General features: G+C 35.3%; 5 protein-coding genes and 1 pseudogene across 7 annotated transcripts; 3 read left to right on the forward strand and 3 right to left on the reverse strand.

Annotated features, from left to right (window-relative positions):
• Window positions 1-24,833: 24,833 nt before the first annotated feature.
• LOC124831530 (light-harvesting complex-like protein OHP2, chloroplastic) lies at window positions 24,834-26,318 on the reverse strand. Its single transcript, XM_047305547.2, has 2 exons — window positions 25,782-26,318; window positions 24,834-25,102 (listed from the first exon to the last, which is right to left on the reverse strand). The coding sequence occupies exons 1-2, from the start codon at window positions 26,222-26,224 to the stop codon at window positions 24,988-24,990; spliced, it is 558 nt and encodes a 185-aa protein (XP_047161503.2). The 5' UTR covers window positions 26,225-26,318; the 3' UTR covers window positions 24,834-24,987.
• An 8,246-nt stretch (window positions 26,319-34,564) lies between these two features.
• On the reverse strand, window positions 34,565-39,598 carry LOC124819848 (uncharacterized). Of its 3 annotated transcripts, XR_015786240.1 has the most exons (4): window positions 39,432-39,598; window positions 37,867-38,456; window positions 37,059-37,183; window positions 34,565-34,983 (listed from the first exon to the last, which is right to left on the reverse strand). XR_015786240.1 is itself a non-coding variant. In XM_088114210.1 (3 exons), the coding sequence occupies exons 2-3, from the start codon at window positions 38,304-38,306 to the stop codon at window positions 34,920-34,922; spliced, it is 504 nt and encodes a 167-aa protein (XP_087970336.1). In that variant the 5' UTR covers window positions 38,307-38,398; window positions 39,432-39,594; the 3' UTR covers window positions 34,565-34,919. The 3 variants fall into 3 exon arrangements, 2 of the variants coding, with proteins under 2 accessions (XP_087970336.1, XP_087970335.1); XM_088114210.1 differs by lacking the exon at window positions 37,059-37,183 and having other exon boundaries at window positions 37,867-38,398; window positions 39,432-39,594; XM_088114209.1 differs by lacking the exon at window positions 37,059-37,183 and having other exon boundaries at window positions 39,432-39,593.
• Window positions 39,599-40,348: 750 nt separating this feature from the next.
• Window positions 40,349-48,065, forward strand: LOC148199348 (notchless protein homolog). Its single transcript, XM_088112265.1, has 5 exons — window positions 40,349-40,513; window positions 40,604-40,685; window positions 47,032-47,121; window positions 47,294-47,419; window positions 47,845-48,065. The coding sequence occupies exons 1-5, from the start codon at window positions 40,349-40,351 to the stop codon at window positions 47,979-47,981; spliced, it is 600 nt and encodes a 199-aa protein (XP_087968391.1). The 3' UTR covers window positions 47,982-48,065.
• On the forward strand, window positions 42,296-43,116 carry LOC148199349 (uncharacterized; annotated as a pseudogene).
• Window positions 48,066-48,675: 610 nt separating the features above from the next.
• LOC124831486 (uncharacterized) lies at window positions 48,676-51,353 on the reverse strand. The gene is made up of 11 exons (XM_047305481.2): window positions 51,214-51,353; window positions 50,940-51,126; window positions 50,727-50,852; window positions 50,426-50,599; window positions 50,096-50,377; window positions 49,692-49,781; window positions 49,438-49,608; window positions 49,268-49,345; window positions 49,098-49,201; window positions 48,908-48,997; window positions 48,676-48,823 (listed from the first exon to the last, which is right to left on the reverse strand). The coding sequence occupies exons 1-11, from the start codon at window positions 51,351-51,353 to the stop codon at window positions 48,676-48,678; spliced, it is 1,590 nt and encodes a 529-aa protein (XP_047161437.2).
• Window positions 51,354-67,927: 16,574 nt separating this feature from the next.
• On the forward strand, window positions 67,928-68,827 carry LOC124831487 (uncharacterized). The gene is made up of 4 exons (XM_047305483.1): window positions 67,928-68,120; window positions 68,188-68,324; window positions 68,408-68,509; window positions 68,594-68,827. The coding sequence occupies exons 1-4, from the start codon at window positions 67,928-67,930 to the stop codon at window positions 68,825-68,827; spliced, it is 666 nt and encodes a 221-aa protein (XP_047161439.1).
• The last annotated feature ends 3,262 nt before the right edge of the window (window positions 68,828-72,089 follow it).

Raw genomic sequence — 72,089 nt, forward strand, 5'->3', positions numbered from 1 at the left:
AACTTATCAATAATTGATCATCAGTAATCAGTTATGACTTGTCATAATTGATTAAGAAGAACAATTATGAGAATTTTTAAATAAGTTTTTTATCATTGTGTATTCATTAAATGTATAATCAATTACCATTATAGTTTGCGATGATAAGTGTTGTAGGGTTTGTTGTGGCTTTGAGAACTTGACTTGTTGGCATATAGCAAGAACTTTCACAGGGGGTGTGAGTGAGTGTTGTTGTTGTTGGCATAGAGCGAGAACTTTCACAAGGGGTGATTAAGTGTTGTTGTTGTTAGCATAGAGCGAGAACTTCACAAGGAGTGTGATTGAGTGTTGTTGTTGTTTCTGAGTTGAAAGCCTGTCATTCTTCGTGAAGCATTTAGAGGACTATAATTATTATTGGAATGCTCACCACCTCACTTGTCAATTTACAAATATTTCAATATTCTTTACTATCTTTATTATTGGAATGCTCACCACCTCACTTGTCAATTTACAAATATTTCAATATTCTTTACTATCTTTCCAATTGCTCAGAACACCTAACTTTGGACAATACTTTTACTCGAGTGGTATTTCAATTAAATACGAATCCAACTTAGATTTTTCAACTACATTAATGCTTTGACTAATATAATTGATATATTCCTATAAAAATATAATGTTGATCTTAGTGAGATCTTAAGTGTGAATTTGCAGGTATGTGGCAAGATTCTAATGGTGCCTTAAGAGTTCTTGCTAGTTGAAATGGAATTTCTTGTTTCTCAAAGGGGAGAGATGCACTTGCAAAATATTCTCTAATGCTCAAGTTAGTAAGAGGGTTTAGGATCTTTATGGATATAATGACTGAGTGATTATGAAGTAGGTAGTTTTTGGGAAATACTAGTTGTATTTAAATGATCAACATGGATTGTGAGCTTATGTTTCCATTAGAATAATACTTACCTCAAGTATACAATAACAATGTAGTTAATAATAACAGAATCATACCTCATCATAAATAGTAATCATAATACCAAATTTTTCAAGATTAGTTATGAATATTATCCCAGTAAACTTAAGTTTGAGTTGCCCTAGAATGGAAAGGCTTAATGGGTCTTCTTGAGCTGTGCTCTTTTATATGTCTATTGGACTGGGTAGGAACATACACAATAGACAATAATAATGATTAGACAATAATAAATAAAAATAATAGATAAGAATGATGACTAACTTAAGTTATATGGATCATTCTCTTGGTCTTCTTCTATGTTTTCTATTGAAGAAATAGGTGGGGAACTTGAAGGAGTTTGTATATCTTGGCTTTTATATGATTAACTTTTTCATCACAAGTGGAAGGATTAAACTTTGAATAATTTAATCGAAATGCTTCAAGTTTCATTCGTGGGTCAAGAATCATAACAATTGAAAAAAATGATACTATATTTCTAATACTTATCAAACTTTTCCATTGTCATTTTTTTGTGTCTTTAATTAATGAATCATCGCTTTCCTTTCATTAATGAATCATCACTTGTCTTTCATTAATCAATCATTGCTTTTGAGTGTACCTCTTAACGACCTTTCAATTTTCCGTACTTGCATGAAATATGTATTAGAGGTCGAATAAGATGTGCCTAAAATCAAATTGGTTATTGATAACGGTTAATTTTACCGTTATCTTGAACTTAATTTTATATTAAATGAACCGTTTTTTACTTAGAAACTTGCTTAATCTCTTGTTTTTGGTTTAAGTTGTGAATGAAGAGAATTGAGGTTATAACTTATGATTTTTTTTACTAATTCCCTTGATTTTGTAGGATTTTGGAGTGATTTGAAAGAGGAGTTGAAATACTCAGGAGTTGGAACCCAAAAAAGGACTGAAAAAGCAAAAAAAATACAGAAGATCGCAGGACGCTTGAGCGCCCCTTTCTGAGGCCCTCAGCGCTGAAGCCTTGCATTCACACCTGGGTGCCCTTCCAGGGACGCTGAGCGCCAGAGTTCGAGCACCGTTTCACACATGGGCGCCCTAAGTAGGGGCGCTGAGCGTTGGCGACATTGGCCCGTGATCCAATTCAGCTGTATATAAGGACTTGGACGTCCTAGAGGGAGTATCTTTTGATAGAAGGGATGCAAATTCAGACTTTAGAGCTCTTTGGAGGCAGAATTGGATGTGGAAGTGATATGAGTTGAAAAATTGTTATTTTTATACTTAAAATTGACCTTAAAGACAACCTTTATGACTTAGAAATTAGCTTGGAATCATGCTTTTGTTATGTTTTTGAAATAAGAGAGTTGAATTGGTTTTATGTTTTCCTTTCCTTGTTTTTGCAGGTTTTAAGATGAATTTGATGAAAGAAGTGAAGTAGGAAGAAGTTGGAATCAAAAAAGGAAGTGAAAAGTGCACAAAAAGAGAAGACACGAGTACCGTTCAGCGGAAATTACCGTTGAGCGGCGTTCTTGAGGTCTCGTAGTCACCGCTGAGGAGAAAAATTGCAGCTAAGCGTCAAACAGAGGAACGCGCACTTACCGTTGAGCGCCATTTTTCTTGGCTTGGGCTTACTTTTCTGTAACTTTTTAGAATAATATATAAGGTTTTAGTCGACCTAGGTCAGTCATCTTTGGCTGGAACGAAACAGAAACAAACTTTTGCACACCTTGGAGGAGGATTTTGGATGCTCAAGCTCTACTATTCAAATTCTAGGGTTCTATCTTTCATTCTTTCATTGTTTTTCATCTAGTTTCACCATGAATATGGTGAACTAAACCTTTATTGTTGTTGGCGAATCAATGTAATTCTTTGAAACTCTCATGTATTGAATTGGTTCTTTAATATATATATGCTTTCTTTCATTAATTGTTAGGGTTTTTCCTCTTTGCTTTATGCATGCTTTGTTTAACTCATTCAATTGCATGATTATTGATTTTTTCGATATGGACACATACGGGGAAATCTAGATCTGGGGAATCTCTCCCAATAGTAGTATTGCCTAGACATAGGGATATGATGGTTGGTTGCCTTTAAGCTTCTGTGTTATTTAATGCATGAATAATTGCTAGGGAGACAAGACATTGTAAACTAGTGATTAGGATTAGGCTTTCTTCGCCGAGACATCGAGTTTAAGGTAATTTAGAGAGTGACATTAACATTAATGAAGAAAGATGAATTCTTGAATACATGAGAGTGGATAAGACGAAATTGATAAACCCCAACAACATAATCATTCATATAATTCAAATCACGTGTTTTGCTTATTCTTTTTCATTGATCAATACATGCATTCATATTTACTTTTTAGTAATTTGCATTTAAAATCTCAAAGAATTGGTTTTAAAAGTTTTAGATAATCAATAAATCACATAACTGTCTAGGTAATCAGTCCTTTGGGAAAACGATACTTGGTCTTACCATTTTTATTACTTGATACGATTCGGTTACACTTGCCGAGGGTTAACAGGAAGCTAATCTTTTCAGTTTCTAGGGTTTCTCTATCTCTTTCATTCCATTGTTTATCTAGTTTCTCCATGACAATGGGCAACTAAATTCATTTATTGTTGGGGAAGATGTAACCTCTAAAATCTCATGTATTTGAATTGATTCTAATTTATATATGCTTCTTTCATTAATTGTTAGAGTTATTCCTCTTTTCTCTATGCTTGTTATGTTTAACTCATTCATGACAAGATTATTGGTTTTCTTTCATATGGACACATACGGAGAAACCTAGATCTATGGAATTTCTCCCATGGGAACTATTGCCTAGACATAGGGATAGAACGCTTCCTTGTCTTAAGCTTTCGTTTGTAATGCAAAATTAATTATTAGGGATACAAGACATTGTGATCTAGTAATTAAGGATAGGTTTTTTCCGTCGAGACATCGGGTTCTAAGTAATTTAGAAAGTGACATTAAGATTTAATAAAGAAGAAGAATTCATATATACTTGAGAGTCATTAAGTGAAATCTAAACCCCAACAACATCTTCATCTCATAGTTTCAAACTCATCATTCACTTTTGCGTTTCTCTTCAATTGATCAAAATTGCATTCATATTTCCTTTTCTTGTTGACATTTACAAACCCTAAATTGTTCTTCAAAAGTCTTAATTAGTTAAGTAATTACACGACTTTCTAGTGTCGTGAGTCTTATGAGATACGATACTTGGTCTTTCCATTTTATATTACTTGATACGATTCGGTACACTTGTCGAGGTCTTAACAAGTTTTTGGCGTCGTTGACAGAGACTCGTGGTTTAAACTATACTTTTGTGTGATTTTTAACCAATTAGACTTTATCTTAAATTTTTCTGTTTTTAAATTTTTGTTTTGATTTGATTTTTATTCCTTTGGGCTAATTGGGTGCTCTAGTGTTTTGTTCTCTAGTGTATGCAGGGTACAATTTGGACTAGAAGCACGAAAATTTCTGAACATCTTGTTGAAGGACTGGATAAAGTAGAAGAAAAAGAAGGAAACGAACGTCCAAAGAACTTTTCCCTTCTCTTGGGACTCTTCAATAACCTTCACCTCAAAGGTCTGACTAGGAGACAAAAACTATAGCTGAAGAGCAGAATGGTAGACGTACCTTGGCAGACTATGCAACAATTATTGGCCCTCATCATTTTAATAGTATCGCAAGGTCGAGGGTTCATGCTGCAAACATGGAGATGAAGCCTACTTTGATTCAATTGGGGAAGAGTAACCAATTCAATGGATTGTCACACGAAAATCCATATGAACATTTGACCACATTCAATGAGATATGCAATACTGTGAAGATCAATGGTGTACCGGATGAAGCTATTACACTTAGCTTATTCTCTTTCTCTTTGGGAGGTAAAGTTATGATGTAGTTGAACTCTTTTCCAAAGAATAGCTTTACTAAATGGGAAGATGTGGTGGCCAAGTTTCTAAACGAATACTTCCCTCAATCCAAGATAAACAAAGGGCAGCAAGAAATTTCTTCTTTTAGGCAGGGCATGGATGAAACATTAGGTCAAGCATGGGATATATTTAAAAGCTTATTGAGGAAGACGCCTACTCTTGGCTTTGATGAACCGACAATAGTCATTCTATTCCTTGGAGGTCTTAGTTCACAGACGAAATTGATGAAGCTTTGAAGAACTCTTTTTTTTCACCTCTAATATATTCCCTATCTTTTTCCACGGGTTCTCTCTTTCCATGTTTAAGCTCTTGATTTCTCTTGAAAGAAGGTGGAACAAATTTTCTTCTAATGCAAGCTCTTAGATCATTGCAATCATCACTAATTGGTGATTTAATACCATATTTGACATCATGTTGCCTTTGATACCGTCAATCATATGCATGCCTCTCAAATCTAGAAGAACACAACGAAACTATGTGAAACTTACTACACTTAATGATGAATGGTTGAAGTTTTTCAATCTTTTCTTCCCAAGCTAAGTATGACATCAGATCAACTTCTCTACCAAAATGTGGAATGTCATTCTCAGCTCTTAATCGCAACTCATTCTCAGTATACCTATAATAGAAACGATCATGATCCCAAAAACGATCATCCAAACTAGAATGGTAGAAGTTTTCATTGTGGTGACTATTTTGAAGCTCTTTTCTACTATGAGAGGTGGATGTTTCTCTAGTGTGCCTTCTTCTATTGGATGACTCAGCTTGTTGTTTTTCTTTCCTTTGTTTCATCATAAACTCAGTAAAAATACTTTCTAACTTGCTTACCTTTTGTGTAAGTTCATACCTAAGATGTAAGTCCTCTTGACTATCTCTTATACTACCATGAACACTTGAATGAGAATGATAACTAATGTTGTAATGTTTAAAATATTTTCACAAAGGTTTTCAAAACACTTTACAACCATGAGTGAGAAAAGATTTTCACAAGTAAAAATTTATTTTTTGTGGATGATTTCTAAAGAGAAACAATAGAGTAAGAATGTTCCAAGTAGCTCCCAGGAAGGAGAGGTGAGTCACAATGGACAAGCTTAAAACAAAGTCCTTCCTACCCAGAGTTTCCTTAGATTACCCTTACCTAAGCTTCTAAGTAGAAATCTTCCAAAACTTTTTGTTAAATGCAAATGCAAAGAATGCTCCTAAAACCAAAGAAAGGTTTATCTAAGATGTTTTCAAACAACCTAAGTACCATGGAGACTTAAAAGATACAAAAGACAATGCATAAAAGGAAAGTATAAAGAATTGAATGCTATGTAAACAAGTAAACTAGCGGTCCTATGTGAAGATGCAAATGACACTTAAGAGCCACTTGACATACCTTCACTTCTAAGAGTGGAAACAAAACTATTACACAATTTTAGCAATGGAGATGGGATTGTACCAAAGACATTTTCCCAAGACACCAAGCAAATAGAAATGAAACCAACTACAAAAATACAAAGGTTCCATGATACAAAAATAATAGCCAATAAAAGTGCAAAAACAACTCCTAAATTATTGGTTTCTTCAAGTGTTTATCCTCTCTTTATGTTCACTCCACATCCATGTAAGAACTCCTTCTTCTAAGGTCCAAAGAGATGCTTCTATTAGCCTTCTTTCAAGCCTTCAAGTTGCTACCTTCAAAGTTAGTTAAACTCCCAAAAGAAAGCACCAACCAAATCTGATTTCAAGCACCAAAGAGCCCAAAGAATGAAAGCAACAAAATCACAATTTAAAAGCTAAACTCAAATGGAGTAAGATGAGACAATACTTCAAAGAAAACCAAGAATGACAAGCAAAAAATAAGGGTATCAATTAGGTAAGTACTCAAAAGGAATCCCTAAGGAAAGGTGCTAGAATAGATGAATAAAACCAAAATAAAAGTAAGAATACAAGACCAACCAAATTAGCCAAGGCAAAACACTTGTTGGAAAAATGCAAACAACACTTAAAATTCAAGTAAAAAATTGAGTTTCTTGATTTTATTGTCCTTTTCTTTTGGCAATTTTTTTTCACTTCTTTTGTCCCTTTTCTTTTCTTATTTTCTTTTGTTTTTTTTATTGAGGGATCTTTTGTTTTTATCAGTTAATTTTTCAGAACACAACAAGCATCATAATCTTTGCAAAACTCATATTAAAAAACAAGGCTAATTCAAGTGATGTAGGTAGGAAATCCTAAGGAATCAAATGATCTTTTGACAACTAAAAACATGACTCAATGTAAACCTAATACTAATAACTTAATAACAAGTATGAATACACTCATAAAACGCAAAGAAAACCCAAAAACACCCAAAACATCAAAATCCGAAATTTCACGCTGGAACTGGATAGCTCTGACCTTTGCTCAATGTTTTACCCATAAGGTTTTCTACAGAGCTCTAAATGAGATAAGGTTTTTTTTTCTGGAAACTAGACTCAAATATCTTTCCATTGACATATAAAACATAGCATTTGGACCTTTGGTCTGGTTGCAGTTAATTTTTTAAAAGTGAGTCCAGACAGCTCTTTGCACCAGATTTCAGAAAATGGGTAGGCTTCAAGTTTTCAATGTTTTCAATTTTTCTTTCAAGTTCAACAAAGATGTGAAGTCATATATGGATATACAAGACTTAGGACAAAACAATAGACCATAAAATCAAATAAAATGAATCAAAAGATGACCCACCCCCATGACACAAACCCATAAACTCTGCACACATACAAATAGAAAAATTGGAAATCCTAGGCACACGACATGGATGATTCAAGAAGAACAATTAATTTGAATCAATATTTCAAGACATACAACACATACTCATGACTCAAACAACATATTAGACATGTTGGAAAAGATGAAACAACAAGGAATTCACACGAACACAAATGGGTAAGAAAAATGGGTAAGAACATTGACACACTTATCTCTTGCACTAGTGGAAAAAGAGGATTCCACGACGAGATATTATGATAGGTAACATGTACATGTTATAATATATTGACCGGTGGCAGTTTTGTAATAAAACTAAGATATATTATAACGTATTTTAAAAAATCTATCATAATAGATATAGCGGATGCATTTTCGTAATAAAAGTTATATGTATTATGATAGATAAATGACAGCCTATCATAATAAATTAGAGCGCTGACAAAATTGAAATTATAGTGAAAAGATATTATGATAGATATTGAAACAACCGTAATAATACTATGTGGAAACCCTGTTTCGAAAGTTCATTCTCATTTTAAAACTTCATTCTTGACCTGAAGCATCTCGAAGCACACTTCGCACTGATAACGGTTGAAAAACCGTTATTTTTATACTTAATTTTGATATTAAAAACACCCTTTTTGACTTAGAAGTTTGTTTGAACTCATGTTTTTGCTTTAGTTTTGTGAATAAGAGAGTTGAAGGTGAATTTAATGGTTTTGTGCTAGATTCCCTTGATTTTATAGGTTATTGGAATGATTTGAAAGAAGAGTTAAAGTACCGAATGGTTGGAATGCAGAAAAGTCAACCAAAAACCAGAAAAGTCAACCAGTCAACCAGAATGCAGAAAAGTCAACCAGGGTGCAGAAAAAGTTGCGCCGAGTGGCGCTGAGCGGTAATTTCCGCTGAGCGCCAGTTTTCAGGGGCCGAAATCACTGTTGAGGGGCAAAAACAGCAGCTGAGGGGCAAAATTGAAGACCCGCACTTACCGTTGAGCGGCGTTTTTATGGGCCTTGGGCCATTTTTCTGTAAATTTTATGGGCTTGGACCTGGTTTCTGTTATTTTTATGTTCTATTTAAGGACTTGCACGTCTTAAGGTTAGTATCTTTTGATGGCTTAAGCATAGAATTACACTTTTCACCCCTTGGGGGTAGATTTGGAGATGGTGACGACTCTCCTCTTCTCTTTCTCGGGTTTTTCTATCTCTTTCATTCTTTCATTCCATTATTCATCTAGTTTTTCCATGACGATGGATAGATAAACCTTATTGTTGTTGGGAAAGATGTAACCTTTGTAAACTCTCATGTATTGAATTTTTTCTTCAAGATCTTCTTTAAGATACATGCTTTCTTTCATTAATTATTAGAGATATTCTTCTTTGCTCAAATGCTTGTGATGTTTTATTCATGTATGGCATAAATCTTATGATTTGTAAGTATCAGCAGATTTCGTACTCCTAGGGTTGGACGATTTGGGGATGTGACAACTTTCCTCTTCTCTCCCTAGGATTGTTATTGAGAGATATCTTACAAATCACGATCTGGGGAATTCTCCCAACAGTATAAAGCTTAGTTTGTTTCCTTTCTCATTGGGAGGCAATGCCAAGCTATGGTTGAATTCTTTCCCAAAGGATAGCTTTACTGAATGGGAAGTCGTGGTTTCAAAGTTCTTAAACAAGTACTTACCACAGTCCAAAATCAACAAAGGGAAGCAAGAGATTTCTTCTTTTAGACAAGGCATGGAGGAGACGCTAGGTGTCGCTGGTAGAGAGGTCTAGAGATAGATTGATAGATAGAATAGATACAAGAGCTTGTTGAGAAAAAAACGCCCACGCATGGCTTTGATGAAGCAATAAAGTCCTTCTTTCCTTGGAGGTCTTGGGTCACAAACCAAATTGATGCTAGATGCCTCAGCTGGAGGTAATATTAAATACAAGACTATAGAGGAAGCCACTGAGTTGATTGAAAATATGGCTACTAATGACAATGAGATGCATAATGAACGAAGCTCCACCTCAATAGAAGGGAGTTTTACAATTGCAATCTTATGATGCCTTGCTTGCTTAGAATAAAATTATCACTCAACAGTTGGACGAAGTGACAAAGAAACTTTCTCGATTACCACAAGAGATACATAATGCTTCATTGGTTCAATGGCAACAACAAAGATGGCAACCACAACCTACTCCATCTGGAAAAACTACAAAGCTTGAGGAAACTTTCCAGCAATTCATGAAGATGAATGTATCTTATTATAAGAATGTGGAGGTTGCATTTAAAAGTATGAAAATGCATATTAGGCACTTGGTTAGTAAGATGGAGAGTTGTGAGAGGAATGCAAAAAGTAATCTCAGGGAAGAGTGTAAGACCATTCTTACTATAAGTGTCAAAGTGTTAGAAGAGAGAAAGAGAAAGAAAATGAGAGTGAGAAAGAGAGGGTTGAGAAAGGAAAAAAGAGAGAAGAGGTAGATGAGAGAAAAAAAAGAAAGGGAGAAAGAAGAGATACACGAGAGAAAAAAAGAAAGAGATTTTGAAAAACCACTTCCTTATCCAAAAATTTATTCAAGGAAGGAGAAAGAAAAACAGCTGGAGCGGTTCATGGAGATGTTTAAAAAACTAGAGATTACCATACCTTTCTCTGAAGCAATACAATAGAGGTCATCATATGCAAAATTTTTGAAGGAACTCCTTACAAAGAAAAGAAAATACATTGAGAAGGAGACCATTGAAGTGCAAGGCAACTCAGTGCAACCATACAAAAGTTACCTCCTAAGTTTAAAGATCTAGGAAGCTTCACTATTCCATGGACCATAGGAGAATTGAAAGTTGGAAGGGCGTTGATTGATTTGGGAGGTAACATTAATTTAATGTCGCTTTCCATATTCAAAAGAATTGAGGGTTTGGAACCTAAACCTACTAGAATGGCGCTTCAATTGGGGACAGGTCTCTTAAATATCCGTATGGGGTGGTTGAAGATGTCCTGGTAAAGGTTGACAAATTTGTATTTCCAATGGATTTTGTTATAATGGAGATGGAGGAGAATGGAGATGTGCATATTATCTTGGGGAGACCATTTAGGAAAACAACTAGAGTTTTAATTGATGTGGAGAATGGAAAGCTTAAAGTGAGAGTGCAAGATGAAGAAGTGAATTTTGATGTATTCAAAGCCATGACACACCCTAGGGATGATAAAGCATGTTTCCAGTTTGATATGCTTGATGAAGTTTGTATGGTGCAAGAGACGATGGTGCGTTTCTCTTCTCCATTAGAAAGAACTCTTGTTGATGCATGTGATTATTTGAATGAAGAGGAAGAGAAATTAATTGATGAGTGTTTAACGGATTTGGAGACGTTAAAGGAAATTCCAGTGGAGGAGGCCAATTTTGAAAAATTGACACCAAAGAAGAAATTAAAGAAAAGAAGCTGGAGTTAAAAATGTTGCCATCACATTTGAAATATGTTTTCTTAGAAGAAGATGGAATAAAACCAGTCATCATTAGTAATTCTTTGCTCCCTGAAGAAGAAAAGAAGCTCATTGAAATTTTGAAAGTCAACAAAGAAGTTATTGGGTGGTCAATCTCAGATCTCAAAGGTATAAGCCCAACTTACTGCATGCACAAAATTTTTATGGCGGATGATTATAGACCAGTGGCTCAACCACAAAGGAGGTTAAATCCTTTGATGAAGGAATTTGTGAGAAAAGAAGTATTGAAGCTTCTGGAAGCTGACATCATATATCCAATTTCTGACAGTGAATGGGTGAGTCCAGTACAGGTAGTGCCCAAGAAAGGTGGGATGACAGTAATCTACAATGAGAAGAATGAACTTATTCCTACTAGGACTGTTACTGGATGGTGAATGTGCATTGATTACAGGAAGTTGAATAAGGCTACTAGGAAGGATCATTTTGACCTTCTCTTTATGGATCAAATGTTGGAAACGTTGGCAGGTTAGGCTTTTTATTGCTTTCTGGATGGATACTCTGGGTACAATCAAATTGTGGTAGACCCAAAAGATCAAGAGAAGATGGCATTCACATGTCCTTTTGGTGTATTTGCTTACAGAAAGATGCCATTTGGGTTATGTAATTCCCCAGCTACGTTTCAAAGGTGCATGCAAGAAATTTTTTTTGATCTCAAAGAGAAGTGTATTGAAGTCTTCATGGATGATTTTTCAGTGTTTGGAGATTCTTTCCAAAGGTGTTTGGCGAATCTGGATATTTTCCTCAAGAGATGTGTTCAAACGAATCTTGTGCTTAACTGGGAGAAATGTCATTTCATGGTAACAGAAGGAATTGTGTTGGGTCACAAGATTTCTGCTAAGGGGATTGAAGGGGATAAAGCCAAAGTAGAGGTCATTGAGAAACACCCTCCACCAAAATATGTGAAGGGAATCAGAAGTTTTTTAGGCCATGCTAGATTTTATAGAAGATTCACCAAAGACTTCTCAAAAATTGCTAAGTCATTGAGTAATTTGCTTGTTAAAGATGTACCCTTTGTGATGGATGAAGATTGTTTAAAAGCCTTTAACATCTTGAAAAGCAAATTGGTTTCAAGTCCAGTGATTGTAGCTCCAGATTGGAATCAAAATTTTGAACTAATGTGTGATGCTAGTGATTATGCAATAGGAGTTGTGCTTGGTCAGAGAAAAGAGAAGGTATTTCATACAATCTATTGTGCTAGCAAAGTTCTGAATGATGCCCAAATGAATTATGCTACTACTGAGAAGGAGTTTATGGCCATAGTTTATGCTTTGGAGAAATTTAGACCTTATCTCATTGGGTCTAAGGTGATTATCTATACGGACCATGCAGCCATCAAATATTTGTTGACAAATCCGGATTTTAAGCCACGTTTGATTAGATGGGTGCTTCTATTACAAGTTACAAAAAAGGGGAGTGAGAATTTGACTACTGATCACTTATCTAGGTTGAATAACAATGAAGTTACAAGCAAGGAAGTTGAAATTTGGGAATCTTTCTCAGATGAAACACTCATGTACATCCAACAAAGGTCATGATTTGCTGATATGGCTAATTTCAAAGCTGTAGGAGTACTCCCATATGATCTTAATTGGCAACAAAGAAAAAAAATTTTACATTATGCCAAGCAGTTTATTTGGGATGATCCTTACTTGTTCAAAATTGGAGTAGATAATCTTCTGAGGCGGTGTGTGACAAATGAAGAAGCAGAAGGAATTCTCTGGCATTGTCATGACTCACCTTATGGGAGACATTTCAATGGAGAAAGAACAACAACAAAAGTTCTCCAGTCAGGATTTTATTGGCCTACATTGTTTAAAGATACTCATAACCATGCCAGAAATTGTGATAAGTGTCAAAGAACTGAGACTATTTCAAGACGTCATGAGATGCCATTACAGGGCATTTTAGAGGTACAAGTCTTTGATTGTTGGGGTATTGATTTTGTAGGACCTTTTCCACCATCTTTCAACAATGAATACATATTGGTGGCAGTGGATTATGTGAGTAAATGGGTGGAAGCATTGGCGTTTCCCAAAAATGATGCCAGCACTGTGATTAAATTTCTAAAGAGGCAGATCTTCTCACGTTTTGGAACTCCAAGAGCACTTATTAGTGATGGAGGATCTCATTTTTGTAATTATCAGCTGGAAAAAGTACTCAAACATTATGGTGTGAGACACAAGGTAGTTGCACCTTATCATCCATAGACTAATGGGCAAGCTAAAGTGTCTAACAGATAGATAAAGAGGATCTTGGAGAAAACAGTTGCTTCATCAAGAAAGGATTGGTCATAGAAACTGGATGATGCTCTTTGGGCATATAGGATGGCAATGAACACATCTATGGGTTTATCACCTTTTCAGTTAGTCTGTAGGAAAGCATGTCATTTGCCAATGGAGACGGAGCATAAAGCTTTGTGGGCTCTTAAATTTTTGAATTTTGATCCTCATGAAACTCAGAACAAGCGCAGAAGGTAGATGCTGGAGCTTGAAGAAATGCGGTTGCGTGCATATGATTCATGCAGAAAGTACAAAGAGAAGGTAAGATTTTATCATGACAGGAAGTTGATAAAAAAAAGTCTTTACTCCAGGACAACAAGTGTTATTGTTCAATTCAAGATTGAAGCTTTTTCCTAGAAAGTTGAAAGGTGTGCGTCAACATGGAGCAATTGAATTGGTTGATCTGGTTGCTGGTGATCCACAGAGAAGCTGGGTAGTGAATGGACAACGTCTCAAGCATTATCTGGGAGGAGAAGTGGAACGCTTGTCCACAGTGATGTAGTTGGTTGATCCTTGAGCTTATTGGGTCAGGCTCGTGACGTTAAACAAGCGCTTATTGGGCGGCACCCCAGTGTTCTAAACTCATTTTCTTATTTGCTTCTGTTAGTAGAATAGGGTGTGATGTACTCAGTGTGAAACTTTATCTGTTATGATTGTTTGCTTGTGATTTATGCATGATAAGTATTGCTTGATGATGCTTGGATATTGATTGATGTTGAGATTGTGCACTATATGCTAATAGAATGGTGGTGGTTCACAAGCTATGTGAACAAATGCATGATGTTGTGATTGTGATTCTGATGCTAAGCAGGATGTGTATCTAGAATATGTGGAATGTTGAATGAGCTTATATGTGAGGTTTTGAACTCCAGAGTTTTTGGTGAATGAATGTTATTACTTTGAAAGCATGAATGACTTTATCCAGGTTTCTATGATTGAATCGCTTGCTTGTATGTGTCATATGATCAAGGTCATTTGTTGTTAACCCTTTTTAGCCAAATGCATGATTTTAGCCTACTAAAAGAGAGCACAATGTGTTCTACCCTTTGAACCTCTAGCCTTGAACATGATGTGAAAACCCTTTGTGAAAATCTTTACCTTGAGTTGAGTTGAGAATTTTATTTGTGTTATTGATAAAGGTTCAAGTTTAGGGTTGTTGGGAAGTCTAAAAAGGAAAAATAACAAGCATTGAGCTAAGTGTGAAGCACGTGAAAAGAAAGAGAAAAAGGAAAGAAAAGAAAAGAAAAGAAAAGCTCAATGCAAAGGAAAGTTGGGAATAAGTAAGAATGATTGTGTTTAAGTGATGACTCTCTTAACTCAAGGATTTTGTGATCCAGAAAACCCAAATTTTCTTCTTAGCCCAGCCACATTATAAGCCATAGAAAAGTCCTGGTGGTGATGCTTTCTTGTCAGTGTTTTGATTGTGGTTAAATGAAAGGCAAAGTTAATTCATGTGACATTGTGATAGTAGAGTGAATGAGTGACCTCTTATACACTTGTGTGTTTGAGTGAAACACTTTCTCTGGTGAGGAAAAATTCCATGAGCACATGATTACATCTCTGCTTAGTTAATTGATCATTCATGAGAATAACATTTGTTGGATATTATGTGATTATGTGAACACCAAAGCATGTGTGCATCTTGACTGAATTCTTTGTGTTGAGCTTATTTGAGTAATTACTTGTCTTGAAAGAAAGAGTTTGAATGTGGTGAACCATTGTATTGATTGGTGGAAGACTAAGTTACATCTTGTTTGCTTGAGGACAAGCAAAGTTCTAAGTTTGAGGTTGTGATAACAGTTGAAAAACCGTTATTTTTATACTTAATTTTGACATCAAAAACAACCTTTATGACTTGAATGAAAGAATTGAATTAGCAATAAGTTGGATTCAAAAAAGAAAGAAAAAGTGCACAAGAGAAGAGTTGCAAGTACCGCTCAACACCACTTTTACCACTGAGCGGCATTCTGAAGCACCGCAACTACCACTGAGGGCCAAAACTGTAGCTGAGCGTCAAAATAGAAGAACCGCACTTACCACTAAGCGCTAATTACCACTGAGCGCCATCTTATTGGGCTTTGGGCCAATTTTCTATAATTTTTAGAATACTATATAAGGTTTTAGTTGACCTAGGGTTGATATCTTTGGACAGAAAGAGGCACAAATCACACTTCCTTCACCCCTTGGAGGAGGATTTTGGATGCTCAAGCTCTATTCTTCAACTTATAGGATTCTATCTTTCATTCTTTCATTGTTTTTTATCTAGTTTCACCATGTTTGTTGTTGGGGAACCGATGTAATCCTTTGAAACTCTCATGTATTGAATTCATTCTTTAATTTATATGCTTTCTTTCATTAATTGTTTGGGTTTTTCTTCTATACTCTATGCATGCTTTGTTTAACTCATTCAATTGCATGATCATTGATGTTATTTGTATGGACACATATAAGTAAATCTAGAACTGAAGAAATTCTCCCAAAAGCAATATTACCTAGACATAGGGATAGGAGGATTGGTTGCCTTTAAGCTTCTGTGAGAATGTAATGCATGAATAATTGCTAGGGAGACAAGACATTGTAAACTAGTGATTAGGAGTAGGCTTTCTTCACCGAGACTTCGGGTTTAAGGTAAATTAGAAAGTGGCATTAACATTAATGAGGAAAGATGAATTCTTGAATACATGAGAGTGGATAGGATGAATCCGACAAGCCCAACAACATAATCATTCATATTCTACATCAACCATTTTTGCATCTTTCAATTCAATTGATCAAAACCTTGCATTCATGTTTATTTTCAGTAATTCAACAACAATGTTTTGATTCACAAGTCTAAAGTAATTAATAAATCACATAATTGTCTAGGTTGTGAGTCCTTTGGGAAACGATACTTGATTTTACCATTTTTTTATTACTTGATATGTGTTAAGAAAAAGGAAGAAGAAATTGAAGATAGAAAAAGTGAGGTTGAGAGGAAAGAAAGGAAGAAAGAAAAGGGAGAAAGAAAAAAGGAAGAAGAGGGCGAGAGAAGAGAGAGAAAAATAGAGAAAATTCTTCCTTATCTTAAAGAGTATTCAAGAAAGGAAAAAGAGAGACAATTAGGATATGTCAAGGATGTTTTTAAGAAATTAGGGATTACTATTCCATTGACTGAGGCATCGCACCAAATCCATGGTTATGAAAACTTTATGAAGAAGTTCCTCAAAAAGAAGAAATATTTAGATGAGGAAAAAATTGAAGTACATGGCAGTTATAGTGTTATTCTACATAAGACGCTTCCTCCTAAAGTCAAAGATCCGGAAAGTTTTACTATTCCTTGCACTATGGGGAACTATGATGTAGGAAAAACTCTAATTGATTTAGGGGCTAGCATTAATTTAATGTCTCTATCTATAATAAAGAAGATTGGTGGTCTTGAGGTCAAATCCACAAAGATGGTATTACAAATGACGGATAGGTCTACCAAGAAACCCCACACTGTAGTGGAAGATTTAGTGGTTCAAATTGATAAACTGAAATTCCCTGTAGACTTTATGGTGATGGAGATGAGGGAAAATGTGGAAATCTCGCTCATTCTTGGAAGACCATTTATGAAGACAGCTAAGGTGGTCATTGATGTAGATGATGGAGTGTTAACACTGAGAGATCAAGATGAGGAGATGACTTTCAATGTCTTCAATGATGAGCAGTCGATTCAAGTGAAGAAAACTACTCTTAAAGTTACAGATGAAAATTTGTCAAAGACTAGTGTATCTAAACAAGTTGTTGACTCAATCAAGGGAGATAAAAATTATTTCTTGTCACAAGTAGAGGAAGAGGAGAAAGTGATCAAGAAGAAGATAGTTCACTAAGACTTGGAGTGTGATGGTGAAGAATTCAAACCTGGCAAACCAGTCAAGTACAGGAACAGGTTATGGGTTGTGAAGGAGATTAAAGTGAATAGAGTTATTGAGATATAAGCTCCATATTCTAGAAGAGTCAAGAAGGTGGACAGGAAGCTGCTGAAGAAAAGTTGGTGTGATGAAAACAAGAGCAACACCAACATCAAAGCTTCAAACTGAGCATAATGGCGTCAGGCTCGTGACGTTAAACAAACGCTTATTGAGGCAACCCAGTTTCTGAATTTTTCTTTTTAATTGATTATTTGTGTGGTTTGGATTTGATTTTGCTTTGCAGTAATGACAACATCTACTGATGGATGTTGGACAACATCTACTGAGGGATGCTAGGAGGACTCAGATGATAGCATCTACTGATGGATGCTAGGATGATTAAGATGATAGCATCTACTGATGGATGTTGGTGGAAAGATTTTTATATTTTTGCTTTATTTTATGCTTATTTGAATTTTGTTTTTATTTTAGCTTGCTTATGTACTTGGTTTAATGAATTATGCTGCAATGGTTTGGTATGATGTGATAAACTGTTTATGATGAGTAATATTTTTGTGTTTGCTCTATTGTTCTATGATGCATGATTGAGATGATGATTGGTTTAGCTTTCAAGCATAGATGGTGGTTGCTCATAGTTGTGTAGAAACAAATGCATGATTTCAATTGTGATTGATATGCTAGGCAGGATGTTTATCAAATTGTGGAACTTGAGTTAGCCTATGAGAGGTTGGACTCCAGAATCTTTGATTGATTGAATGTTATTGCTTTGTAAGCATGATTGATTTTGCTTGATTTTATATGATTGAACCACTTGCTTGCTTGTTACACATTATCAAGGCCATTTGTTCTTATCCCATATAAGCCAAAGCCACAATTTGAACCCAACAAAGAACAATGTTTGTTCTATCCTTTGAACCTTGAGCCTAAATATGAAAAACCCTTTTGAAATCCTTGCTTTGAGTTGAGTAGAGCATGTTTATATGGTAATGGATAATGTTTCAAGTTTGGGGTTGTGGGGAACCGTAAAGAACTCTGGAAAATCTATAAAAGAGCATTGAACAAAAGAAAAATAAAAGAAAGAAAAGAATAAATTAAGCTCAATGAAAGTAAAATTGAGAATGAGTTCAAGATTAGTTTCTCACATAAAAGGAGAAAGAGAGATTGTTGTTAATGAAAATGAAGTAAATTATTCACTCTCTCAACTCAATGAATTTTGTTGTCTAGAAAAACCAATTTTCTTCTTAGCCCGACCATGTTACAAGCCTAGAAAAAGTCCTTGTGATGATAACTTTCTTGTAAGTGTGTTTGATGTGTTTAAATGAAAGGAAAAGTTGATTCATGTAACATTGTGATAGTAGAGTGTAAGAGTGTCACCTCACTATAATACACCTTTGAGTTGAGTGAAACACTATTCTAGGTGAGGAATTGTTCCATGCATAACATTCTTGCTTGGTTGTTGATTGTTAATGAAGTTGGCATTTGTTGTGTATGTTTGATTATGTGACCACCATAGTTGAGCTTGATTGGTTAAAGCATCATTATATCTTGACGAATCTTTCTATGAGGAGCCGACATGAGTGATTTACTTTTCCTAGAGGAAAATGTTTTTAGTGTGCTAGACCATTGTAGTTTGACTGTGTTGTTAAGCCAGGTTTTGTTTTGCTAGAGGACAAGAAAAGTTTCAAGTTTGGGGTTGTGATAACAGTTAATTTTACCGTTATCTTGAGAACTTAATTTTGATACCAAATGAACCCTTTTTGACTTAGAAACTTGCTTAATCTATTGTTTTTGGTTTAAGTTGTGAATAAAGAGAGTTAAGGTTATAACTTATGATTTTTTTTACTAATTCCCTTGATTTTGTAGGATTTTGGAGTGATTTGAAAGAGGAGTTGAAGTACTCAGGAGTTGGAACCCAAAAAGGATTGAAAAAACACTAGAAAAGAGGGTTATAGAAGATCATAGGATGCTTGAGCGCCCCTTTCTAAGGCCCTCAATGCTGAAGCCTCACATTCACGCCTAGGTGCCCTTCCAGGGACGTTGAGCGCCAGAGTTCGAGCATTGTTTCACGCTTGGGCGCCCTTCCTGGGGCGTTGTGTTAGAAAAACGATGAAGATGAAGTTTTGATGATGTCCAAATCAAGTCAAGATATATCAAGATTCATGAAGATCCTTTGAAGACTTGTTTTTGTTATAAAAAGCTTTTGTAATAATTGTAGTTTAATGTTTAGAACTTAGATTTGTAGTAGATTTTGATTCTTGTAAGTTCATACTTTGTATTTGTTGTTCAGAATCAAAAACACACGGTTTTAATCGATTAAATCAAGTATTAATTGATTAAAACGTTGCAGGTGCTGAAAACTCAACTAACATGGAAATAATCTATTATTACCTATTTTAATCGATTAGTTAATCGATTAATCCTTAAAATAATCGATTAAAGATGACCGCTGAAGTTTTATGACTTTTGAAAACTAGTCGTTGTACTCATTTTAATCGATTAACAATAATATTAATCGATTAAAAGCGTTAAATGGCCAGTTACGAAGAATGGAAGAGTATTTGCTTGAGTCTATAAATAGGCTCTCTTTATCCATCAACAACAACTATTCCCTTGTGCTCTAGTACTTAGAAATCATTGAGACTTGTGTGTTCTTGTTCGGCTTATGCAACTCGTGTCTGTGGAGCTAGTGAAGTGCTGCTACGGTGACAGAGGAAATAGCCGGTTCATCCTTGGTGTGTCTAAGGAGGTGTTCGGAAGAGGAAGTTCATCCTTCTTGAAGTACTCGGAGGAGGTGTTCATCCTTTGTGAAGACTCAAAGGAGGTGCAAGTTCATCTTTTGTGGTATCAAGAGAGGTGGTTTCTAAACTTTTACAAATTGTTTCTTTGTGATTGTAATTTGTAATCGTTTTGTGATTAGTTAAGTGTTTATCTTGGTTTGAGATAAGCGACTGAACGTAGGATTGGTAAGATCCGAACCAGGATAAAATCATATGTGCAAATTTCTCTCAACCTTACTCTCTTTAATTGTCTTTATTATTTGTTTGGTAAGTTTAATTGAGTAGAAATTAAAAGGCATACGATAGTACTAAAAACCCTCTTGGTTTGTTATTCCACGCTAACCATTCCGCTGCAGCCGCTCTGACACGTTGAGCGCCATCCTCTCACAAGTACACCTGGGCGCTGAGTGTTAACAACGTTGGCCCATGATCAAACTTAGTTGTATATAAGGACTTGAACGTCCTAGAAGGAGTATCTTTTGACAAAAGGGACCCAAATTCAGACTTTGGAGCTCTTCTTTACGGTTTCTAGGGTTTTTCTATCTCTTTCATTCCATTGTTCATCTAGTTTCTCCATGACAATGGGGAACTAAATTCATTTGTTGTTGGGGAAGATGTAACCTTTAAACTCTCATGTATTTGAATTTATTCTGATTTATATATGCTTCTTTCATTAATTGTTAGGGTTATTCCTCTTTGCTCTATGCTTGTTATGTTTAACTCATTCATGGCATGATTATTGGTTTTCTTTGATATGGACACATACGGAGAAACCTAGATCTAGGAAATTTCTCCCATGGGAACTATTGCCTAGACATAGGGATAGAACGCTTGGTTGTCTTAAGCTTTCGTTCGTAATGCAAAATTAATTATAAGGGATACAAGACATTGTGATCTAGTAATTAAGGATAAGTTTTCTTCGCCGAGACATCGGGTTGTAAGTAATTTAGAAAGTGATATTAATATTTATTAAAGATGAAGAATTCATATATACATAAGAGTGATTAGGTGAAATGTAAACCCCAACAACATCTTCATCTCACAGTTTCAAACTCATCATTCACTTTTGTGTTTCTCTTCAATTGATCAAAATTGCATTCATATTTACTTTTCTTGTTGTTACATTTACAAACCCTAAATTGTTCTTCAAAAGTCTTAATTAGTTAAGTAATTACATGATTGTGTAGTGTTGTGAGTCTTTTGGGATACGATACTTGGTCTTACCATTTTATATTACTTGATACGATTCGGTACACTTGCCGAGGTCTTAACAGTTATCTTATAAAATGGCCTTAAAAATTTACACTTCATCTTAGCTCTTTTTCACTCATCAATTGTTAGACAATGTTTAAATTTTTTGTCACATATAGTGAAACTTCCAAAAACATAACAATACTTAAGGCCACTTTCAAGCATTAAAGTATTGGAATTCCATTCAATATTCAATGGGTATAAATGTTATTTTCATGCTTTTGATTTCACATATTCAATTCTTTCTCTAATTTTTTTTCCAAAACAATTTCAACCACTATTAAACCCCTTAAACTATCAAAATTAAGATATGAGTACAACACCTTACATGGAAAAATACACCATCACATAATAACTTATTTCGTAAACTTAATTATCACCCAAAATTTGTTTCATAGGATCATTAGAACTAAACATTGTTTAAAGTTATAGAAAATATTTTCATGTCAATTCTCCACCTAGTCAAACACTTTATTTGTTAAATCATGAGTCATACATGATGGAGGTTCCATTTAAAAAATAGAATTTTACTATTCAGTTTCCAATATTTTCAACAAAATATATTGTGAAACAAATATATCCATCTTAAGTACAAGCAATACAACAATCTAACGTTAAACAAATTCAATTACAACATTAAATACAAGCAATCCAACAATCTAACGTTAAACAAATTCAATTATAACATTGATGCATTCATGTTTCAAGTTCTCCTTCATTTCACTATAACTCGGTTCAAACTTGTACAACCTATGACTTAACTAAGTTAGACTTGTTTTGATTCATAATAAACAAAAAAATAATCCATTCCATTCGAACCATAACGAGCTAAATTTTCTCTCAAGTTATAATTCATTTTGACATGTCTAATCTTGATACAAAGAAGTTACAATAATGCATATATGGACTTTATGGAGCCTAACCATGTTTAAACAATTTAAACTTGGAATATCCACCAAACAAAAGTATTAAAACAAGGAGTGATACTCCCTCCACCACCTCATATTCTCCCTACATCTCCCCATTTTTTTTTTAAATTTCAAATTTATCTTTTTTACTTTTTACTTTTACCAATTTTACTTTTTATTTTTTAAAACCCTAATCCCAATTCCCTCTCACTTTCACTTTTCTTTTCACTCTCAAAAACAAGCCCCCCACACCCCCACTGTCACTTTCTCTCTTTTTCTTAATTTTCGTTAACACAACATTTTCCATTTCCGTTTCTTTTTTCTTTCTTCTCTCGGTTGGTGCATGGTGCGTCGTTCCACTATACATTCAATAAAATACTTCCTATTCGCATCGTTATAATTGTTTAATTGCACGTGATATTGTACAATGGAACATCAGTCATCATCAGAGCCAGAGACATTGAAACCGTGCTCGTGTAGTTGCAATCATTTATAACAAGGAGCTTTTAGGTAGTGCAACAATTGGTGTAATCAAAACATGTTATAATAATAATATTAACGTAAGTGATTACAAGAAACTAGGTAGTAGTAGCAGCATTGTTGTGTTCCTCATTTTAAGGGATCACATGGAGACCCATGTGGGGGAGGAATTTAGACTTTTCCAAACACAACCACTAAAAACTCAACTAAGAGATATTTATTTTATATCTTAATTAAGTACAGATTGTTGATTATTGAGATGATGTTATATGGGGAGAAGAAAGAAAGAAGAAGAAAAACTGAAGTGACATAATGGGGGTGAGGGGCTTGCTGTTGAGAGTGAAAGAGAAAGTGAGAGTGAGAGGAGATTGGGATTAGGGTTTTAAAAAATAAAAAGTAAAATTAATAAAAGTAAAAAGTAAAAAGAGTAAATTTAAAATTTAAAAACAATTAGAGAAGTATAGGGAGAAGATTGAGTAGTGAAGGTAACATCACTCTAAAACAAGTTAGGAGAATATCTCGTCACTAGCGGGAGTTACTCCCTCCACCACCACACACTTCTTCCTATACCTCCTCGTTCCTTTTTTTCCCTTCAATAATATTTAAACAGATATAAATATGCGTTCTATTCTTAAAGGGATGTGATTTGTGTACGGATATCAACATTCGTTGAAGCACAAACGGATGTCCATATCCGTTTACGGATGTTGAAATCCGTTTGTGAGTTTGCATCAGAGAGTTGCTTGCGGGATAGGAGAAGAGTGGATGGAGAGGGAGAAGAAGTTGTTTGCAGGACAGGAGAAGAGTGGAGGGAGAGGGAGAAGAAGTTGTTCTTGTGTCTTCTGCAGGGATGTTAAATATAGATACCAGTATTTTATAAAATTGATTTTTATTTTTGGCACAAAGGAAATCGAAACATCCTGAAGCAGAAAGCTAATTGGGAATATGAAGCAAAGCAAGAAGTGAAGGAAGGAAGGGACTTTGGCGAAAAACATGCGTATACAATTATTGAAAAAAAACAGAGAGAGAAAGAGCACCTTAGTTCGCTTACACTTGTTGGCGTTTGAAATTCAAGGTTTGTGCCAATTGTTGCTGTTGTTTCTCCTTTTCTTCCTCGTTCTTTAACTTGACTTGGGTCTTTTGAATTTGAGGAGATGGTAGACCATAGTAAAACAAATTTTTGTTTCTTTTTGTTCTTCTCTGCTTTTGTTTTCTTTCTTTTTTTTCTTTTCTTTGATTTCCGTTCCAGAGTAGGTACTACAAATTTGTTAATATGTTTTTATCTACTATCATTTTTCTTATTTCAAGTGCTACCACACATGACTCTGTTTTTATATTATTAATTTATCTCATAAATTGAAAATAAATCATTTCCTGTGGTAAAATAATAACAAAAACTCATTATTTAATTCAGTTTTAGAATTGTAAATTTTCAAACCTTCTTCAATCCAAAATCAGAGTTCGTAAGACAAAATTGTAACTAATATTTAGAGTTTTAAAAAAGATAAATAAAATTAAATTAATGTAAAATACTTTTGGAATAAAAAAATAATGAAAAGGTGTAGGGAACATTTAGGATGGTGGATGGAGCAACTCTCAATCACTAGCCATAACGTTGGAATATGGAAAAGGCCATTTCAAAGGGCCCATACGAATAAAAGTCCATTACCAGATAGTATAAATTGGTGATGATTTCAAGTTATGTATACTCCATTTTACTTTCATCAAAATATTTTATTAGACACATCCATTATCTAAATTTGTAGATACAGGAAACAAGAAAAGGTTGGTGGAAAAGGAGGAAGAAAATCTCATTGGAAACTTGATAGTCTCACAAGAAGTCATCTCAATCTTATAAGAAAAATAAACAAAAACTTTATATTTCCAATAAAACGAGATAGAAACGTTTCACAATGTCACTTTACAAAACAACATATTATCAGAGTTGTGACAATGACAATTCATAGGAAATTATCCACTTCAAACTTCTGATATTAGACATATTTTCAACACAGGTTTCAAGCTGGTAAAACCGACTACCTTTCCAAGCTATTCCTCAAGAGAATAGCTTATTAGTTACCATGTAATCTATCACAACCTTACATATTCTATCAGTATCAGTGTCACTATAAAACTGCAATGCTCTTTAAATTTTTCGATCTCTAGGGAGTCCAGCATAATGGGAAAAGGAACATCAAATTCTTGAGATTCATCAATATGAAGAGAAAGCTTGTTTTGTACAAATGAATTACAAAACAAATTACTCAACATAGTTTACACCAGCGACAGGAACAAGAAAGTATTGACAGTATTTCATATTGAGGTATTCATTCATTCCAAATCTACTATCCCAAAATTCGAAAGAAGGATCTTTATTTGATCAACAAAGTCTGAGCCTGTTGCATACTCTGTAAGCAATCCTACTGCAAAACCAAACATTGCCCATCTGTACAAATGAAATTTCTGATTAGTAAGTTAAAATACAACAGAACTTGCATAACAATGCTGATACAATTTAAGTGTGACAGGTATTCATAAATAGAATGACAAGTATTAAACACAAGTAGCTGAGATGATGCTTTGAATCTAATATCTAAGATTTCAACTAATCATGCATGCAGACAAGCTAATTGCATCTATTTGTTTTCAGCTTGACACAAAAAAACTACTATCTGCATAAAACTTTATGTTTCCAATAGATTGTGATAGGAATCTTTAATCATCTTACCAGTTGTGAATCTTCTCACAATTTATATAAAAGGAAAAACTGTAAGGAGAAAATTGTAAACTTCGGCATCTGAAAATGTAAGTGTTTCTGTTTCCATTGCAAAGAACTGTGAAGCTTTTGCAGAACAATGAATTGCATACCCTGAATTACGCCTATTGGGTATCCTCAAAATTTAATTTTTTGGTAATTAAATTAGGCCAAGATAAAAAGAAAGAAAACATTTTGAGCAAACCCTCTTGAATTTGATGAACAGAAGAACACATTAATAAAAAAGGAAGAAATAAACCAATTAGATGGTAACAATTAACCAATTGTGCCATAAAGAAAATGCAATTAACATAAACCCCACATATAGAAAAGATCCAATTTTATTCTGTGGCAATAGCAGAGCAATTACCTTCCATTGTTAATCTCATTTTTCCCTATGAAACCAAAGAAAGGACCCTGATTTGCTTCTTCAAGCTTCTTCTGTTTGAAGTATTCCTGCAACTCCTTAGCCATTTGCCTCTGAAACTCTAATGTAATGACATTCTTACCATCCCCAACAACAGAACTAGCAGGCTTCTGTGGTGGAGGCACCACTGAAGGGGGTGATGGAGGAGTCTGAGAAGGAAGTGCTGGCTTCTGAAGCTGAGGAGGAACACTTGTTGATGATGGTTCTCTTATCTGGGGTGCCACTGGCCTTCTCACAGGCCCTTCAGCCTGAGAGCTCCTTATAGTGACACTGTGAGGCTTGGAAGAAGAAAACCTGAAAGAATAGGATGAAGTTGAGGAAGAACATGATGGAGAAGAGGAACAAGTTGGGATTTTGATGCATGGGATTGAAGATGCCAGAGACATTTTTTGTTTATTTTTGTTTTTTCTTTCTCCTGATGCTAACTAACTGTGCAAAGATTTTTACCTTATTTTATTCTGGATTAGCCATTTTCTTCTATTGGGTTGTACTTTGTGGTATCTTATCAGAATCAGAGAAGATGTGTGTGGATAAGGTGTGACCAAGTTTCCAAGAGAAAGAGGCTCAAAGTGAGTGGAGTTGTAAGTGTCTTAACCACTAAAAGCTGACCAAGAATGTCGTTTTTTACTTCATCAGGGTCAGTCATCTGGCATCATCAACCACTGAATTTTGTCTGATTTTGGTGTACAAAACACAAAGGATAATAGAGACTTACCTTCCTAAGAATATGCCACCACTGCCCTGGATTGTTTTGCTTGAAACCTCCTAGCTTTATAATCCAATATTTTAGAATTTAAATTAATTCTGCTCAAATTAATAATTAAAATAAGAGTTTATTATGATTTTTATTTCTAAATTATTATAAAATATTATGTTTTCTTCTTAAGTTAAATTATAAAGTATTTTATCTTATAAAAATCATGCAAAAACATTCTTTTCAGTAAATTGGATGTAAATATTATATTATAATTTACTGTAAAATTATTTTATCATATTACAAACACTTCACATTTCATTTAATGAATAAACACTTTACATTACTTTTATTTATAAAGTACAGAAATTAAATATTTAATTTAAAATCAAGAAATACGCGTTTTTATAATAATTTGAAGATGAAAGCATATTTAGTCATTAAAATAAAATTTATATTTTTATATAAAGTTTAATTTATTTCTTTCGTAATGATATTATCATGAAAAGATGAAAAAAATCTTTAAAATGCATTAAAGAAATCGCCATTATCATTTATTGTAAAAATTTAAAAGAATATGCATTCAAAAATAAATTTGTATTCAAGAATCCATTACATATCAAATATAAAAAATATGGCGAAGTATAATGCTAAAATAATGTGATAAAAGTTAGAAACCATAAGATAAAAGTTAGAAATGGGTGCTAGAATTTAAAAAGAAATATATATTATTTAAAAATGTTACTTTTTAAAAAATAATATTCTCAAAAAAATACGGTAAGATGAAACAATTTTTTTTAACAAATAAAAGAAGTTCGAAATTAGTTGAAATAACGTGTAGTGCTTTTAGTGTATGGAAAAAATAAAACTAGTTTATAAAGAATTATTGAATAAGGAATAATTTTGAGATGATAAAAAGAGATTGGAGTTTTGAAAAATGAAAACACATAAATCATGAGAGAAAGTACCATGTAAAATTATGGGAAATGATATTTTAACAACATTTTTTAACAACATTTCGACTCCACTTACGTGTCGCGTTCTGATTCGTCCATGTGGAAAAAATTAAAATAACTTTAAATGACATGGAAATGCAAGGTTTGAGGTTGCAGAAGTTTTCATTTCGCGGCTTTCATTTTTTTAAGAGTTTCAAACCTTGCAGATCTCATTTGGGAGAGAGAACCCACGAGAGAGAGAGAGAACGCCCCCCCCCCCCCCCTACCCACCCACAAACCTCCCTTGACCACAACCGACCGTTCACTGACAAAGGACCATTCACCGAACTGCCGCTGTTCACCGGGGTTGTGTCCGCCGTCGTTCTGCCCGAAGGTTCCGCCATTTCGAAGCATCATTCAACGCCGAAACCACCATTGACATGGGTTTTAAAGCTTCTCGTCGTTTGTTTTTTCTACAACCTCCGTTTGGAAGCACTCTCGTAGGTGAAAACCACCATTGAAGACGAAAAAACATAGTTTGTAAGTTTCCATGGTTCGTTTTGATTTTCTTTTCTTGTTGTTGTTCGGTGATTTTCACTTATTTTAAATATTTGAATTTTTTTATCATTTCGGGATTGTTGTATTTTTTGGGTGCAAAGTTACAAAAATTTTACACGCGAAATACTTTTAATTGTTATGCAGGTGATCTCAATGAAACATACTTTGTAGGAAATGTTGATGAAGATTCTCGCCAAGTAGTAAAATACACTTATGAGTTCTTGGAGAAGGAAATATTCATTGGTATATATCCATTTGATATCAATTATAGCAGTCATAAATTTCTTGCTTGTTATGTCTGATGTGTATCATAAATTTTCTTATTCATAAATAAAAACTACATATGATCTTAAAATTGTTGATTTGGCTATTCTCTTAAATCCCAAATTTTAAGGTAATAAAGCACCTTGTCATTAACATAATAAATTAGGACATAAGAACATGTTGAGTAAGTAGTGAATCATACCATATGAGCTACTCGATATGTTGTAGATAAGCATGTATTGAAACTATTAATACTTGATTTTATGGATGACCATACAAGTATGCATTTTGCATTCGGATTATATTGTGCTTATTTGGTTTGAAATACTTTTATAATTAAAATGTATATATATTCACTTCAAATTGAAGCTTAAGTGAAGAGGAAGAAAAGGAAATATCAAAAAGTTTGAGGCACGATGGGAGCCACAAAGTTGATTCTGACTGCATAGCTGCTTCTTGGGAAGAAGAGCAGAAGACCTAGTGTTGTTTAAGGTAACACACACAACCTTTCATTATATTGTATCTCTAACACATTCTTTGTAAACCATTTTCCAAATTATAAACAAGTGAACTGAATATTGAAATGCATAAGTAAATTTTGTGATTTCTAATAAATTTGTTAATATTTTCTTTATGTTGTTTACATTTGATAATGTGTGTGTAGGTATCAGGTAGAAGAAGCAAAAATCCGAGCTTGAGTAAACCTCCAAAGTGCTAAAGCAGAGGCCAGGTCAAGAAAGCTCGAGGTATTTCATTGTCATTGATAAACTATACTTTGTGTAACAAATTTGTACAGTTTCTTGCACAATAAAAGAAATAGGCAGAAAAAAGGAATGTGATATAAAATTAATGGATAATAAAAAAGGATGAAGAGAAAAAAATACTATAAAAAGTGCTTAATTAATAAATAACTAGTATGAAAATGATATTCTAAGCCATAGATGTACTACTACCATAATATAAGTAGTATGAAAAAGGTATCTTAAGCCATAGTTGTAATAGCCGTAATTGTTGAATGCTAAACCAAATGAGTTTAATTCCACTCCTCCTAAATTTATTATTAGTAGTACATGTTAAACTTCAATCTCAACATAAAGTCCAATTAAACTTTTTACGGTTAATATTAATCATATTTTCTCTGCATATAAACTGAACAAAATCTGATTTTAGCTTTATAAAGGTATTTCTAGAATGTAGTTTTCCAAACTTCTAAACCAAAGCATTTAGTTTTGTGTTTTTATATGATATTTGTTAATTGTTTGTGTTTAAAGGTTATTATGTGGCACCTGCTGTCTGATATCATGTCATGTGAGACTCTCAATTTTTTAATCTAAAAAAGATGTTATTTATTTGTCCTAAATAGAATGTTAGAGATTAAACATCATTTTATTTATTGGAGGGATAAGAATGAAAAATACACTCAAAAATTTCGAAATGAAAGCTACATTTGTTATAACTTTACACGTGTTCATTGTGGTTAATGTTTATCCTATATCACGTATAATTATATAATTATGTTTTGAATAACATTACCCTTAGGTAGTTACCACATGGATTGAATTATAATGTTATAGGGAGATTAATGAAGAAGCACATGAGCAAAGAAGCACATGAACAAACTTTATCGGCTGTTGTTACATGGATTAATGAAGAAGCACATGAGCAAACTTTATCTACTGTTGTTACATGCACGATATTGGCAACTACAGGACCTCGACGATCCTGTGTTCTTCCTACTCTATACAAGGTGATTGCTTCACTCATTAAATATTTTAAAATTCATGTTTGCAAAGGTCAAATTTCATCAACAGTGCTCAAAGTTGAAGATTTATCCAATATTGCAGAAGGTATTTGTTGGAAGTTGGTCTACTGCTTCAACAACAATGAAGAATGAAACAGGCAGAAGCCATTTTCATGTTCAAGGATGTGCCTACCTGTTGCATGTAGATGTTTGTTATGTAATTGTTAATGAAAGACAATGATATGTTATTGTTTTTTTTTATCATTTTTTATGTGAATGTTGTATGAATTTAAACTTGCAAGTTTGGTTTTGTCACCATTTTGTGACATCAAACTCAACGTACAACACCCGGGTAACAAAATTTCCAAGGTTGTTGAATTGGATTGATATCAATATCGGGAGAAGTTCATCAGAAGTGCTTTGGCTAAGGCATCGGTGAGTTGTTGGTGATTTGATGAATGTGTTGGTGCCATGTATTTTATATTTGGTGTTTTATGTAATGAAATTTGTTAATGACATTGCAGGTTGTTGTTGATGTTGGTGTGTCCAAAGAAGAGCTTTGTTATGGTATGGTGACAGACGTTGTTTAGAAATATAGTGTTCCAATTAACAAACAAAATAAAGGAGTTAAGGAGAAATTAATTTGTGTTGTAGAAGAACAAACACGGGTTATTTCGGACATGCAAAGTAATATTCATGATTTAAGAGAGTTGGTTGAAGCAAAAAATGAAGATAAGGGTGAAGATTTTATGGAGGAACCGTTTTGGGGAAGTGAAGATCCTTGTCAAAGCACAATGTACCATCGTATGAAGGCTGAACCACGAAGACAAATTAAGAGTCATGCAAAAAGAACTCCATTTACTGTAGATGGTAGAAGAAAAAAATGAGTAGTTCAAAAAATTGTTGTAGAATAGGAAATGTAAATGTTAGTTAATATGATGATGTTTGGTATCCTGTTGAAAAATTTAGTTGATTTTGAAAACATTGGTAAAATATTATGAAGGTCATAATGTGACTTAAGGTGTATGTTATTGTTGATGATAGAGCAAGGTTGTTGAAATGACGTTTGTATGGACATGATACATACTTATTTGAACTTTTGTCCGGATGGTGGATTTGAAACATGTTTTGTTGAGCTTAGAGAATGGTTGTTGAAATGAATAGATTGTCGATTTGGTACTTCATTTTTTAAGACCGCAATTGATTACAAAGGCATTAAATTGGATTAAATTATTCGTGATACAACATCGTTGCATGACCAAGGAACAATATTTAGTAAAACTCATGGTGCAAAAACAACAAAGGTAGAAAAGGCAAAAAAAGTGGGTACTTCAAGCAAAGATTTTGTACAAGGAGGTCAACTACGAAGATGACACTCACTTTGGAGTGCCTAATTCATTTCTAATCATTTTTTTCAACTTAAAACTGATGCAGAACAAATTCCTATGCCATTTATATAGAGTTGCATGGCCAAGGAACAATATTTAATAAAACTCATGCTGCAAAAACAACAATGGTACCAAAGGAAAAATAAGTGGGTACTTGAGACAAATATTTTGCACAAGGAGATCAACTACGAAGATGACACTCACTTTGGAGTGCCTAATTCATTTCTAATCATCTTTTCAACTTAAAACTGATGTGGAACCAATTACTATACCATTTATGTAGAGTTGCATGGCCAAGGAACAATATTTATTAAAACTCATGCTGCATAAACAACAATGGTAGCAAAGACAAAATAAGTGGGTACTTCAGGCAAAGATTTTGCACAGGGAGGTGAACTATGAAGATGACACTCATTTTGGAGTGCCTAATTTATATCTAATCATTTTTGCAACTTAAAACTGATGTGGAACCAATTACTATGCCATTTATATAGAGTTTCATGGCCAAGGAACAATATTTATTAAAACTCATGGTGCAGAAACAACAATGGTAGCAAAGGCAAAATAAGTGGGTACTTCAGGCAAAGATTTTGCACAGGGAGGTGAACTATGAAGATGACACTCATTTTGGAGTGCCTAATTTATATCTAATCATTTTTGCAACTTAAAACTGACGTGGAATCAATTATTATTTTAGGCAAAGGTTTATTCTTCAAACTTAATGGACATCCAACTCATGTTAATGCATTTATTGACACTTAACCCAATTTATTTTCATCATTTTTTTCTACATAAAACCTGTGCATAAAAGATTTCATAAATATTCACATCCAAATTTAGTGGAGATTGCAATACAAACATTTAAAACATTGATCATTTTGATCTTCAAATTTCATGAACAATAAATGTAACCACTCATTTTCTTTCAACATTTTTAACAACAAATATGTACATTCAGTCCTCATTAATACATATCGAAAAAGTTCTAAACAAACAATTAATAAAGTTGCAAAAATACTTATTCAACAACATCTACTTAATGCCTAAATCCTGCAACACTTCATCCCTGCGCACATTGTGCACATCCAAAATCTAATCACAAACATATTTCTCCCTAACTTGTTACAGTTCCTCCTACAAAGAAAAAAATGCACAACATATCAATAGAATGCACAATATCAATCAAAGCTCCAAAACATTATCATTTTTAAAATGTGATCCATCACTGCCAAACCAAACATAATACAACACCATAGTAAAATTAACCCAACAACAACTCAAAAAACCAAACATAATACAAAACCATAGTCTAAATAACCCAATATCAACCACAAACCCAATAAATTCCTACTTTCCAACAAAAAATCGCATTAACCATTAAATGTTCTATACACCTTCATGTCACACTAAACCATACGAGGAAAAACACTCAAATAATACAACAATCCATAAATGCCCAAAATAATTTAAACACCGAACACAAAAAATGCATTACCCAAAAGAACGGAGCCAACCTTCAAAAAACACCTCCAATGGCGGTTTCCAACTTCGATGGTTCCTTGACGCGTAAAGGCGGCGCCTACAAAGTTGCCTTCACCAATGAGAGTCCGACCAACTTCAACGGCGACAGTTCGACCACACTTCAATGAAGACGAACGCTTCTAGGTGGTTGAGACAGAAAACGCTACAACAAACACGTGAACAACGACACTCCGACAAACAAAGGACCGCGACACTTCATTGAAGGTTGCTCTAAAGCAACAAAACAGACAAGTGAATTAAACAATATGGTCCTCAAAGATACAATAGCAATAAACTATACAAATTTACACAAAAATATAGTTTATTAATGACAATTAAATACCTCGAGCTTTCTTGACCTGGCCCCTGCTTTAGCACTTTAGAGGTTTACTCAAGTTCGAATTTTTGCTTCTTCTATCTGATACCTACAAATACATTATCATATGTAAACAACATAAAGAAAATATTAACAAATTTATTAGAAATAAAAAAATTTACTTATGCATTTCAATATTTAGTTCACTTGTTCATAATTTGCTCCCAAAAAATACAACAATCCCGAAATGATAAAAAAAATTCAAATATTTAAAATAAGTGAAAATCACCGAACAACAACAAGAAAAGAAAATCAAAACGAACCACGAAAACTTACAAACTATGTTTTTTCGTCTTCAATGGTGGTTTTCACCTACGACAGTGCTTCCAAACGAAGGTTGTAGCGAAACAAACGACGGGAAGCTTTAAAACCCATGTCTATGGTGGTTTCGGCGTTGAACGGTGCTTCGAAATGGCGGAACCTTCGGGCAGAACGACGGCGGACACAACTCCGGTGAACGACGACAAATCGATGAACGGTCGGTTGTGGTCAAGGGAGGTTTGTGGGTGGGTGGGGGGCGTTCTCTCTCTCGTGGGTTCTCTCTCCCAAATGAGATCTGCAAAGTTTGAAACCCTTAAAAAAATGAAAGCCGCGAAATGAAAACTTCTGCATCCCCAAACCTTGCATTTCCATGTCATTTAAAAGTTATTTTAATTTTTTCCACATGGACGAATCAGAACGCGACACGTAAGTGGAGTCAAAATATTGTTAAAAGATGTTGTTAAAGTATCATTTCCCTAAAATTATACAAACCCACACATTAATCGATCTTCCTTCAATACATTTTTAGAACCAAACACCGCATTATAGTTCTTATTTCTTCCACTAAAGAAGAATATTCATTTGCTAGATTCTTGTTTCTGTGGCATATGATTCTCCAAACATTACTATAGCATAATGCAAACTATATTTTGTGCAAAACGTCTGAGAAAGTTAAGGAAATTAGTTTCCATATTTTGGCACACTGAAAAGATTGCCATGAAAACCAGGTCAAGAAAAACAAGCCAGCCAAGACAGAGTGCCAATCTTTTTCTCTCATCAGACCAGGCATTTCTTTCGCTGCCTCTTGGGAAATTGCGGGAACATAAGTTTCATTGCTCAAAAAACTGAATGAATGAAAGAGAAAAGGAATTGAATTTCTCTGAAATATAGGTAATACCAAGCTGGCATCAGAAGTTCATTTCCCCATCCATCCAGAACATATTATAAACAAAAATGTTACATCTGAACCACTTCTACACAACGAAAGAGCATGAAACTATATATAAATATAAATATATATATATATATATAAACAAAACAAACTTTGTTGAAGTTGTACATAAAGAATAAAAACCTAGAACAGATTACATACAAAATTCAGAAGACAAAAGCCAAAGAATTCAGATGACAGATTATATACAAAATTGATGAAAAACAGAGGAACAAAATTGAAGGCCACAGCAAGCATTTATGGAGACAAATGATTGCTCGGGCAAGAGATGGCATATGGATCTCCACTAGACTGAAAACATCTGCTCCTTTTCCTTATGCTCAGTGATGGAGTATGTTAGCAATGAACAAATTGACACCGAAAAAATGGGTCTATCATTTGGAACGCCAATTTACATTATAGCACAGGAACAAGTTTTGTTATTCCCGTACTCAAATTCATCAGATGACACTTCGCTGCAACGAAAAAAATCACGATCTCAAAGAATATAAGTACGTAACAAAACAAGAAAAGGTAAAATATAAATATGGCATGGGAACATGGTTAGAAACTTCCATTACATCCAGTTCTGCTATTAAAATAATAAAATGTTTCATAACATGAAATATAAAGCAAATGATTGTCAACTAGCATGTTAATGGATGAGAAATTAAAAAAATACACTAATTACAGTTAGCCCTAATTTTTACTGTTTAATATAATAGACAAGAGAAAACATGAACCTTACCATTTGGAGCGAAAACTACGGTCATATGTTGCTTAGACATGAAAATTGAATCTATAAAAGCTACAGGGTAAGGTCTTGTAAAATGTCCAAAAACTGAACGGACAACACTTGAAGGTTTCACCTCTTTAGGCAATGATTTAGCCATTAAAGAAGCTGGAGAAAACCCAATTTAGTCCTCCAAGGTTGCATGCATCACTACTACATGCCAAAGCTTTATAAACAAATTGGAAACCAAAATAATATGAGGGATTAATTTAACAACATTAAATACTCGAGGAACTACTTCAGAGACAATTTTTGGAGAAGTCGTAAACAAAAGAATCTTCCAGGGACCAATTGGAACCATAACTGTATGAGGACTAACGTGATAACTTGTGTACCTTGGAGGTTCTATTTTGTCCAAAAAAAGGAAGATTTACTCTATCTGATCGAAACTTGAACAAAGGTTGTCAAAAATGAAATCCTACCTAAAATACAAACTAAAGTATATTAGCACAAACACATAAAATTGGGGTTATTCGTCGAATTGGACTATATCTAATACACCTAATCCTTCAAGTAAAACCAATTAAATTGGTATAAATTAGTGTGCGTGATTAGTTCTTTTTACTTCAAAACTAAATCAAACCTCTATTTTTTTTATTTTTCCTATATTTGTAGGAGTTACTCCTTGAATCTATATTCGATAATAAAATAATCCTTTTCAATTCTTCTTCTTTCTTTTCTCTACTCTCCCCCCACTTAACTGTTTCCTATGGTTCTAAAAGAACTGAAATTAACCATTGCAATCGAACCGAAATTTTGAGAATAAGGCTCTGATTACAAAAGTGCAGAAAATATCAAAATAGAAAACAAATATTATAGTGTTGGGTCATTTGAGGGGGAATTCACCGAAGAGATTCAGGATCATTGAGCCATAAGTAAACCCATATAAAAGCCATGACACCACTTCCAGTCCAAAACCTTAATGTAATAGGTTTATAGGTCTTCTTTCTTATATTTAGTTCAAATTTCTCATTTCTACCATAGGTGGGAGTCAAACTCATGAGTTCCTACAACATATGATTCTCGGTTGGGAGACAGCCCTAATTGTAGTCAACCCTAGCCTACATTAATCGTGGCCTATCAAAGTTGTTGTCAGTGTCTAGGAAAAGGCTACAAATGAAGAGATTGACCAGAAAGGCTTATTGGAGAGGTGTAGTGTGCGGCAGCAGAGACATCATCTCACAGGAGGTTGAATCACATCATGTAGAGATAAAACCTAAGCAATGCTAATAAAGTTTGCCCCATCCTTGTTGGATAAGTCAGTTTTGTAGAAATAAGTTAAATTTTAAATCCAAATTTTAAGATGATATTACAGGCTATTCTAAGATCCATTGTTAAGTAACCTGCATTACCATGCTTCCAGCCTTTAACCCTGGGCTTGATAGGCTATGCTGCCTTAATTGCAATCACCATAGCGCAGCTTAATCGCTGATTTTCAAAGTTAGCTGTCAATATCTCAAAAAGGGCTACCTATTAGGGGGTTGAGTGAAGTATCATGCTGCGTAACTGCCAAGATGCTAGCTCTTATGGGTTGAAATCATACATCAACTAAAGATAAAGATAAGTAATGCTTATACAGCTTGAGCAATCACTTACCGTAAAAGCCACTTTTGTAGGATTAAGAATGCATTACCAGGATAACACATGAGTTATAAATTTGAGAACCACTACCGTAACAGCATTTCAGTATTAGTCCTATTGATTATAGAAAACTAAAAACATTAAAGACCGCTGGACACAAAAGTGGTGAAAAGATACCGAAGAGATTTATCACCATAACTCCATAAGCAATAATTGAAGAAAGACTCCTTTGTCCCTATACTGCAATTGACCATTTACTTCATTTAAGGGAATTCCATGTACCCATGTTCAACGGAGAAATCCTTCAAAATGTTGAATTCACAGAGTAGAGAGAGAACATGGTTGAGAAGGGGTCTCCAATTAATCACAAGATCAGAATTACCAAAAAAAAAAAGAATAAGCAAAATCTGACTCTTCAGAACAATCAGATTAATCATTCAAATGGATAGGGAAATAAAGCAGTTTATTTAATCATCTAAACCACAAATATCAGTTAGGCTTGTTCAAATTTAAAACTTCTTTCATGAACTATATCAGTTAGACTTGATAGACAGCACTTGGAAAGAACAAAACATAAAGTTTCTTACAATTCAGAACTGTGCCCAGAAAGTGAAGCTATATGTATGTCTGCTCTGGCTAATAAGAATTCAGCTCACTCTTTGGCTCAAAAAAATGCAAACCATTTTCACTCAGCCCTAATCCTTTCTTAGACCTTCGGTGACAATAACTATCAGAATTTTAAATCAGTGAGAATAAAAGAAAGGATAACAGAAGAGTGTACAAGCATGTGTGATTTGCTATCAATCACACAAATTAAAGTACTAGGCGTTCCTAGTGACAAAACGTGACACATGTGACAAAAGCTTTGAAACTTTACATATGATTGCCCAAACAAAACTTCATAACAAAAACAACAAAAGTATCAACACTGAGTACGTAAACTTTTCCATATATAAGTCAGTGAGAAAATAAAATATTCAAATACCTGGGCTCAAATTCATGTAATTGAACAAGCTCACTACCACAAGCATCAGTCCATTGTACTTTCCTTCTCTCTGTTTGGACATGAGTATCATTCTCCTTTCCACCTGATGCCTCATGTTCAGCAACAGCCTCGACAAGAACTGGTTTTCTATTTCCTTGCCCTTTTAAGCTACTTTTAAGTGCAACCTTTCTATTATCATCATTTACATTGTCAGGAGGATACTTGCCCTTGTTGGAAACCAGGGTCCCTGAAGAGACATCATGGTGTTTGGCATGGACCACTTTAACATGAGATGCAGTGTCAAGCCTTGCAGAGGCACAGCCGAAGCAAACAAAGGAAGCACACCTGCTGGAGAGACGTTTCTTTCTGGAAGCCAGCTGGAGCTCGCGGTCAGATTCTTGGCCTACCAACTGGAACTGGCTCAACGGCAAAACCCTCATGGATTTATCCTCAGTCCTCTGGCCCAAGAGAAGAAGGGTCAAACCCTTACTATATCCTGAAGCTGAAGAAGAGAAGAATCCTCCACCTTCGACTGTCAATAACATCAGTTCAGCTCATCGGCGCACCAGAAAACTATTTCAACATATGGCCTTTCACAAAAAAATAGTTTATTCATCAGCATGATCACGTCAATTTCTATCTAGTTATCTTCTACATCTTTTCATAAAGTAATTTCCATCCATTTATTCACACAATTAATAGAATGTGCTCAGTTTGTCACATTCAGTGTTTGCATGACAACAAAGACGCATTACAGTTAAGGTGCGTAGTAGGAATACACTAAAACAAGGACAAACACAGTACCAAACCACTAAGAGTTTCCCATGTTTCTTAATGTTCCAATAATGAGTCGATTATGTCGTACAGAGGTTCAAACATCTAAAACAGTGCCACGAGGAATCAAGCTATTGTATTTGGCCATGATTATAAGAACAGTTTGAAATCATTATTAAACGAAACACCCTTTTTTTTTATAAAATTTCAAACAACAACTGTTGATTCATCACAAAAGAAAAAAAAGGATAAACTTATCCAATTGGATGAGGTCGGCTACCAAGTAAAGTGAACTACATTATGACACAACCCCAAGTTCTTTTAAAAAACAAATAACAAACTGGTGAAATTCCCTATGGAAAAATGGCAAAAGAAAAGATCTCAATTTCAAGACAACCAACCCACTCAAAACACATTTTAGCATGCAATTCTCTCTCTCCCTCTCTCTCTCTCTCCCTCTCTCTCTCTCCCTCTCTCTCTCTCTCTCACACACACACAAATTTCCAATTTCGCAAAAATAAAAGCAGAATTTGCATAATCATTTTGTAGAGACTAATCTTGCTTGATCCTCAACAAATATTTTCTCTGAATATTCAATACATCTACAAATTCAGAATTCGAACTCGTCCAATTGTTTTCTTAACCACAAACTCATCCACTTCTTAAAAAGAAAAAAAATGTTAAATTAATAACAATAATTAGCGCACTGAGAAAAAGCGAGATTCAACGTTGTCGCTTCCCCTCACTTTCTCGGGAAACAAAGAGAGATGAAATGTAAGGAAGAAACGAACCGCAAATACAAAATCGGTGTCGGGTAATCAGCAACGGGGATCAGCGGGGGCGGTGCGTTGAATCAGCGGCCACGGCAGCACTCCGATTGCCTCGTCGGAGCAATGAAAGGTTAGAATAAAGCTAGTGAAGTAAAAGGGGAAAGAACAAAAAAGAAAAAGGAAAAAAAAAACATGGAAAAGAATGAATATTTGTTTCTCTTTTCTTATTTTTTTCAATTTTATTTTTTTATTAGGTTAATATTATTCTAAAGATAAATAATGAGTGTGACAGAAAGATACATGAGAATATTATCGGTGGGTCCCATGAATGAAATTTTTAATATGTTAACAATTTTTTTTAATGATTTTTTATAATTAACTGAAACAAATCACAAATTATAACATAAATTGTTGTAAAAGAAGTTGTGAAAAAAAATTGTTAAAAAAACATTTTTTCTATTTTTAATTACGTCTTTCACGCACTTTAAGAAGAAACTGTTACTGCATATTAGGTTTATATATAAATGAATAAATAAGGGATATGCTGACCTATTTTATATTACTATTACTATCTTATACATAAACACACTTTGTCGTATTTCTTAATTTCTTTCACAGTAAATAAATATTATATTTAAATAATCAAACTATTTTAGAAAAGACATTTCTTAGTATTAGAAGATCATAAATGGAAACACTTAAGTTTTTGTTTTTCAAAAGATTATTTTATTTCTCTGAGCTTGCTGGATTCTCAAATCGAGTTTTTGTAGAGAAAGAATAATCAAATTCCTAGTATTATGCAATTATAAAATATTATTTGGGATTATTATGATTTTTTTTTTACTTTTCACATAATGGCATGCTATTAATGCTATATAAAATTTTCTAAAAGACTAAAGACTTTCGAAAACCCTAAAGAGAAGAAAAATCCCTGAAAAATGGAGGTAGAGACAGAGACTATGGTTGAGAAGAGGGAGATAATCAACAACGTGATGTGTCTTTTGACAGACACAGATGGAACTCCTTTGGGCTCTCCCATGTACCTACCTCAGAATGCTGGCCCTCAACACCTTAATCAGATTGTTAATAAGCGTCAAAGCAATGTAAGCAAGTCCCGTTATCCTTCTCAAATTCTATTTTACATTTTGTTTATTATTTATAACATTGAGCGATTATCTATGCTTTCATTTTAGGAAGAGAAGTTGTCGTATGCTTTCTATATATCAGATGAGGAGCTCATTGCGCCACTTGAAACATACTTGCAGAAAAACAAAGGTTAGTCATGTTATTGTTTACAATAAATTATTTCTTTTTCTTTCTTAATTCGTTGTAAATTCACTTATTTACTTGCTTTTAATGTTAGCCTTATACAGGAAAGAGGTTACATTTTAAGAATATATTTATCCCATTTATTTTATTTCCTTTACAGTTAATATTTTAAAAGCAGTTAATATTCTGAAAGTGGTCCATTTTAAATAAAAACCGTTTTCAAACGTGTGGGTGTGCCATTATTCCCACAACAATCTCTTCTAACTTTATAAAAATACTCTGTGATGGTTTTTTGGAGCACTACAGAAAATTTCATATCAGGTCACTGAGCCTACTCTTTACTTCATATACATCACCATCGTGTTTTAAGAGCAAGGGTTCAGAAACCAGAATTTAAGCAAGCATACAACAATGGCTGGAGGTTGGTCTTTCTGCTTCCGCTTTCTTTCTTATAAATCTGAATATGATTAAATGTGCTTATTTGAGATATTTAGATTTATCGAATCTTTAGTATGAAATGTTTTACATTTGGTATCAGAGCTATTTTTCCTCTGCCTTGTCTGGTTCACTCCTATGCGTATTGTGTTTTTAGTTTTATCAATTTTTTTTTTTAAACTAAATCGAAAGAAGAAAATTTTCTGTGAAATTTTGATGCTAAAACCCTCATATATTATTGGGTTCGTGTTTAAATATGCCTTGTTGGAACCATGCTGGAGGTTGAAGATGATCGAGAGGACATTTATTTTTGCATTTCAATTTGGGCATCTTTCAGAAAATTATATTCAGTTTTATTTTTCTTCTTTATCTGTTGTTCACATACGCGCACACTGGAGATTGGTATGCTTCTGGTTTTAATTAATACAACCCACAGTTCTTTTCATTCTGCGCATTGCTTTTCATATATATAAATATATAATATTTAATGTTAGATATTGGATGCCTTTTCTTATTGCTGTTATACGTATAATATATTGCTGTTATACGTTAGTATAATAATTTTGAATATTATATATAGGCAATTAGGATTAAAAAAATGTTCGTGGATATTATACGTTAGTATAATAATTTTTAAATATTATATATTTATAATATGACTCTTATATTTTATTTAGATTAAATATAAGAGAGAATTTAATGTTTAATGATAAATATATTTTTAATAATTAGAGAGTAGCCACATCATTTTTAATTAATTAAATTATATTATAAAGATCACTTTATTGAAACATTAATTGTAATTAATTATATATAATGTGATGAAATATACCCACAGGATTTTCCTTACATTTGTATGATTAATTAGGATAAAATATTTATTATAATTCTTAATTTTCCCACAGGAATTAGGAATGTGATATAATTTAATAGTTGTCTAATTGAGTAAGACTTTAGCCCACAGGCAAGTTTTATGTTAATAGACTCATTGGTAAAGACATGTTTTACATTGGTAAAACATGATATTTATTTTAGTCTCAAATTTTGATAATGAACATGAAAATTTTGAATTTGCAGTTTCTCAATCTGTGAATATTTCTGATATCAAGTGTGGTATTCCCGAATTGAAAGGAGATAATTATAAGATTTGGAAGGAGAGAGTTCTTCTTCATTTAGGCTGGATGGACATAGACTATGCTATTAGAAAACCTGAACCACCGGGTATTACTGAGACTAGCACTTCAGATGCCATTGAACTTTATGAAAAATGGGAGAGGTCAAATCGTCTCTCTGTAACGTTCATAAAAACCAATATTTCCACTGGAATCCGGGGTTCGGTTGATCAGTATGAGAATGTCAAGGATTTACTGAGGGCTATTGATGAGTAGTTTACGACATCTGATAAATCTCTTGCCAGCACTCTTATAATGCAGTTTTCATCCTTAAAGCTCACTGGTATTAAGGGAGTGCGTGATCATATCATGCGCATAAGGGACATTGTGGCTCAACTAAAAGCTTTGGAAGTTACCATGTCTGATTCTTTCCTAGTGCACTATATTTTGGGCACTTTGCCTCACCATTACGCTCCCTTTAAAATCTCTTACAACACACATAAGGACAAGTGGTCGATTAATGAATTATTGACCATGTGTGTTCAAGAAGAAGAAAGGCTATTGATTGAAGAAGGGGAGAAGGTGAACTTGACCACTTCATTTAAGAATAAGAAGAACCAAGTTAATAAGAAGGGAAAGATTCCTGCTCAACCAGTTATTAAGAAGGAGTCCAGATGTTTCTTTTGTAAAAAGAAGGGACACATGAAGAAGGAATGTCAAAAGTTTAAGGATTGGCTTGAAAAGAAAGCTAATTTGTTTGCTTTTGTCTGTTATGAATCTAATTTGACTAGTTTTAATCATAACACATGGTGGATTGATTCTGGTTCTACAATCCATGTTTCTAATACCTTGCAGGGTATGGAAAACCTAAGGAAACCAATGGGAAGTGAGCAACACATCTATTCAGGAAGCAAGATGAGTTCACATGTTGAAGCCATTGGGACGTGCAATTTAGTTTTAAGCAGTGGTTTTGTTTTATGTTTAGAAAAGACCTTTTATGTTCCTAGTTTTAGCAAGAACTTGATTTCTATTTCACAACTTGCACCTTTGGGTTTTTCCTTTAATTTTATGGATTCTGGTTTTACTTTATTAAATTGCAAAACAACGCTGCTTATAGTTCTATGCATGTTTCCGCTGGGTTAAAAAGATGTGTTATGAATGAGGATTCTTCTGTTTTATGGCACCGTAGATTGGGACATATCTCCATTGAGATAATTAAGCGATTAGTAAATGAAGGAGTACTTAGTACTTTGGATTTTACTGATTTTGAAACTTGCGTGGATTACATTAAGGGTAAGCAAACTAACAAGTCCAAAAGAGGTGCTAAGAGGAGTTCAAGTTTACTAGAAATTATTCATACAGATATTTGTTGTCCGGATATGGACGCAAGTAGTCCAAAATACTTTACCACCTTTATAGATGATTACTCACGATACATGTATTTGTACTTACTTCGTTCTAAGGATGAAGCCTTAGATGCCTTTAAAGTTTTTAAAGTTGAAGTAGAGTTACAATGTGGAAAGAAAATTAAGATTGTCAGGTCAGATAGAGGTGGAGAGTACTACGGTAGATACACGGAGAATGGACAAGCACCTGGTCCGTTTGCTAGATTTCTTCAAGAACATGGGATTGTTGCCCAATATACCATGCCTGGCTCTCCAGATCAGAATGGTGTAGCAGAAAGAAGAAATCGAACCTTGATGGATATGGTGAGAAGTATGAGGAGTAATTCAAAACTTCCTCAGTTCTTGTGGACTGAAGCACTTAAGACGGCTGTGTATATAGTAAATCGGGTCCCAACTAAGGCTGTTTTAAAAACACCTTTTGAGTTATTCAAAGGTTGGAAACCTAGTTTACGACATGTACGCGTTTGGGGATGTCCGTCTGAAGTGAGAATTTATAATCCACAAGAGAAGAAACTAGACCCAAGGACTATTAGTGGGTATTTCATTGGATATGCTGAAAGGTCCAAAGGTTATAGATTCTATTGTCCAACTCATAACACTAAGATTGTGGAATCAAGAAATGCAAAGTTTCTTGAAAATGATTTGATTAGTGGGAGTGATTTAAATCAAGACGCTGATCTTGAAAAAGATCACTATGAAGCTCAAACCTCTCAATCAAATGAAAGATTGGTAGTCATTCACGCTCCTCTAGTTCAAAAGCAAATTAGACAACCAATAATTGAAGTTCCACAAATTGCTGAGAATGATAATATAGATCAAGTTGTTGATGGGGAGCAACAAGTAAATGTTGAACAACCAGTTGAACAACAAGCTTCTCATCAAGATGTTGACACAACATTAAGAAGATCTACTAGAATCAGAAGACCAGCAGTTTCTAGTGATTATGAAGTGTATTTACAAGAATCGGATTACAACATTGGAGCCGAAAATGATCCTGAAACGTTTTCACAAGCCATGAGTTCTAAAGAATCAAAACTATGGTATGATGCCATGAAAGACGAGATGGGTTCTATGGCATCCAACAAAGTCTGGGATCTCGTTCAGTTGCCTGATGGTGTAAAATCCATTGGATGTAGATGGGTCTTTAAAACCAAGAAAGACTCAAAAGGCAACATTGAGAGACATAAGGCAAGACTTGTTGCCAAAGGATTCACTCAAAGAGAAGGAATTGACTACACAGAGACCTTTTCTCCTGTATCTAAGAAAGATTCCTTCCGAGTAATTATGGCATTAGTAGCTCATTTTGATTTTGAGTTACATCAAATGGATGTGAAAACAGCATTCCTTAATGGTGATCTAGAGGAAGAGGTTTACATGAAACAACTTGAAGGATTCTCTTCTAAAGGCAATGAGCACTTGGTATGTAGGCTTAATAAATCCATCTATGGATTAAAACAAGCTTCCCGCCAATGGTATCTAAAATTTCATGATGTTATCACTTCATTCGATTTTGAAGAAAACGTCATGGATCAATGTATATACCAAAAGGTCAGTGGGAGTAAGATTTGTTTCCTTGTATTATACGTGGATGATATTTTGCTTGCAACCAACGATAAGGGTTTGCTATATAAAGTGAAACAATTTCTCTCAAAGAACTTTGACATGAAGGATATGGGAGAGGCATCTTATGTCATTGGCATTAAGATCCATAGAGAAAGATCTCGAGGCATTTTGGGTTTGTCTCAAGAGACCTATATCAACAAAGTTTTAGAGAGGTTTAACATGAAGAATTGTTCACCAAGTGTAGCTCCCATTGTAAAGGGTGACAAACTTGAATTAAGTCAATGCTCGAAAAATGATCTTGAGCGGGAACAGATGAAAAATATTCCATATGCTTCAACTATCGGAAGTCTTATGTATGCTCAAGTTTGTACTAGACCTGACATTGCATTTGCAGTTGGAGTTTTAGGAATATATCAGAGTAATCCAGGTGTTGACCACTGGAAAGCTACAAAGAAAATAATGAGATATCTTCAAGGAACAAAAGATTTCATGCTCATGTATAGACGAACTGATAATTTGGAAGTGGTAGGCTACTCTGATTCAGACTTTGCTGGTTGTGTTGATACTAGAAAATCTACATCTGGCTATGTTTTCATGCTAGCTTGTGGAGCTATATCTTGGAGTAGCAAAAAGCAGACCTTGACTGCTACTTCTTCTATGGAGGCTGAGTTCGTTTCTTGTTTTGAGGCTACTTCACATGGTGTATGGTTGAAGAGTTTTATATCTGGGCTTAGAGTTGTGGACTCAATTGCTAGGCCACTGAAGTTGTATTGTGATAACTCTGCTGCTGTTTTTATGGCTAAGAATAATAAAAGTGGAAGTCAAAGTAAACACATCGATATTAAATATCTAGCCATAAGAGAACGTGTTAAAGAAAAGAAAGTGGTCATTGAGCACGTTAGCACAGAGTTGATGATTGCTGATCCTTTAACTAAAGGCATGCCACCAAAGAATTTTAAGGATCATGTAACACGAATGGGACTTGGTTCCATGATATGACAATCATTGTAAGTACTTTCATTTTGATAAAACTCTTATTCAGTTTAATGTTTTCTCAATTATTTGTGCACATAATTAGTTATTTTGAGAAAACTCATTTAATTGTGACCTAGAATAGACATATGGTTTATTCATTAGAGTTAAGAGCTTGTGATGTGAGACTAAATACATCGTAATACATGGGAGATAATACTCATTATTAGAGGAACTGTCACCATGATTCATATATTTGGTCTCTTATTACGTTTGATGGTTGAATAAAATGGACCAAGTGGGAGAATGTTAGCCTTATACAGGAAAGATGTTACATTTTAAGAATATATTTATCCCATTTATTTTATTTCCTTTTTAGTTAATTTTTTAAAAGCAGTTAATATTCTGAAAGTGGTCCATTTTAAATAAAAACCGTTTTCAAACGTGTGGGTGTGCCATTATTCCCACAACAATCTCTTCTAACTTTATAAAAATACTCTGTGATGGTTTTTTGGAGCACTACAGAAAATTTCATATCAGGTCACTGAGCCTACTCTTTACTTCATATACATCACCATCGTATTTTACGAGCAAGGGTTCAGAAACCAGAATTTAAGCAAGCATACAACAATGGCTGGAGGTTGGTCTTTCTGCTTCCGCTTTCTTTCTTATAAATCTGAATATGATTAAATGTGCTTGTTTGAGATATTTAGATTTATCGAATCTTTAGTATGAAATGTTTTACATTTAACACATTTTGAGAAAAAAAAAATCCTCATCTTTCTAAAGAATTGATACAAAGCATTACGCACTTGTAATGATGTTTTTCTTTTCCTTTGCAATGTTACTTTAACACTATTCCAGTCTCGGTGGAGAAGGCTTTGCCTATAGTTTGTGAACCTCAAGCTATTTTCCGGATTCGTCCTGTGAATCGCTGTTCTGCAACTATTTCTGGTATGTGAGACATATTGTGTATTTTCCCATTCGTAGTGGCACAATGTTGTATTGTGCTTGCTAAACTATGAGAGACAACAGTGTGGTTTGGATGTTGATGATTGTAGCACAAGTTTGTATTATTCTTTGAATTTTCTGGAATTCATATTTTTGCGGTTGTTTATATTTTTAGGTCATGCCGAAGTTGTACTTAGTGTTGCCTTCAGTCCTGATGGACGACAACTGGCAAGTGGTTCTAGTGATACTAGTGTTCGATTTTGGGACTTGACCACTCAGACACCATTGTACACTTGCAAAGGTTTGACATTTAAAAATGTTAAGTTGTTCTTGGTATTTGCTAATTAAGTACAAGAATATAAATGATCAATTTAACTAAATGGTAAAAGAAGTTATAATTAGTTGAAGGTTCTCGATGAGAAGCAGTGTGTTACTGCTAAGGGGAATGTTCATGCTATTAAATCTGGATCATGATGGAATTCTAAGCTGGCAAAGAATAGTGGGAGGGTGGGGGTTATTGCAAAGGAATGAGAAAATAATAAGAGGGAAGGATAGGGACTGTGAAGGCTGAGAATTATAGTATTGGGAGAATTACAATGGTCTACTCTGCTGTAAAGAGCTATTCTTTATCCTTCCTTAAATTAATATCAATTTCTATAGTTTCATTATGTTTCGGCAATTTTAACGAGTCATATATAGCATTATAGTTGTTTACATTTTATGTAGGACACAAGAACTGGGTACTTTGTATTGCATGGTCACTGGATGGAAAGTATCTTGTAAGTGGGAGCAAGGCTGGTGAACTTATTTGTTGGGACCCTCAAACTGGAAAGTCATTAGGCAATCCACTAACTGTAAGATGATCTTTGATCACCAATACAAACATCTATTATAAAGTTTGTTTACTCTTTTCTTAATTTTTTTTTTCATTTAAGTTTATTGATAGCATTACAAACTTCCACTATTTGAAGATTCAAACAGAGAAACTTGATGCTTTGAACATTGAATAGTACATTGTCGTAGTGAAGTACATATTGAAAACAGTAGTGAGCAATTGGAGCAATGGCTGCAGGGGCAGCATTGATTTAGCTATAAGAATTACACAACTCTAGTTACACAGCTTCCCCCCTCTTCCTTGCCCTAATTCCAAAAATAGATAAAAGAACATCCTGCTTTATTCTGGAGATGTTTTATATGAATTGTCATTTATTTATTATTAGTTACATATTTCAACTATTATTTGTTTTGTTATCTACAAACTCATTTTTTGTTGTCTTTATTTTTTTTCAATTACTTTTTTCATTAATTTCTTCACTTCAAAGTATTTTCGAAATAATTATTTATCAATTTATTAACATGTTTTTGCCATAACAGACATATTTAGTAACAATCATCATGCAGGAACATAAATGGTACGAAAGGAGATATAAGTGGGTACTTAACTTCAACTTTTTGCACAGGAAAGTCAGTAATGTACTCCAAAATCAGTTTCAAGTGCCTAATATATTTGTCAACAATTTTTCAAACAAAAAGTCATGTTGTACCAATAAAAAAATATCAAAATATAACAACTACTGTTCTTTCATCACTAATCCCCAACATTCTACAAAATGCCCAAATCTTGCGGCACTTGATTCCTCCGCACGTTGTCAACATCCAAAATCCATTCACAAACATATTGCTCCCTAACTTGTTGTAGTTCTTCCTGCAAAAACAATATTGCAGGACATATGAATAAAATGCAACATTGGTATGAAAGATCTACAACATATAAATTTTTACAGCTTACAGTTGTGTAAGTGGGCATTGTGTTTCCTTGGTATTTCTCAATGTCATCCACAACTCCATAATTTTCAAAACAATTACTCCACAATCAAATCTACAACAAATAAAGTCCAACAACAAAATAATGATATTTAACATATCAATTCTACTACAATACAATATTGTGTTTACAAAAAAACACATTACAAACATACTTGTTAGGTTGGATTGGAGTCTGCAAGTGTTGTACGTCCAATGATGGTTTGTTGTGTTCGGAACTATTCAACAAATGTCCAAAAAGCATTGCAAGATTTTGTGCCTAAAAAACAAGATAGTCCCCTTATAAATTTATAATTACAAAGTAAACATCAATTACTACACATACAATGACATTGTCAATCTTTTGTCGTTCTTTTCTTTTGTGCCCAAAAGAGTCCAGTGTAAACATTTCCAGTAATGGAATCTTCACAACGTAGAATCACCAATGACCGTCATGGATAATTGTGACAAACAACTACAAAAACAAAAATTTGGTCACTAAATACTCCGAATAACCATCCACAAACTATTCAAATTCATTATATCAAATGTAATTGCACTAACAAATTCGGCATTGACAATGTCATCAAATCTGATGATATTAGATTGGAAGTAGTTAGAGTAGTCATTCAATGACCAAACTTTGCGATTACTCTTTCTCTTTCTTGAGTCAATTAAAACATTGGTCTGCAAACAAATCACATAGTTAACTTTCATTTCTCATGTCAATACAATATTTAGAGCATAAAATAACTATTATTTTGACCAACCGCATATAATGGACTAAAACATATCCTTTTAACTACTCCAGTACTCCTTCTTTCAAAGAACATGAACACAGATGTGGCAAACAAAATCCCCTACAAAACCAACAACTTGTTAATACTACACAATACAACTAACATATAAACTAAAACATAAATTAACACACCAAATTTCATTATTACCATGTTGCCAAGTTGCATCCTAGGTCCAAAAGAATAACACTCCTGAGTGTGAAATGTTTGACCGCAAATTTCAGAAACAACCCTTCAAACAATAAAATAACATAAGTCAACATCTTTCATCATAACACTATTAATAAATAATCTTTAAAATTTTAAAATTGTCAAATTCATTATCTCCAAGGAAGCTTAAATGGAATAACCAAGTTGTACAAGTATTTTCGATTTACATTCAATAAATGACCATCCTCATTTATTTCATGATGTCGTGCCACAATGCGTACAAGAGGTGCAACATCCAAAACGTCCTCAACGTCCTCCTTCTCTTCCTCCAAACAACCACCCACATCAGTATATATGACTGTTTCAAAACATTGAGCTTCCTCATTTGCTCCACCATTAACATGACCATCATCTGCTTTACCATCATCTCCTTCAACATCATCTCCTTCACCATCATCACCTTGACCATCATCACGTTCAACATCAACATCAACACCACATCTATCACCCTCTTCAAAAAAAGAAGGTTGTTATGTTTCTTCCTTCCCAACACCTACCATTGCGGCCAAAGTTCTTAACTCTTTATTCATTTCAACCATTTTTCTTCGGTTGTCTTCAATTTTCTTCATCACCACTTCTTCCCAACTCAACCCTAACTCATGTCCATCATCTTCCGGTATTGGCCCTTCTTCCAAATGAAGGGCCGCACGAATTATTGGGTTCCCACGGTCCTCCTCCCGCAAAAATCATTCCCAACATATCTATAAACATCCAAATATAACTAATCATTAAATAACAAAAAACACAATTCATGTATTACATTCGTATAAATGTAAATAAAAATAACAACTAACTTACCTCTTTCCTTTTAAACAAGTCCTCTATTTTGTTTGACCTTAATTTAAGCGAAGGCCAATTTATTATTCTCGGGAAGACAATGTGATGTTCACTATCCGCTAAACCCAAACGTTCAACGGTCCAAAGCTAAAAAACAAATATTAACCAAAACGATAATCATATAATAAACAAATTACAGCCACATGAAACGTAATCAAATTTTAAATGTGTTACCTGTAACACTGCAACATTCCCACTAAGACCTAGGGAGTCCCTTATGTCACGTTGCCTTATCATCCTTGACGCATTTCCTAAACTATTTAACACAAATGTGTGTACAACTTTTGTCCAATTATATTGGTACAAATTATCGATGTTATCTAATACTGTAAAAGGCATGTTACTAACTCCCTTTGAATGTCTAGGAAAGTAAAAAACAATAAAACAAACTAAAATATACAAACGACAAACACAATCAACATCCATGTCATTATTTTGTATTAAGAACCTTATCCTATGTATGACATCTTTTAGAATGAACGACTTTGAAGAAAATTGATGACAAACAACATCATCAAAATTTACATATAAACCACCGACACCCAATCCTAAACCCATGCAGACATCGCCAACTGTAAATGGTACCATTGTTTGCTTCAAAACAAAACATTCGTTGCGACAAACCCAACGTCTAACCATTTCCTTGAACAAAGGACTACAAAACTCAATTGGGTTGTTCATATAAAGACACCACTTGAATGGAGTCTCCTCGATACGTGTCCTATCACTTTGTCGTAGTATAGAATTAATGTCGACTATCGGTTTTGTGTCGCTCCATGCCCGCAATCGCAACTACAATTCATTTTAAAACAAAAAAACCATCATAACCTCTTTTCAAACAAAGTTATAAGTTTTCATAATATTAAATCTACTTACATTCTTGAAACCTTCTTCTTTTGTGCAATCCATGACTGCCAATCCAACAAAATTACAAAAATAATGTATGATTAACCAAACAACATCTATAAAAAACAATAACACTACAAAATGCAATAGACTTTAGTTATTTGTCAATTTATAAAACAAACAAGAAATGGACAACCAGACAGACAATTTCATTAATTATATGAAAGGACCTTCTAAAAACCCAAGTCATCCCACTAGATTTATTTCATCTATTAACTTATCAAATATTTACATTACAAGTAAAGCAAAAAAAAGTGAAATTACATTATTTTTGGAGGTCTTCTATTCCATAAATTTTGGCACTTGGGATAAACATTTTCAGTATCGTCTAAGCAAGAATGTTTATGTTCTCATATCCATAGTATCAATCACCACACATTTTATTTATTCAACAAATACTATTAACAAACCACCAACATCATTCATAAATAACATTCCACCGCCATCCAACATGTCATACTTTTACAACTTACAAACACCATATCATACATAACAAACCAACATCATACATAAACAACATCATACATCTATTATACATTCATTCCACTCAATAGAAATAAATCAACCTTTGATGAACACAACGTTTGTCGGTGGGAACACACACGAAGAAAAATGTGTGGGTGGGACTAATAATCCCGAAAAACCCTCTTTTTCGTCCTCCATTCCGGCGACACTCCGGCCACACTCCGGTTGCCACCGCAAGGGTCTGACACAGGGAAGGAAGCGGGTGGGAGGAATCGAGACTCAAAACGCGCCCTTAGTTGGCTGGGTCGGAGGGAAGACGATGTCGTCTTCGTTTCGTCTACGAACGTCGGAGCTGCGGCGGCCCTGAATCGGAACTGACTGGCTGGATGGAAGAAATACGATAGCGTTTAACGTTAGCCGTAAGCCGACCGAACGTCGAAACTCCGGCGGCACTCCAGCGGCTCTCTGTCGCAACTCTCTATCTAGGGTTCGACTCTCTCTCTCTCAAGCTTCTCTTCTCTCTCTAGAAGGACCCAATTTGAAATTCTGAAAAGTTAAATTGAAACTGCTAAACTTCAAAGCCCTTCTACACTCCCTTTCCACGTCATTTAAAATTTTCAATCTAATTTTCCACGTGGACCAATAACATTTTGACACTTGGCCCGTGTCAAAATGTTGTCAAAACCTGTTGTTAAAGTATCATTTCCCTAATAAAATATAAGTTTCATTCTCATAAAATTTAAAATATTTACTTTTGTTTTATCTTTAAAAATTTTAGTACTGTTCGGTGTTTCAAAATTATCATTATTGATGAAGTTAAATACTAAATAAGAAAAACGATGATTAAACACTTATGATTTTAAAAAACAAAAAAAATTATCCGTAGTTTATTCTTAGTTTTCAATAAATGTTTCACGAGAAAAATATTTTTTTAAGCATACCGATTTAAAACAAACCAATTATCATAAATGTTAAAAAAAAGCAGATATATTAGCAATAATAAAAGAAGATATAAATAAAACATAAAACACCGTGAGAGTTTTTTTGTTGTTGTTTTTGGGGTAATAGTTTGGTAGTAGGGCCATATAAGTTTATGTGTGTGAAGACTGTTACTAAACTTATTCTTTGATGCTATTTTAACTTTGAAGAGAAGTGAGTGCTTTTATAAAGGATCGGGATATATTGACAACAAAATGTTGACAACGTTTTGACAACGACAGCTATCATGTATGTATTGGTTAAATTTAAATACACTGTATTAAAAGCAAAAGAATTAGAAAAACATCTAATGCTGTAAAATGTATTTTTTCCGCAACTACCCTTGTACGTTAAGCGGTGTGTTCATTTTAGGGTTATGATTTTGACTTCTTCTCTATCATCTCTGTCGTCGACGTTGTCCATCTCCTTGGTAGGTGAACTCACAGTGTGCCGTTGTTGTTTCCATTTGAGGCTTTCGGTCGAGCTACGGTTGAGGAATCAATATCTGAGGTTTGTGTGCAATGGATTCCTCCGTTGACGGTGGTGCTTCAAACAAGGTAATAACTTGAATGCGTTCCACTTTTCCTATTCTGGGTTTGGTTATTGACAAGAAGTATATTTATTTTTCTGCAGTTATTTGTTCGTCATTCAATGAAAAGCAAGTTTGTTGGTACATTGAATGAAGTATTGAGTGTGGAGCAGAAGTCTATGATTTCGAATACACCATTTTGGTGGTTTTTAGAATTGAAAGAAAATGTTAAAATTAGTAGGAATGTTTTGAACGAATTATTGATTAGATGGGTTGATGAGAGTGGTTGTTTTCGTTTTGGTGAAAGAGTAGTGGAATTGAAGGCCATAGATGTTTGTTTGAGCTTAGGGTTGAGTGTAGTTGGCGAGAATATTAAATTAAAGGAGAAGCAACTTAGAAAGAGTCTTTTTCGTAAGTTCTTTGGTGATGGAAAGCAAGATTTGCAAATGATATATGATTTTCTTATGAAAAAACAGAAGTTGTCTTCAACACATTTTTGTAGCTTGTACATTTTGGTTGGAATTTCTGAATTCTTGATTCCTAATCGTAGCCGAACAATCTTCCCTATTTTGTTTGAAATTGTTGATAGATTAAGTGACTTAGGTATTTATTGTTGGGCTCGTATAGTGTTCCAATATCTAGTCAGTGGTTTATCCAAAGCTTTTATATCGTGGAAGAAAGGAGAAGGTGCCAGGAGTGTGTATGTGAATGGTTGTGTTTACGTGTTGTAGGTAATTGTTGTAGAAGTACTTGTTTGTTGGTCATCAATTGGGATGACTAATTATATACCGTGTGATGTATTTCAGGTTTGGTTTTGTGATCGTTTCATCCCATCAAATGTTCGTGTAGAGAAATACCCAAGACTTTTGCATTGGATGAATATAAATGTGGGAGACAAGTTCATTAAAAGTGCTATGGACAGGGGTGTTGTATGTGTCTTCTTCTCCATATTAAATTTGTTTCGAGTGATTTATTTTGTACAATGTTAATTGTGTTTAAATTTCAGATGGTTGATGATTATGGTGCATCAAGCAAAGAAATCAGTGAGTTGATCGTGAAGGCATTAGTTAATAAAAATGGAGATGATTTGAACGATCAAAATAAGAGAAAACACAGGAGCAAACACAGAGAAGCTATTATGGCTGCTTTAGATGATCAAGACACTTTAATTGAAGAACTTGAAGAAGAGTTAAGAGAATTGCAGGCTGAGTTGGTGGCAAAGATGAATGAAGATGACGGTGGGTACAGACATGATGGTGGTTACAATACGCCTTGTGAACAACATGACACTTTCAATGACTTTGCAAGCCAAGGAGGAATATACAACAACAAAAGTGTTATAAAGGAAGGACGACGTCGTAAGCGTTACAAAAGTAGAGTTTGTAGAACCCCATACACAGTATATAGTCCCAAACTCGATTGATTTATGTAATTTTATATGTAAATTTATGGATTATGCATTATTGGTATATGTAAATGTATGGATTAGCAGAAGACTTTCATTGAATGTGAATAAAGACATTGTTTAATGCAATTGTGATTATGATATTGAATTGATTTATCATTTTTCATTGTTATTGATGAAGAAATTGAAAATGTGCATGTGCCCAGGTATGTGTGGGAGAAGCCACCCTAAGTGTAGGTTGAGGATGACAGTGGGGGTCTTGGGCATTGCAAATAGCTGATAGTCTAGTGTAATCAATTACACCACGCTCTTAATCGATTACTAGTGAAAAAAACGTGATTTGTACAGAATTTCCATCAGTGCTCCCCAGCCCTGGACATTGCGCTCCCCAAGCGTGTTTTGGGTGAACTCCCAAAGGCCTTTGTGTAGTTTTTCTGTTTCATTGGACACTGTAGGTATTGAGAGAGGGTGTTATTGATGAAGAATTTGAAAATGTGCATGTGCCCAGGTATGTGTGGGAGAAGCCACCCTAAGTGTGGGTTGATGATGACAGTGGGGGTCCTGGACATGGTTAACAGTTAACAGTCCTGTGTAATCGATTACACCACGCTCTTAATCGATTACCAGTGAAAATAACGTGATTTGTACAGAGTTTCCATCAGTGCTCCCCAGCCCTGGATACTGCGCTCCCCAAGCGTGTTTTGGGTGAACTCCTAAAGGCCTTTGTGTAGTTTTTCTGTTTGATTGAACACTAGAGGTATTGGGAGAGGGTGTTGTTGGTGAAGAAATTGAAAATGTCCATGGGGCCACATATGTGTGTGAGTTGGCAAGGTAAGTGTGGGCTGAGGATGACATTGGGGGTCCTGGGCACTAGAAACAGGTGACAACCCAATGTAATCGATTACACCACTCTCTTAATCGATTACCAGTGGAAAAAAATCATATTTGTATAGAATTTCCATCAGTGCTCCCCAGCCCTGGACACTACGCTCCCCAAGCGTGTTTTGGGTGAACTCCCAAAGGCCTTTGTGTAGTTTTTTTGTTTGACAAAACACTGGAGGTATTGGGAGAGGGTGCTCTTGGTGAAGAAATTGAAAATGTCCATGGGGCCACGTATGTGTGTGACTTGGCAAGCTAAGTGTGGGCTGAGGATGACATTAGGGGTCCTGGGCACTGTAAACAAGTGACAACCCAGTGTAGCCGATTACACCACTCTGTTAACTGATTACCAGTGGAAAAAACTAGATTTGTATAGAATTTCCATCAGTACTACCCAGCCCTGGACATTGCGCTCCCCAAGCGTGTTTTGGGTGAACTCCCAAAGGGGTTTTCAATTATAAGATTTAAAGTAGGACTACAATTTAGTAATCATAATATTAGCCAATAGTAAAGAAAACCATACATTAAATTAAAAACATTACAATAATCCTATGTTCAAATACATAACAACAAGGTCTTAAGAAAACAAAATAACATATTAATTTGTAGGAAGAAATATAATCTACGAAGTTGGTTGTCCATCAAAGCGATTTTGGATGTTGATGAGGTTCTCCTCGATATTCCGAAAATGGTTTTCTGTTGTCTCAAACCTTTCGGCCACAAACGTCCGGAGCTCTTTGATTTCATTGATGACTTCTGTCAACATTGTAGACGATACGTGTTGTTCATTATCAGAATGTTGAACTCCTTGGTGTCCTTCATTACCAACTTGTGCTTGGACAGTGGGAACTTCTTCTGCTTTATTGTTAACGCCGCCTTTGTGAACCCAAATTCCTTCAGCATTTTTTTCATAACCAAATGAGGATATAACATCCAAACCAATCCTTTGTTTAATCTTAACTTGGGTAAAAGGGTCAGTGTCTGTAGGCACGCCAAAGTCTTCCAAGAATGTGGTAATTAAGTGCGGATATGGTAGATGGGCGTTGTCCCGTAAAGCTCTTTTCATTCTGTGTCGAATTAGATGCCCCTAATTAATCTCAATGGAATTCAAAAGTGCCCAAAGCAATACAATGTCCTCTTCGGTAGCTTGAGCAACATTGGTTGTACGAGGTAGTAAGATACGACAAATAACATAATGAAGGATTCTACTTTGCACCTTCATATTCCCTGCAAGTATTCTACTGCATACGTTTGCATTTGATTTACAATTCAATTGCCTAGCACTAACAGAATTGTATTGGTCTTTCCACTCATCAAGAATATTTCCTTCAAAGAGAACCCCAACAGAAGGGATCGTTGTCAGTTAATGAAAAAGAGAAGGGTTGATTGTGATTTTTACCTTTTTCACTTCGGTCCGAATAACACCGGAATCTGAAATTCGCATATTACAGTAGAAAACTCGAACTAATTCGGGATGATAATGGCGCCTATAGGTCACGAAATCCTTAAGACCAGCAGTTGTGAGGATGTCGTAGAATTCAAAATTGCCGTCTTCAAAGAAATCCTCAGCAAGATACTTTCCTTCAAGGATTTGACGCTCAAAGAAATGTGAAGAGAACCTTTCAAATTGGTCGTCATTAGAAAAGAGTTCATTACTTGTAAGCAGTATGGACAGTGGAGGGGATGGCGATGGGCTGCGTCGACGGCGACGACCCCCCTTTGCACTGGAAGCCCTTTGCTTTTTGGGTGACGATCTGGCATAAGAGATATGATTGCAGTTGTCAAATGAAAGAGGTTAAGGTTGGTTATAGTAGAATACGGTTTTCGGAACAAGTCTTGAAGTGGGTAGTGGGTGAGATTTGTTGAAATTGTTGGGTGGGGGGTTATGGGTCATAAGCTATTAGGGTTTTAATTTGGGGGAAGGGCAAAGGGACGTTTTTCCTTATATGAAGACTACAGTGTAATCGATTACAAAAGTTCTGTAATCGATTACAGAGTACAAATACACAATTACTACTTCCAATGGATAAAGTATTTTATAATTTAACAAAAAAAACACTGCACCCTGTGTTTAGCACTCATACAACATCTTTGCACATCCCAAAAACTATATTCCCGAGGACCTATATTAATGTATTTAACAAAGATTTCTACATCCCAAATATATCATAGATAAAATTGACATCAACATGTTTAATATATGAAAGATTTGAAGATGTAAACAAGAAAAACATCAAGGGTGGGGTTGATCAAGATTGTTATGAACAGCAGATAACAAGGACATGAACCCATTTGGAGTAAGTTGAGGTAGTTGAGGAAGTTCCTGAGTATGTTGCGGATGGCATGCACTTTGGACGACCTCTTGAGATTGTGTTACTGATGACAAATTTATGAACACCGAAAAACGGCGCCACAAACTTGTTTAACAATCGGCAAGTGTGACCGAATCGTATCAAGTAATAAAACTCAGTAAGACCAAGTATCGTTCTCCCAAAGGACTCACGGCCTAGTTTAGTTATATGATTTGTTGATTATTTAAGACTTAAGAACAAATTGATTTTAGATTTTAATGCAAGAGACAGTAATTAAATATGTATGCATGAATTTGATCAATGGAGAAAAATAGAATACAAACACTTCAATGAATTAAATGGATGAGTATGTTGTTGGGGTTATCAATTTCATCTTATCCACTCTCATATACTTTTAGGAATTCATCATTCTTATCATCAATGCTAATGTCACTCTCTAAATCACCTTGCAAGAAGGCCTATCCTTAATTACGAGTTCATACAATTCCTAGCATTCCTAGTAATTAGTTCTGAAGTGCAGGAGCTTAAAGGCAACCAATATGCTATTGGGAGAAATTCCCCGGATCTAGATTTCCCCGTACGTTGCCGTATCGACAAAATCAATAATCATGACAATGAATGAGTTAAACAAAGCAATCAATAAGCAAAGAGGAAAAACCCTAGCTAAAGATGAAAGAAAGCATATATCTTAATATAAGACTTTAAAACACAAATTCCATATATGAGAGTTTCACAAGACTACATTGATTCCCCAACAACAATACAAGGTTTAGTTTACCATATTCATGGTGAAACTAGATGAACAATAATGAAAGAATGAAAGACAGAACCCTAGAAAGAGGAGAAGGTAGCCTGAGCATCCAAGATCTTCCTTCAAGGGGTGGAAAAGAGAGTGTTTGCTTCGTCTCTGCCAGAGATACAAACCCTAGGACGTCCTAAAGCTTATATACTAGTCTAAAATTACAGAAAATTAGGCCCAAGCCCAAAAATAGTGCCGCTCAGCGGTAAGTGCGTGAGTTGTTTTTCTCCCCTCAGCGGCCTTTTCACCCCTCAACGGAGCCAACGTGACTGCCTGAGTGCCGCTCAACGGTAAACTGCCGCTGAGCGGCAGTTGCGGCTTCTCCTTTTGCACTTTTTGATGTCTTTTGTGATTCCATCTCTATCCTTCTTCACTTCTTTCACCAAATTCACCTTAAAACCTGCATAAAACACTAAAATCAAGCATAAACCTGTCCAGCTCTCTTATTTCTAAAAATATAACCAAAAGCATGATTTCAAGCTAGTTTCTAAGTGTTAAAGGTTGCTTTTAGTATCAATTTTAAGCATGAAAATAACAGTTTTTCAACCGTTATCAGTTACATTAGATGTTGTTGTTTCGTGATAACACAAAATAATGTATAAAAAAAGGTAGGATAAAATAATTTAACAAATGAATAATATAATAATATAAATTACACACATTTTCTTGTAATTTTTTTGTAGTAGTAGTTTTCCTTGAACCTGTGTTTCTTTTCTTTATTATTATTTCAACGGTTGACTTCAATCTGTTAGTTCTCGGTCGCCCTTTACGCTTCACTAGTACAGGACTACGGACAAGTACATCGGAACTTCCACAAGCATTGTAGGATGGTGTATCGGTAACGGGATTCTGATACCTTAGCTCTCCCCCGCACTTATGATGTTATTTTTCAAAGATCCGCATAATCCGAACTTCTTAGCAAGGCAATTCAATTGATTTTCCAACTCAAATGAGGCAGATTCAGATTCACAGACCGCCTCAGCTATGTCATAGAATCACTTAAACAATGATTGGCATCTTTGCATCTTGGGTTCATGATGCAAACTACTATACGGTGCTCTAATTAGTGTGTACCTTCTACGAATATTTTTGCTCCAACGACGAAGAACATATTTTGAAGGCACATTTTGCACATCCTCTTGCCCGAGGACCAATAACAAATGCCGACAAATTATAGCTTTGAAGTCAAACAATAGGCAAGAGCAGTTCGTATCCTTTGTAAGTGGATGAAAGTCCACATGGAAGTATTTGTCCGCACATTTTCCATCCCAAATGTATTCCTCTTTAATTCTATACTTTTTCAAATTACCTTCGTTGAATTTGTCCTTGATGAAACAATTCATCCTTGACCGAAACTCTATTTGGACTTCCTCAAATTTAGCATGTGTGTATTCATTTTGGAATTGTCTCTCAATGGATGATTGAGACCCACATGCGACCGTGGTATTCAGGGAAGAGAAGTCAGCTTCTATTTCTTTTTGAGCCTTGACTTTAAGACCATTGTTGTATTCAAGCACAAATTGTTGTAGCGTGGTACTGGAATGGATAAATCCATCAAAAAAAGCATTCATTCCCTCACTTCTTTGAGTGATGGACATACTTGCCCAAAATTTTTTCTTCAAATAACACGGTACCTATTTTTTTCTCTCATCATACAAAGAAGATAGCCAGTCATTGTTCTCTAAGCCATGTGTGCGTAAAAATTGTTCCCAACCAAGCTCAAACACCGTTGCACTAGCACAGTCATAAACTAGCTCTTTTAGATCACTTTTGATTCCCACATAATTTTTAAATTCTTGTAATTTTTCTGGTATCTTTTTCATTATATGCCACAAACACCACCTGTTCATTGTTTTTGGGAATACTTCTTCAATTGCATTTGCCATGGCCCTACATTGGTCGGTTACTAGACCGATGGGGGCCTTGTTAGACATGCATCTTAGCCAGCATTTGAATATCCATACAAATGAACCAGTGTCCTTAGAAGAAAGCAAGTCACAACCTAGTAGAATGGACTGACCATGATGGTTAACTCCGACAAAAGGTGCAAATGGCATGTCGTACTTGTTTGTTAAGTCTGTGGTGTCAAAGGACACGACATCACCAAATTCCTCACACGCAGCTCGACCTCTAGCATCAGCCCAAAAAACACTACAAATTCTATTATCTTGATCCATTTCGATGTCATAGAAGAAATCACAATTAAGGTCTCTCATTTTAGAAAAGTGATGCATGATCCTAGCATCTCGCTCCATAAATTGCATCACCTTCCTTACACAAGGACCTTCTATGTTCACGAATGAAGTTCCTAGCATCTCGCTCCATAAATTGCATATTTTCAAATCCACCCGCTTCACCTATTATGCTAAGGAAACTCTTATTAAGACTTACACCAGCATCGTCATTGACCTCCAATGTGTGCTTCGCATGCATGTTCAATTTTCTATTGGCACGGATTAGATTCGACCTGTTTGGACAAAGCTCATGACTGTGGTCTAAAACAACAGTCCTTATATACCATTTATCATTTTTCCTAGCAATGGTTATTCCTGCTGGACATTGTTTAGTTTGATTGGGCAGAGTTTTCACCTCCGGTCGAATGGAAGAAACATATTTACCTTCCCTTGAACAAACCAACCTCAAGTAGTACTCCTCATTTTTATCATTCTTTTTTGAAGTTCTTGTTCGTACACCAAAACCACAGTGCCACTAGTGCAGAAACGGCTTTTCACGTCACCCAATAAACGTCCGTCCCACGAATCCCCAACGTATATATGTGACCGGTGGCATTATAGTAAATAAGTGGACCTCTAGACGTCCGTCCGTGGTCGAACCGGACGTTTATAACATTATAGACGTCCGTCACAAGCGGACGGACGTTTTAAAGGCTGCCTTGTCAATCCTTGAACGTCCGTCGTGGGTCGCGCTGGACGTTTATAGTATTATAGACGTCCGTCCCAGGGGCACGGACGTTTTATAGGCTAACGTTTTCAATCTCTGAACGTCCGTCCTGAGGTGAGCGGACGTCCGTCCTGACAGGGTCATCCTCTGAACGTCCGTCCTGGGTCGAGCTGGACGTTTATAATATTGGCTTCAGTCCTGGAACGTCCGTCCTGAGGTGAGCGGACGTCCGTGCGCGTGGTGAATACGTTCATTAACCTCGAACGTCCGTCCTGGGAGAGCCCGAACGTCCGTCCTCAGAACGGACGTTCAGAGGACTGACAGGGTCATCCTCGTGAACGTCCGTCCTGGGTCGAGCTGGACGTTTATAATATTGGCTTCAGTCCTGGAACGTCCGTCCTGGGAGAGCCCGAACGTCCGTCCTCAGAACGGACGTTCAGAGGACTGACAGAGCTGCTGGGGTACTAATTGATTTAAGTGCACTGAACGTCCGTCCTGAGGGGCACGGACGTCTATAATATTATAGACGTCCGCGCCCCCTCAGGACGGACGTTCAGCGGACTTAAGTAATTATTACCCAACCCACTCTGTCAGTGCACTGAACGTCCGTCCTGAGGGGGCGCGGACGTCTATAATATTATAGACGTCCGTGCCCCTCAGGACGGACGTTCAGTGCACTGACGAGTGGGTGGGGTAATAATTACTTTATCTCCTCTGAACGTCCGTCCTCTGGGCCCGGACGTCTATAATATTATAGACGTCCGCGCCCCTGATAACGGACGTTCAGTGCACTGACATGGGTAATTGAATCGTTTAGGTTTTCATCAGAATTTCAGACGTCCGTCTTGGGACGGACGTTGATAACATTATAGACGTCCGAGCCATGTTAACGGACGTTTAAAGCCCCGCGAAATTCAATTTTAAATTCATTACAACGTCCTATTAGTGGCGGGCCGGACGTCTATAATATTATAGACGTCCGTGCCCACATTGCCCGGACGTCTATGTTCATTAAAATGGAAAGCGCGAACCGTGACCATTCACTGTTCGTCTTCTTCCCCGCGAACGCGAGCTGCTGCTGCTGCGCCGTTGACATTTCCAGGTTGGTTTTCTCACTTTTGGACCGTTTAAAATTACATTTAATCCGATTACATTGCTCTGTGATGACATGTCTTTGATTTGAACCGATTAAAAATGGTTTTGGGTCCGTTTTTTTGCAGACTCTTGCGTGTTCTTGGGCGGCTTCCTTGAGTCTTTTTGGACTGCGTGTTGGGCCGTATACTCCTCCACTTCCCTCCTTCTCATTTGGAATCTACTTTTCAGGTTAGCTTGTTGGTTGAAAATTTTGTGTATGCATGTATGTGGTATGGACGTTTTTGACTGTAAAATGTGTATTAGTTATGTTATTGTGTTAAACGATTAAGAAATGTGTATTAGTGTATGGACGTTTTTTACTGTTAAATTTTGTGTATGCATGTATGTGTTATTGTGTAAAATGTGTATTAGTTATTGTCATACATTGAGTGCCACTTAGTTCCCGTTTGAAATTTAAGACAAACGATTAATGTTTTAATCGTTTGTGTTAAATTTTGAATTGTCCGATTGGACAGTTTGAGAAAATTAATTTTCATAATTTGCAATACCATGTCAATTGGAGTTTAAGGATAAGATTGATGAAATTTCGGTTCAGTACTTGTGTTGTTCTCCGGATGCATATTTGATTGTGGTCATCGTTGACTACTCTCATTTCGTGTATTTTGGAGACCAATGCGAAATGCTGCCGAAATTGTATCAATTTTATGACGTAGACTTCAATGCACGTGGCTGAGCAAATTATGAAAATTAATTTTTTTGAATGGGTAGGGCCTAACCTTGTGAGAGTTAAAACACTTGAACTGATGATTTTACGAACATAGTATGGATCGAAGATGGATGAACGAACGTCGCATGAGTGAAGAATATGACAAGGGTGTTTCGCAGTTCTTGCAATACGTTGAACAAAATGCTAAGTCTGTCAACGGGACATATTTTTGTCCTTGTGTGCGTTGTCTTAATCAAATACGCCAAGACTTAGGCAATGTGCGTGACCATCTATTCATGTACGGCATAATGAGGACTTATACCGTTTGGACTTGGCATGGAGAAGTACTTGAGCAGCCTACCACGTCACGAGGAACAAATTATGTGGAAGAATGGATGAGTGACCATTTAGAGGACATGATACGTGATGTCGGTGAAGATAATTTTGGAAGGGCTAATTTGTATGATACTCTTTGTCCTTCGTGATAGGTCTCACTGGCAGCTGATGGTCATCATTCCCAAACAATGTAAAATTATATGGTTTTGTTCGTTGCACAGGAGGATGAAAACTGAGTTGAGAACCATGCTTCAAGGGTAAGTGTTTCTCCAAAAAATGACTTCAATTTGATGTTAACCTTCAACTTTTATGATAAAATAGTCATATTAATTATACTTTGTGTTTTCAATCTGTACAGAGTTATTGGTAAATCTCGTGGTCAATTGGTTCAAATTTTGTATCCAAAGGTTGTAAGTCATTTATAGTTTCTAATTCATTTATGTTATTGAATGATCTAAATTTTTAACTATTTAGTTTGTTATTTTAGTGTAACCAGCAAGTAGATTCATGGGAATGTGGCTTCTATGTGATGTGTTGGATTAAGACCATCATTCGAGCTGTCATTACAGATGACTGGAATGAGGTAATGATGTATACCTTCAATACATTACAAATCAAAATCATCTTCAACTATATATGAAACAATAATGAATCTTTCTTGAATTTTGCAGCGCTTCAAGACTACATCGCCTATTACAGAGGACACAATTAACCAGATAAGGCAGGAGTGGACCGCTTATCTTCTACAAAGATGGAGTTAGGAATAGTTATATTTCTTCTTGATTGAACATTGTTTGGTTTTAGTTTTATTTTTATGTTAATAGTTTGGTAGTGGATTGAACATTAGGTAGAAATTTGTTTATATAAAACGCATATTTATGTTATTGGAGAATTGTTCTGGGACATTTTTCTGTTTTTCAGGTGTGGTTCTATTGAAAAAACAAACAAATTTTTTAAAAAAAACGCCCACTAGACGTCCGTTAGTGTACAGTCGGACGTCTATAGACGTCCGTCTGTGCACATACGGACGTCCCACCCCAGCCCTACACCAAAAGAACTCAGCAAGGTAGACGTCCGTCCTCAGACAGCAGCGGACGTTTATATGGACGTCCGTCCTCAGACAGCGGACGTTTATTATAAACGTCCGTGGTTAGGCAGCGGACGTTTATTATAAACGTCCGTCCTGAGGCAGCGGACGTTTATAATAAACGTCCGTCCTCAGGAACGGACGTTCATATAAACGTCCGTCCTGATGCAGCAGACGTTTATATAAACGTCCGTCCTCAGGCAGAGCGGACGTTCATATAGACGTCCGTCCTCAGGCAGCGGACGTTCATATAGACGTCCGTCCTGGCACGACGGACGTCTGAGGGACGTCTACCGCATAGACGTCCGGCGTACGCCGGACGTCAAAAGGCCAAAATATCGGACGTAAAAAGCCGTTTCTGCACTAGTGTGCATGCCGTAGTCTGCATAAAATTTCTTGGCTTATTGCATCGTGTCAAAACACATGTGTAAAGTTGGAACCAAGTTCAAACAACTATGATCCACGATTTCTAATTCTTGAATACTTTCATCGTCGACATTGACCAAGTCTAAACAATTCGCCATGACAATGTTGTATTGCCTGTTCGTAGTTAACTGTAAATAAATCAACATACATTTTATTCTAAACTAATAACGAGGAAAATAATTAATCTGTAAGACACAATGCTAATATTATTCAATGTAAAAGATATTGATCAAGTGGCTAAGAAGGATAAACAACATCCAGTAAGTGTTTTCCATAAAAAAATTAAACAATAAAGGTTTAATAGGGCTACGTACAAGTGAAGAGCTTCGTTGAAATCACTCCCTCTTTCAATGAAGTTGTTGTGCTTCCCACCAACCTCGAACCCCTGCCTTTATTGTCTTCTTTAAAGATGCAGCAAATCCTCAAAAAGTTTAGACGTCTTGGAAGATGAAGCCAATGGAACTCCCAACCACCCAATTCATTTGCTTATTAAGCTTGTAGCAATAAATGCAATGACAAAAAGTACTTGTTACTTTCGAGAAGGTTGAGTGTAATAGTAACTTCTAAATCCCCACATTAAATGCAACTTTCATGAATGAAGGAAAAAGTGTTACAAGTTTACGGGGAAGTGTGACAAAGCTTTTGTCAAAGTCATCATTTAATCCAATTCATTAATTGTTCCGTATACTTTAGAAGTTAAATAATAATAGATTAATTTACAACACATTGATTACTTGCCTTACGTGTTGTGACAAATTTATGAACACCGAAAAACGACGCCAAAAACTTGTTTTACCCTCGGCAAGTGTGACCGAATGTAGCAAGTAATAATCTTAGTATGACCAAGTATCGTTTCCCAAGAGACTCAATGCCTAGACACTTATGTGATTATTTAATTAATTAAGACTTGAGAACAAAATGTTATAGGTTTTGAATGCAAAAGACTGAAAAGTAAATATGAATGCATATGATGATCAATGGCAAGGATAAACAAAAGCGTGAGTTGAATTATATGGATGAATATGTTGTTGGGGTTTATCAAGTTAATCTTTTCCACTCTCTTGTATTTAGGAATTCATCAATCTTTTCATTAATGTTAATCCCACTTTCTAAATTACTTTAAACCCGATCTCTCAGCGAAGAAAGCCTAATCATAATCACTAGTTTACAATCTCTTGTCTCCCTAGCAATTAATCATGCATTATAGTGAACAGAAGCTTAAAGGCAGCCAACTATCATACTCCTATGTCTAGGTTGGCAATATACTGTTGGGAGAGATTCCCCAGATCTAGACTTCCCCGTACGTCTCCGTATCGACAAAATCAATGATCAGGACATCGAATGAGTTAAACTATGCATGCTTTGAGCAAAGAAGAAAAACCCTAACTATTAATGAAAGAAAGCATGTATCATATAGATGATCTTGAAGAACAAATTCCATACAAGAGAGTTTCTAAAGATTTATATTGATTCCCCAACGACAAAATAAGCTTAGTTCACCATATTCATGGTGAAACTAGATGAAATACAATGGAAGAATGACAGATAAAACCCGAGAAAGCTGAGAAAGGAGCCTGAGCATCCAAAATCCTCCTCCAAGGGGTGACAAGAAAGTGATTGTGCTTCATCCTAGCCAAAGATACAAACCCTAGGACGTCCTAAAGCTTATATATTATTCTAAAAAATACAAAAAAGTAAGCCCAAGCCCAAAATAATGCCGCTCAGGGGGAAAATGCCCCTCAGCGGTACCAGTGCATAACGATTCTTCCCCTCAGCTGCGTTGTTGCCCCTCAGCGGTACTAACGTGTATTCAGAAATGCCGCTCAATGGTAAAATGGCGCTGAGCGGTACTTGCGGCTTCAATTCTTTTGCACTGTTTGTGTCCTTTTCTGATTCCATCTCTATCCCTTTTCACTTCTTTCATCAATTTCATATAAAAACCTACAAAAACAAGAGAATCAAGCATAAAACCTGTCCAACTCTATTATTTCCAGTAATTCAACAAAATCATGAATTCAAGCTAATTTCTAAGGCATAAAGGTTGTAATTGAAGTCAATTTTAAGTATAAAAATAACAGTTTTTCAACTGTTATCATGTTGGCACATGAAGTGAATTTGATTTAATATAAATTATAACAAAATGAATAACGCATCCCAGACCAAAAATTAAATTAAATAATTTTACCTCCTTATATATGGCCACACAAAGCAGTTCAGAAACTCATTCTCACTCTCACTTTGATTGCAAACTAATTGTTTAATTCATTGTTCCTTGACATACACATAATATGGATGCTTGGGAAGGACTATTAGGGAGGAAGACGTGCTTGAATCATTTATGAAGAAATGTGATGCCACAACATCATTGGTTCCTTGTCCTGCTGGGAATGTTCAAGTAGCATTGATGAATAGGATAAGTGATGACCAACTTACCACCCAACAATTTGCTGAAGAACTAGCTCAAGCAACGTATGACAGAGATTTCAACTCCAATCCATGGATGTGGGCTGAGATGTTCGTACAACACCATGGTCTGTAATTCGAAAAACTTATAAATTTTCTATCATACATTTTAATTAACTAAATGATGAAATGCAGAACTCGTGCCGGAAGGAGATATGATAAAACTTAATCAGCTAGATTCAGCAAAATTTGTGGCAAGACTGCCACTTGTTGCTTGTCTTGTGAAAGAGTGTAAGCCCAATGGTCTGGGAGACATGCAACTTACTATTAAGGTAATGATTTGTAAGGTTCATGTTATGGAAAACACAATACTTCACTCCATTTAGTCAACTAATGAGACATATTATATGACCAGGACCCTAGTGGTACCATGAAGGCCTCCTTAAATAGGAAAGTTCTTCAAGATCCACAAATTGGGCCACATATCGGAGTTGGCTGTGTTTTGTTACTGAACCTTGTAACCCATCTTACATAAAGTATCATTTTGTACACATAATTTAATTGATTTCTTATGCATAATATTTATTTATGCTATATTCAGGTTCCTGTATTCGGTACATTTGGAACAACACATTACCTAAACATTGTCGTTCGCAATGTAGTTAAGGTCTTCGCAGCTGACGTTTACCCTCTTACAAAGCAACTGCTGGAGGAAACATCCAAACCTGACATTCGTCAAGCTACGACGGAAGAAGAAACGACGGCTGAAATCATGCGAGAGTTAGTTCATCCAGCTCATAGAGCATCTACTTCCACAACACCTCAAATCAATTAATTATTCACTCATTAAGTACGACGACTATTTTAACATGCCAATTGCCTTCATAGGTTTATCTTTTAGTTAACTAATTACAACTATCCGTTGAACTTATTTTATGGATGAATGTAATATGGACTGCGATGACTTTGTGCTCAGTTATTATCAATGTTTGTTTCAATCAAATTTTGTTGTCATCTTTGTCAATGAAGTTCAACTTTTAAAAGTTATTAACCTATTTAAGTTGACCCAACTAAAAATAAACCTCCAAAACAACATTGGGGAGCGCTTCAGCCACGGTAGGGGAGTGCACTTCATTTCTTCGTACAAATTGTTCTTTTTCCACTAGTAATCAATTACCCCATGTAGGTAATCGATTACAATTACCAACGACAGCAACAGGTCAGCAAGCAACCCTTCCCCCACCTCCCCAATCACCCACTTGCACACCTAACTCCTGCTCAGACCTTAGCCTTGGTGTCAAGTCCAACCACAAACCAAGTTTCAATCAAACACGAGCCTAGCTCACCTCCAAAACAACATTGGGGAGCGCTTCAGCCACGGCAAGGGAGTGCACTTCATTGTTTCGTACAAATGGTTGTTTTTCCACTGGTAATCTATTACCCCATCTAGGTAATCGATTACAATTGCCAACGGCAGCAACAGGTCAGCAAGCAACCCTTCCCCCACCTCCCCATTCACCCACTTGCACACCTAACTCCTACGCAAACCTGAGCCTTGGTGTCAAGTCCAACCACCAACCAAGTTTCAATCATACACGAGCCCGGCTCACCTCCAAAGCAGCATTAGGGAGCGCTTCAACCACGGCAGGGGAGTGCACTTCATTTTTTCGTACAAATGGCTGTTTTCCCACTGGTAATTGATTACCCCATATAGGTAATCGATTACAATTGCCAACGGCAGCAAGAAGTCAGCAAGCAACCCTTCCCCCAGCTCCCTAGTCACCCACTTGCACACCTAACTCCTGCTCAGACTTGAGCCTTGGTGTCAAGTCCAACCACCAACCAAGTTTCAATCAAACACGAGCCCATCTCACCTCCAAAACACAAAACTACAATCCTTTTTACTACTCCAGTCAACCTTTTCTCAAAATACATGAAAATTGTTGATGCAAAAAATACCACCTACAAAATAAAACAATAAATTTTACCACTTACATAAACAACCTTCTATATTCATGATGAACATAAAGTATTGATTAAAATGATGTAAGTTCATAATTACCAAGTTGTCTACATATTGTCTTGGCCCTAATGACTCACATTCATGTGTGCTCAATGGTTGACCAATTATTTCAGCCACAAAGCTCTAAGAACAACAATATCAAAACACATGGCAACAAGATTGTTTAGAAAAAATAAATCATTATTCGATTACCTCCGTTCAATCCCTTTTGCGGAAACTGAGTGGTATAATTTATCCAAATCAACCTGGGTTCTAGGATCACCAACATAAGTACGCAAAGGCGGTATGGACACCATTTGAACATTAACATCTCCTTCATCATCATCAACAATGTCAATAACACCTATTGCATGGTCATGGGCTACACCTAAAGGTTCTTTATCCGATTCACTAACAGGTTCACAATCCACTGCACTAAGAAGTTCAGAATCCGCTTCACCTAAAGGTTCTTCGCCTACACGTCCATCCGCTTCACCAGCCACTTCTGCATCTTTTCCAACTCCAGGTTCTTCGTGTATGGCACCTACAGGGTCTTCATATTTTGTACTACCAGGTTCCTCATATACTTCACCTGCAGCCTCTTCATAGCTTGTACGTTCCTCATCCACTTCACCTAAAGGTTGTTCTTTGCATGCATGTTCCTCATGTACTTCACCAAAAGGTTGATCGTACACTGCAGGTTTTTCATGTTCCTCGCTCCCCTCAACATCACCATTTCCTTCAAAACCTAAATGACCTTTTTCTACCTTTCTACACTTTCGGAGTTGACGAAGTTCATTCCTAACACCCGCAATTTTTTGTCTTAGACTTCTTATCTTCAGGTTGTTTCTTCTAATTCTTTGCTTAGCTTCTGATTCCCAGCTTTGTTCACCTTCGTTCTCATCACACTTTGCTGTAGGCTTGCAACATTCAGGCCTTGCTCCATCATCCATATGGAAAGCACCATGTATGAGGGGGTCCAGAAGATCATGCTTACTAAGGTACCAATCGAATTCTACCTATAACAATAAAAAATAATAACCTCACTAAAATAACATCAACAATAATAAAACAAATAAAAGACAAAGATGTTAAAACCTTACATCGCTTGTCCTAAACAAAGCATCTATTTTATTCGTGCTTAAATGAAAGGATCGAAATTGCCTCACACGCGGGAATATCTTATGAGATGAATGCCGATGCAAACAAAGCCGTTCAAATGCCCACAACTACAATGTCACAAATACAACTTCAGCAATAAATTATGACAATCACTTAAACAAATTCAACTAACTCAAACAATACATAATATTACCTGTAACACAATAGCATTGCCACTAATACTCAAGGAGTCAGCAATCGCTCCAACCAGTATTTTCTTAGTACATCTATTTAGACTATGTACAAGATATTTATGTACATCACTACCCCAATCATATTCAGACAACCTATCTAAATCATCTAATACTAAACAAGGCAGGTTAGAAACAAACCTTGACTTCCTAGGAAAATAAAATACCATCAAACATACTAAAATATACAAACGACAAATCACATCTACCTCAATACCATCATTCAGTACCATCCCATCAAACATATTCATCAGGTCTTTCAATCTGGTTGTTTTTGGATTGAACATCTCACCTACTTTACCCACTACTGAATCATCGCACGGAACCTCAAAACCGCCTATTCCTATACCTAAAGTCATCACAAGATCAACCGTAGTGAATGGCAGTAGATGTTGACTAACTCTAAATGATTGATGGTGCCCAACCCATCTACAAACCATCGCCTTTATCAATTTTAAACTGACCTCTAGAGGTTTAAGAATGTCTAAACACCACCTAAATGGAGTATTTGCAATGCGCGTTTGATGTCTGCTTCGTAGTAAAGAATTCATATGGACAATGTACGATGTATCCATCCATGCTCGCATGTGCCACTATAAAACACTCCAAATTTCAAATATAACAATCATTGTTCCAAAACAACAACCACAAAACAAATACACAAACTATACTTACATTGGTATTAAATGTGCGCAAAACAAATCTCCAGCTCGCCTTAGTGTTCGAAAAACAAACCTCCACCT

This window comes from Vigna umbellata, chromosome 4 (genome assembly GCF_029865625.1).
Source record: "Vigna umbellata cultivar VRB3 chromosome 4, Vumbellata_1.0, whole genome shotgun sequence".
NCBI classification, from domain to species: domain Eukaryota; kingdom Viridiplantae; phylum Streptophyta; class Magnoliopsida; order Fabales; family Fabaceae; genus Vigna; species Vigna umbellata.

Bases quoted from the DNA above. Each gene is read 5' to 3' on its own strand.
- LOC124831487 (XM_047305483.1), top strand. From the start codon at position 67,928: ATGAAGAAATGTGATGCCACAACATCATTGGTTCCTTGTCCTGCTGGG. The intron at 68,325-68,407 runs GTAATGATTTGT...TTATATGACCAG, and splicing joins ACATGCAACTTACTATTAAG to GACCCTAGTGGTACCATGAA. The intron at 68,510-68,593 runs GTAACCCATCTT...TGCTATATTCAG, and splicing joins GTGTTTTGTTACTGAACCTT to GTTCCTGTATTCGGTACATT.
- LOC124831486 (XM_047305481.2), bottom strand. From the start codon at position 51,353: ATGGTACCATTTACAGTTGGCGATGTCTGCATGGGTTTAGGATTGGGT. The intron at 49,782-50,095 runs GTAAATCGAAAA...TTGGTTTTGTAG, and splicing joins AGGATGGTCATTTATTGAAT to GGGATTTTGTTTGCCACATC. The intron at 49,202-49,267 runs GTATGTGTAGTA...CTTGTTTTTTAG, and splicing joins AAAAGATTGACAATGTCATT to GCACAAAATCTTGCAATGCT.
- LOC124819848 (XM_088114209.1), bottom strand. From the start codon at position 38,411: ATGTTATTGACAGTCGAAGGTGGAGGATTCTTCTCTTCTTCAGCTTCA. The intron at 34,984-37,866 runs GTATTTGAATAT...TTTTCGTTGCAG, and splicing joins TTACATGAATTTGAGCCCAG to CGAAGTGTCATCTGATGAAT.
- LOC148199348 (XM_088112265.1), top strand. From the start codon at position 40,349: ATGGAGGTAGAGACAGAGACTATGGTTGAGAAGAGGGAGATAATCAAC. The intron at 40,686-47,031 runs GTTAGTCATGTT...ACACTATTCCAG, and splicing joins ATACTTGCAGAAAAACAAAG to TCTCGGTGGAGAAGGCTTTG. The intron at 47,420-47,844 runs GTTTGACATTTA...CATTTTATGTAG, and splicing joins ACCATTGTACACTTGCAAAG to GACACAAGAACTGGGTACTT.
- LOC124831530 (XM_047305547.2), bottom strand. From the start codon at position 26,224: ATGTCTCTGGCATCTTCAATCCCATGCATCAAAATCCCAACTTGTTCC. The intron at 25,103-25,781 runs GTAATTGCTCTG...TCATTTGTACAG, and splicing joins AATGAGATTAACAATGGAAG to ATGGGCAATGTTTGGTTTTG.